Raw genomic sequence first — 71443 nt, forward strand, 5'->3', positions numbered from 1 at the left:
CATTCATATAGAAACGTAAAGAAACATATTATATTCTTATTTAGAATGAAAGAGACTCTAAAATGAAACAATACATGATTTACCATTATTTACTTGGACACAGTTGGCAGGCAGTGGGGGGAGGGAGGAAGGTCAGGTGCTGTGACGTGGCTAGCCCAGTAGGGGGCAGAGGTGTGAAGGCTGGGAGTAGTTGGAAGTCAAATCAGACCTCACTGTGTCACACTGCACACAATGTGTCACCACACTCTGACAAAGAGGGGGAGAGAGGGATGGTAAAAGAAAGGATGGACTGCAAGTGTGTTTGTGTGTACTTGGCCTTCTTGGTGCTGATGTGTTGGTGTATGAGTAATCAAACATGCCTGTTTGTAAATGAGTACAATTATATGTGTTGGTGTGACTGTGTGCATTGTATGTGTGCGTTAGATTGTTTGTATGTTCGACACAGCACATCTCTGGGTCGTCTCTTTGTGTGTGTGTGTGTGTGTGTGTGTGTGTGTGTGTGTGTGTGTGTGTGTGTGTGTGTGTGTGTGTGTGTGTGTGTGTGTGTGTGTGTGAAATCCTATTTTATTTCCTCTTTCTTCTCTCTCTATCCCCTGAATGTGTCTCCTGGGACTCACTTGGCATCACTCCTCACTTTTTATTCTCGCTCCGCAAACTGCTGCTGTCTGAGCACAAGCTGGCATACCACACACACATGTCCACACGCACATACACACACACACAGCCACACAGCCACACACACACACACACACACACACACACACACACACACACACACACTCCCTGGCACACACTAAAACACAGACACTCCCTTAAGATCCCACCCATACACGTACAGATCTACCCACACACACACAACACACACTTTCAATTTTAAACCACACACACTCATTCTTTCAAGCTCACATCACAGATAAAGAACACGCTGTATTTTGACATGCACTCTCCCAATACAAACACCATCAAATACAAGTTCCATCAAAGACATTAACAGAAATACACAGACATCTATGCAAGCCCATGATGCGTGTACAGACTCTGAGGTAATACACACAAACAGTTCATCAGTGACAACAGCACATACAGAATCAGGGCCACTCAGAATACCAATGGAGAGAGATAGAGCGTAAACACTCACACACACACACACACACACACACACACACACACACACACACACACACACACACACACACACACACACACACACACACACACACACATATCCTGTAAAAGGAGAAGGTTCCACACATTCAGAAGCACAAAAAAAAGAACTGTCACAAGTGCTCACACAGTCATCCACACAAACACTCTCCCACAAACGCAGACTGACAGGCAGACGAGAGAAACTTCAAAAGCAACAAATAAATAAATAAAAGACAAGTATGTTCGAGATTAATTATTAACAAGGAGAGAGAGATGCAAACAGGAAACAAGAGCAAGAGAGAGGGAGTGGGGGAGAGAGAGAGGGGGGGGGGGGAGAGAGAGGGAGGGGGGGAGAGGGGAGTGTGGGGAGAGAGAGGGAGTGGGGGGAGAGAGAGGGAGTGGGGGGAGAGAGAGGGAGTGGGGGGGGAGAGAGGGGAGTGGGGGGGGAGAGGGAGTGTGGGGGAGAGAGAGAGGGAGTGGGGGGAGAGAGGGGAGTGGGGGGAGAGAGAGAGGGAGTGGGGGGAGAGAGAGGGAGTGGGGGGAGAGAGGGAGTGTGGGGGAGAGAGAGAGGGAGTGGGGGAGAGAGAGGGTGGGGGGGAGAGAGGGGAGTGGGGGGAGAGAGAGGGAGTGGGGGGAGAGAGGGGAGTGGGGGGGAGAGAGAGGGAGTGGGGGGGAGAGGGAGTGGGGGGAGAGAGGGAGTGGGGGGAGAGAGGGGAGGGGGGGGGAGAGAGGGGAGTGTGGGGGAAGAGGGGAGTGGGGGGGAGAGAGGGGAGTGGGGGGGAGAGGGAGTGGGGGGAGAGATGGAGTGGGGGGAGAGAGAGGGAGTGGGGGGGGAAGGGGGAGAGAGGGAGTGGGGGGAGAGAGAGGGGAGTGGGGGGAGAGAGAGGGAGTGGGGGAGAGAGAGGGAGTGGGGGAGAGAGGGAGTGGGGGGGGAGAGAGGGAGTGGGGGAGAGAGGGAGTGGGGGGGAGAGAGAGGGAGTGGGGGAGAGAGGGAGTGGGGGGAAGAGAGGGAGTGGGGGGAGAGAGGGAGTGGGGGGAGAGAGGGAGTGGGGGGAGAGAGGGAGTGGGGGGAGTGAGAGGGAGTGGGGGGAGAGATGGAGTGGGGGGAGAGAGGGAGTGGGGGGAGAGAGAGGGAGTGGGGGGGAAGAGAGGGAGTGGGGGGAGAGAGGGAGTGGGGGGAGAGAGAGGGAGTGGGGGGAGTGAGAGGGAGTGGGGGAGAGATGGAGTGGGGCGAGAGAGCGGGAGTGAGGGGGAGAGAGAGGGAGTGGGGGGAGGGAGTGGGGGAGAGAGCAGGAGAGAGTGTGAGTGGGGGGGAGAGAGGGAGTGGGGGGAGAGAGAGGGAGTGGGGGGAGAGAGCAGGAGTGGGGGAGAGAGAGGGAGTGGGGAGGAGCGGGAGTGGGGGGAGAGAGGGGAATGGGAGGGGGAGAGAGAGAGGGAATGGGAGGGGGAGAGAGAGTGGGGGGGGAGAGAGGGGAGTGGGGGAGAGAGCGGAGTGGGGGAGAGATGGGAATGGGGGGAGAGAGGGGCATGGGGGAGAGAGGGAGTGGGGGAGAGGGAGTGGGGGGAGAGAGGGAGTGGGGGGGGGAGTGGGGAGAGAGGGAGTGGGGGGAGATAGTGAGAGTGAAGACAGAGACAGCTGGGGAGGGTAGACCCCCATCTCACTTTTCTATTGAGCCTAATACCAATACTCACAGCTGTTGAAACTTAATAGACAGCAGGAACTACATTATTCACTGCATACACAACTAACAGAAGCTCTAGTTATAAACTGTACGTTTGAATGTGGGGTTGTGAGTACTGTAGGTACTGACTACATGTACCTGTGTGTATAGTATATGAATGTGTGTAAGTTTTGGCGACAGTGTTCATGAGTGCATCCTATTTTGCCCATTTTTTAAATTTCCTTCCCTCTCTCTTTTTTTGGTAAGGGAGCGAGTAGTGTGATCGCAGTATGCAAATGAAATGGTTATTACCGCATTGCTCATCAAGCAGCGCGGAGCAGACATTAATAGGCTGATGAATATGCATGTGAATTTGTTAATTAAGTTAATTATTCTGCTGAAAATGCATTCGTCTTCCAAGGACATCTTTCCCAGGATTCCAACCACCTCTCATTAGTCATGTGATATTTTACACTGGGCCTGGCTGGTGCCGGGACAAGTTGGGTCGGGGGTCAGGGGTTAGGGTGCAGCACACACTACATACAGCATGAGGCTTAAGTCTACTTAATAACAGTAATCACAGTCTCAGAGAGGAGAATAATGACCTCAGATCATTTATGTATTAAAAACTATGTTTTTCACATTCAGTCAGGAGAGAGAGTTGAACTTGACCAATATACTCTATCAAAACATACACCTGCCTTTTGTGATCAGGTTTTCCCCTCCATCTCTATTTCTCCTCCTCCTTCCATCTCTCCTCTTTTCCAGTCTGGTAATTCCCTTTCTCTCCTGGTTTTCCTCTAATTGCTTATTAAAACCCTCTTAAATGAACTTTTTGTGCCAACTTTCCAACACATTAATTAATTGTTGTAGCCAATTAAGTGTCGCTGTGCAAATGAGCTTCAGCACAAATGGTCCTGCAGGGCCAACCCCCCCCCCCTTCCCAACCCCACCCCACCCCCAACCGCTCCCCAACAGTCTGCCATCCCAGCAGCCCCTGCTCCCTTAAAGAGGCAGACCTGAGCGAGAAATAGAAAGAGGCAGAGCGACGTCTGGCAATGGTCACTTTCACCCACCGGAAATGTGGGATTATTCAGTGTCTATACTTGGTCGATGGAGCTTTCTATTGACTAACCCCAGTCTTAACCCCCCTCAAACACTGTGAACACTGATCTGTTTCTCTCATCTCTGTCTAGTGGTTCGACTAGCGATTCTGTTACTGTCTTTCTGTGGCTATTACTCATTAGTGATAAAACGGCGAACAACAAACTGTGGCACCATTTTGGCTGTGAACTATAAACTGAGGAGGATTAGTATTTGGTGTTTAAAACAGCAATAAAGCACTCTGCTGCAGCAGTAAAACATATATCACTGGAGGAATAAAGTCAACGGGTTTTTCAAAGAGCCCATCAATAAACATGTAGCCATATCTGGAACGACTGACACACAATTTGGTTGCAAAGATGGTGAGGAGAGACGGCTAATTAAACATTGTGCTTAACTTTCACCACACGGCCTGAGTTGAATTCGAAATGTAAATATTTTTCAACGTTTATAATTGTGTCTTAGCCGTGAGCGACCTTAGCAGCGCTGGCAGGAAGCAGATGTTTCTGGTTTTCAGGGATACAGTATTTTCAACATAACTTCCGTTTCCCCCGAAAAAAAGGAAGCAAGGACTCCGCAACGTTAGGTTAAGCCATGAGGTTCGTTGTAAGTGTTCAGCCATTAAACAAAATGTTGCAATTCTGCTGTTCATGCAACTCTATATGGAATTTGAATGTGACACGTGCTCAGCAGCGATGCCTGTACCCTTCTCTGTGTTCCAGTGGTGTGTGTGTGTGTGTGTGTGTGCGTGTGTCTGTGCGTGTGTGTGTGTGTGTGTGTGCATGTGTGTGTGTCTGTGCGTGTTTGTGTATATATAACTATGTCTTAGCTCTGGGGCCACGGGAGTCTCTGTCTCCGCTCCCTGAATCTACACAGCCTTGGATCAAAGAGCCTCAGTCATCAAACTGAACATCAAACTCTAGCAGGGCACAGGGAGGCAACTGTGGCTCAGACACAAGCAAACACTCAGGAAGTACAAGAAGCATAAGCAAAACATACACACACACATACATGCACAGCTGCACACACACACAAACACCGTATTCCAGAAGAACATATAAAAGTATCTTGGTCTACTGCTCTATGGGTACAAAGAATGCCTCGTGTCATAATTAAGCAATAAGGCCAAGGGGGTGTGGTATATGGCCAATATACCATGGCTAAGGGCTGTTCTTGTGCACGACGCAACACGGATTGCCTGGATACAGCCTTTGGCCGTGCTATATTGGCCATATACCACAAACTTCAGAGGTTCCTTATTGCTATTTTAAACTGGTTACCAACATAATTAGAGCAGTAAAAAATATGATGATATACGGGCTGATATACCACGGCTGTCAGCCAATCAGCATTCAGGGCTCGAACCACCCAGTTTATAATATTTCTTATTCCTCCAGAACCATATCAAAAAAGAAGCGTGTAGAACAAGCTGTGGGATGAAACCGATGACGACAGTCAAAATGGAGGGTCTTAGCACAGACATCGTCCATGGGTTGTCTGGATGGGCCATAGTGAGTATGATAATCAAAATGGCAGGGTGGCACTTTTATGGGCATTCCCTGATTGATGATAAAACCTTGTCTACCCCCGCTCCTCAATGTATTCCTCTTGTCTCTAAGACTTGGCACTGGCATGTCCACTACTTCTCCTGTGGCAGCTCCCCGTGGGCACATTCACTATCATATAAAGCCCCTATAGGACAGACACACACACACACACACACACACACACACACAAGCACGTGAACACACAAACAGACATATATATGCACACACACACACACACACCACACACACACACACACACACACAACCCTCTCAGTCACACACTCTGCGTTTGGGGCAGGTGAGCCCCCCACCATCACCACTCATAAAGGATCACTCACCCAGAGGGCTCAGCTGGGCCTGTGTCTGGCTGGTGGGGCAGGGGGTAAGCGTGTCTGTACGTGTGCCAAATGTAGAACTAGTCTGTGGGCAAAATAGGGCGCGGGGAGAACTCAACACCAACACACACAGCCTGCCATTAGACTGTTCAGCCCCACCTCTACATTTGCCCCATTCTTGACTTTCTACTGTTCATTAGGCTACATGAGCTAGATGTTATTAGTTTAGTCCTTTTTTTTTTAAATCAAACAAACAGATTGTAAAGCCATAAAACATTGAGGATGACATCCAGACATACCCTCCAGGACAACATGCATTCACAATCTAATACTACTTCAGCTTCACATAAGATACAATAAAACATGGGTTCACAAGCACAGTGTTAACATTCAACCTGGACTATCACCTCCCAGTCCCAGAAACGACGTGACCAAGAAAGTGTGTCCGGATTCTCTTAACCTTTTCATTTCTACCAGTGATTCTAGCAAGCATTTGTTCATAAGATGCCACGTCCAGCATTGATTCTATCCACTGTTTCAGAGTAGGAGTGGCATGGCCTTTCCAAAGCAGAAGCTGTAAGGATACCAACAGTGATCAGTGAAAATTCCTCATTTGATACATAAGGTAATTATGTTGTCACCTAAGAGACATATTCTTGATGAAACTGGGATTGTTGATTCTGACCATTCTCCCAAATGTTTCAGAATATCCTTCCAGAAAGGTAGCTATGCATTCCTATATAGCTTGTAAGAATGTCCCTGTGTCAAATTGACATTTCCAGCACAGATTATTGTCCATAAAACCCATTTTATGAAGCCTTGATGGAGTCCAAAAGAACCTTTCTAGTATCTTGTATTGAGTGACCTTCCCCCTGGCTTCCCTTATGTTCCTCCCCGAGTTAGACAAAAATATTTAACCAGGTATCATCGTGAATTTCACATGATGTCCAGCTACTTTTGAAAAGCCATGGAGTTAAGAAATGTACAGGCAATCCCCCATTACAGTTTCGGGCCTTAGGTCCTCCTCTCATGACTGAGAATCCGTAGCATGCTGTAAGTGTTAATTGCGTGCATGATTTTCCATCTGCATTTACTTTGGGAGTCTATGGGATACCGTTTTGGCCTACCCAAATGACGCACCAGTCAATTGCTTATGTAATGTGCTCTTGACGATTCAAGTGTTGTCTTTGTCACCGTAAACAATTAGTAGGTTTCTCGCGCTTCCCGCCTCATCAAAAGGTGCTAACCCATAAAATACTGGACAGGACAACGATATTTTTAGAAGACAAATAGCCTGTGGTTCCAAGCGAATAAACTGTGTTACACTAGGCTGGACTATGTTTAAGGTTTTTGCGCACCGGTTGTTTTTTTTTTGCTACCTGAATGAGTTTGGTCTCTCAGAATTGTCCGACGACTCTTTTCATGTGGATGCCCTCAGTGCCACGACAGGAGGAATATGCAGAGCCGGATTTTTCAACACAGTCCTTGCAACCTAATGTGCCAGTGCCACCCAGAAGACTAACACCTCATCCCTGTCCCTCAGGGTCCAAACCTTGCCCTCCCTAGACTACGGAGGTCCCAACGGGTTGTCAACCTAAATTCAGGGTCAGTCTCTCATTCCCCCAGGACGAAGACGCGCAGCACCCTCCGCTGGACTGGTGTTGGTAAACGAGACCAGACCTACTGAGAAGACACCCCGGTATAAGCGAAGGAGACGGAACAGGACCAGGGTGAGTCCTTCTCCGATCTCATATGTAAGCAAAACTGTAGCATGTATCTTCTCTTTTCTCAGTAGGCTAACATATTTAATTTGGCTACTTCAATATTTGAACTATATGAGCCTAATATTCAGATAGCGATAATTTTGTTGAATGTCTCGTGGATTTGTCTAACCCCTTGCTATCTCTCTTCCACAGGGTAGACCTACAGCACATTCAAGGCAAGGACAGAGACAGTCCAGCTCACCAGCCGCTCCTGAGGCTCCACAGTCACAGTCAGTGGACACGACTGGACATTAACCTACTTTGAGTAACGACCCAGCTCCAGGCCAACACTGAGCTGCAGCTTGCCTGGCATATCCAACACCTTATTCTGTCAGTGGACAACAGAACAACACCTTGAGCGAACTCCCAGTAATCAGGACTGAAATGGTGGAGATATCTCCATTTAAAGCAATTGAAATGTTTGCTTGTTAGCAATACTTTACTCTACACTACATGATTTACGTTTATATTTATATTATTATATATTTTTGTTCAGTATAAACCAAATTTGATCCCATTCACATTCTTCCCTCCAAAAAAGGGCTATAAAAGCACAACGTTACTGCTTCGTTTACTCTGGCCAGAGGGACAGCTTGTGTTAGTAGCCTAAAGTTGATCAGACTGAAAAAAATGGTCTCGTTTCCATCCAATAAAACATGTCAGGTCACTAATGCTGCTACATTTATGTATGATTTTTTTGTTCATCGCCTTTCTAAATAAAAACCCGGAGGAAAGTAGAGATTTGTGGCCGGCCCGCGCGAACTGCAATTTCTGTCTGATTGACCAAGGTAAGCAGAGGCTGCAGCAGCACTCAACGTTTAGTACTGAAATAGTGCAGGAGTTGTCAAATCGTAAAAATAAAAATCTTTTGCCCTCCTTTTAAAACATTTGCCTCATTTGATTTTATTAAAACTTAATCAATAGTGCCACACCTGATTGAAAAGTCCTGTGGCAAATTCTGCCTTGTCACACGTCTTCCAGTGACCCTGTGTCTGTGTGAGAAAGAGTGAGAAAGCGTTTGAGAGAAAGATGATTCAACGTGCCACCTAGTGGCCATTCTGAATTCTATCAAGCAAAATACACTGAGTATACAAAACACTAAGAACACCTGCTCTTTCCATTTTATAGACTGACCAGATGAATCCAGGTGAAAGCTATGATCCCTTACTGACATGAGTTGTTAAATCCACTTAAATCAGTGTAAATGAAGGGGAAACTGGTTAAATTATTTTTAAGCTTTGAGACAATTCAGACATGGATTTTGTATGTGTGCCAGAGGCTGAATGGGCAAGACAAAAGATTTAAGTGCCTTTAAAAGGGTATGGTAGTAAGTGCCAGGCACACTGCTGTGAGACAAGAACTGCAATGCTGCTGGGTTTCACACACTCAAGTCTCCCATATGTATCAAGAATGGTATACCACCCAAAGGACATCCACCCAACTTGACAACTGTGAGAAGCATTGGAGTCTACATGGGCCAGCATCCCTGTCAAATGCTTTCGACACCAGGTGGAGTCCATGCCCCGAAAAATTGTGGCGGTTCTGAGGGCAAAATGGCTACAATTCAATATTAGGAAAGTGTTCCTAGTGTTTGGTATACTCTGTGTACATGATAAGAGAATAAATCACATCACTTTAAAAACTTTCTGGTCGCATGATTTCCTTTAATAAACTGAACCGAGAAAACACATATTACAAAATATCATCTTTTACAGTCACATGGTCACGTGAAACCCAAAGCCAGATCTCTTCCCAATTTCTCCCTTCCCAAAACAAAACAAAGGAAACAGCCATGGACCATCGTTTTAACATGTAACTTTGTCTTTAAAGTAGAAAATAATCACACAAAACGTATTTGCTGCACAGATTTAGGCAGGGAGGCAAGAGATAACACAAGGCTATCAGAGATCATCAGGGAAAGCTTTGGAGAGAGGTGTGTGTGTGTGTGTGTGTAAGTCTATAGGTGTCCAGTCACTATGGGTTGGGTGACCGGCTTGCTAGCTGTGAACAGAGGGTCAATGAAAGACTAGTGAGTATAGTAGAGCAGTTAATGACAGTGTCAGAGTTTGTGTTTTCTGCCAGTGTGTAGCAGAGGAAGTATGAGGGTTAAGAGAGGCACACAAATCTGTTATTAGAGAGCGCGAGCGATCGAGAATGAACATGTTCATTTCTACATGGGAATGCTAACTGAGGCTGACATACCTAGAAACAACAAGAGGAGATAGGACTGAGACCCAAATACCTTATTTTACAGTACCTTTGACCAAGGACACACAAGGTATGCTAATTTATTTTGAGCCATGCCTTCTCTTGTTAATGTGCCTTCCAGAACAGAAGAAACAACTCAACTCTCCCGTGGGGGCAAAGATCATTCAGGGGTTGCTAAGGACACAAAGGAGGCACGAGGTTGAAAGTCAGGAGCCAGCTAGCATGATGAGACTGACTGAGTAGTTAATTCGCTCGCAGTCCCAGTGTTTCACATCTGTACCCCCCAGTTAACCACCTCTACATTTCAGACTTGTTCTTTGTTCCACCAGTGTCATACGTAGCAGACACCAACCCCCACCCATTCAACCGCAGATGAAAAGGAGTGAGGACACCAGACTCCAAAACCCACTGATAGCCTCGTCGTTAGAGGGCACTGCAGTAGACATAACAATCATTTGAGTTGCAAATTAAACAAAAGAAAAATCACAGCTGATCACATTCCATGTGTGGAACCAACTTCTTCAGCAAGTCAGGAGGTCCAGGAGGGGCAGTGTTAGTGATTGAAGGGTGTGGAACTTTGTCCTACCCCCAGGTCTAGAACCCTCACCAAGGCCCAACCCCAGTCTGTCTGTCTGTCTAGAGTGGGGCTTAGTTTGTCCTTTAGCCAAACCAACACTGGCCATCTTCACAATAACATCCTCCAAATATCCAGACCCGAAGACCTGCTCTTTTCTCCAGACTAACAATCTCACATGATTGCTCACCTCACATCTTCCAATATACACAACCTGCTCAGGTGAGCTGCTCTTCTGTTCCCACCTAGAGAGATTGGTGTATAGTATCATCATTATCAGTAGAGTAGGAGTCCCTGGCTCCTGTCCCTGTAGGTCGGCCCACTCTACCCCAGGTCTCTAAACAGGCCCACCCAGGATCAGCGAGCGGTCCTGTGGGCAAAGCGGAGGTCCTGGTCCTTGGGGAACTGTGCTGGGATAGCAGAGGCAGTGGGTTCCATGCCAGTAGGAGGCTCTCTAGCAGGGGATGGTTTAGGGGAGTCAGTCATCCAGGCAGGGGGTGGCTGTCCCCGGACAGGGGTGCCCACAGCGGGGGAGTGGTCCCTGTTGCGCTGGGGGGCCCCAGCCTCTGGGTCCTGTTGGGAGATGAGCTGCAGCAGGGCGGCTGCCACCGCCGGGCTGATGTCCTGGCCGGGCCCGGGCTGGGGTTCAGAGCTGGGCTGCTGCTGGCCAGGAGAGAGGAGGGCTGAGGGTGGAGGGCCAGGCGGAGAGGGGGGACGTCGCTCGGAGGATGGAGGGACCTGATTTGTTCCAATCTGCTGCTTCCGCTTGGTGACTGCACAGTCTGAGGGGGGAGTCAGAGAAAACAAGACAGTCAATCGGATATTTACAAGAAACACAAAAGCAGACACAGTTACAGTGAGATTTCACCTGGACATTTGTGCCATCTACACTACAGACACATTTTTATTCAAACCCCTTTCGTGAAATGTCCCAGGTAAGTGTTTGTGAGTGGGGTCTAGACAACGTACAGCTGTATCTCCCACCGTGGCCAGCAGAGGGAGATCATGTACCATTCCTACCTCACCATCCAGTCAACAATGTCGTTTCAGTTGGATAAATGTTTTCAATAGGATACTGTAGAATTGGATGAGTAAAATGTGTAGCTGTCACGGGTTGATAATGCTACTAAATACCACAATTGTGATTATGATAAATGTTCATTCTCAAAACTAGGCTAGAATTGTGCCACCTACGTAATTCCTCCCCTCTCGGTTCATGGTATGTCATAAAATCCTTACGTATGTGTTTAAAGTGTACCAACATTTTTTTTAAATGTTGACAGACAAGTTGTAATGTTGAGAGATGATGGAATATCAAAAGACCTCACGGTGACCTAAATAATCAACATGACATTTATTCACACACACGTATGTGAACTACAAAAGAAAGACGCAGGACATGGGGGGGTTACAACAATAATAATTGACTGGACCAATATAGCGCTTTTTGAGACACCCAAAGCACTTTACATAGTAGAGGGGAATGCTCACCTTAGGGTTTGTTCAACCCTGACAGACACTCAGTTATATTTCAACAACAATACGAGCATGGGTTATTATGGATAGGGAGGGGTAAAACCTGAAGTTTGGGGAGGGGGAGAGGTGCATAAAGCTGAGACAGAGAGAGATGCCTTCTCAGTCTGCTGCCATGGCTACCGGGAAACACTGCTGCTACAATTGTTTCCTAGGCAACAGGGTTGTTGCGTTAAGTGACAACAGTAGGGTGACTACGGATACAGACTACAGAGGAGAACGCTTTTACTAGCGTTGGATGATACCGAGGACTAATGTAAAAGACAACATACAAACATAAAATTTAAAATGTGTGATTTTAAATAAAAGTTAAATGAAGGACATGCAGGTGAAGTCTAAGGTTCAAAACATTTATTTTTGCTTGATAATTTATTAGACTTTCTTCATAAAAATGTGGACATTACAGACTGGTTTTGAATCAATATATTTTTATGGAAGGAAGAACAATCCAAGAAACCTGCTTTAACAAATGGAGAAATGAGAGAGAAAGAGGGAATGGGAAAAGAAAACAGGGTGATAAAGAGGGGCAGGAGTGAAAGGGTGAAGGGGAGAGTGCAGTGGGAACCATTGTCTTTCTAACGCTGTAAAACTACAAACCTTCTCTTAGTTTACATTCACACCAATGAGAAAAGTCTTTGTGCCCAAAGCCCAGTCCATGTGACCTGGGCCGTCCGAAGCCACTCTGGTCAGACATCTTGAGGACTTGCCAACTTCATGTATGGTATGTTTCCACCTATGTGTGACTGAGTGGGTGAAAGTAGCCTTTGGAAGTAGGAGACGGGTGAGACAGACAAAAGGTGGGTGGGGGTGAAACTGTTGGTGAGAGGAGGGGGGAGAGGTGGTGGGTCTAGACAACATAAAACTTCCTCAAAAAATATTTAAAGTAACCGTGGAATCTTTCTTTCGATTTGCCATTTAGTTAAGATCTTTCATCTCATCAGCTCATTTATAAAGTAATTTACAACGGCTTTATGGTAAGCAGGAAAATAATTGGATGACAAGATCCGCACCATGACAAGATCGTCCACCAGTCTCCTGTGAGATCCCCTGACCCAGTGCTCTCTGCCCCTCCCCCTAGAGACTGAACCCAGACTTGCCCTTGCGGTCAGCAGTGGAGGCTGACGAACCGCGAGTCACTGCCGCCTCTGATTGGACGCCATTGCTCTCGTCGCCTTGCTCCGCCCCCTCGGCCTGCGGCTTGATGAGCTGGCCCAATAGGAGGGCCAGGAGGTTGGTCTGGTCATCCTGGCTGAGGGGCGGCTCGCTGTGGTGCGGGGAGGGCTCCTGAGGCTCTGGGGGAGGTTCAGGGGGCTGGGGCCTAGCCGGACCCTGGTCCTCTGAGGCCCCCCGGTGGTGGGAGGCCTCGGTCAGGGCAGACAGGGACTGGCTAAGGGTCTCTAGCTGCTGCTGGCTCTCTGGGTTGGAGGAGACGTTGAGGAGCTGGGCCATCTGAGGCAGACTGAGGTCTGTCTGTCTCTGCAGCAGGTTCAACAGTACAGCCAGCTCTGTCTGGTTCAGCTGCTCCGCCGCAGCACCCAGGCCTGATGGGAGAGAGACAATGGTCACACATACTGTAGACAGCAGTCTGCTGAGAGCGTACGGAGACAACATACATTCACATTATAGACTTACAACAACCTGTCTACCTGTGCAGCCACTATCTAACCAAGGAGACATTTGGATAAGGGTATGTTCTTCTATAGTAGCGAACTGTGACTACTGTTTCTGCATGACCTGCTAGCTCATTGGCAGAGATGGCTGAGGGTGGTGGTCTTCCTGGCGGAGGGGGCGGGGCTCCAGCTGGGCTGGCTTGGGGCCGGCTGTTCTCTCCACTGGAAGCCCCTGAGGGGTCCTTACGGGGCACTTTGGGCACAGGCACATCCTCGGGCAGCCCGCTCTGACGCTGGCGCCGCCGTTTCTTACTCCACAGCTCGTGGCAGTCCTGCCAGTGAGGGAGACTGGAGAGAGAGAGACAGAGAGTATGATAAAGAGGCAAAAACAGGGTGATGAAAGTATGAGGGAGAAAAACAGAAAGAAAGGCTAAAGGTAAGTGTATAGGATAGAAAGCGAAGAGGGGTGTTGGGTGTGACAGAAAGAAAGCAATAAGGGTTTGGGCGTATGGTGGTGGATAGTTTGAGGTTGTTCTCTAGATGTAATGGGCCCAGGAAAGGACAGGGCAAAGACGAGGTCCTCACTTGGGCGGTGACATCTTGCTGGGCTCCACGTTACACAGGAAGTCACTATTGAGAGCCTGTTCGGCCGTGCAGCGCCGCGCAGGGTCAAGGGTCAGCATGCGGTCCAGCAGGTCCAGGGCCTGAGCAGGCAGACTGACAGAGAGAGAGATGAGAGCGTGCGAGTCAAACAAATAGCATCAACAACTGATGTACTGACACAACTATCAGATTGATGAAAGGACTAGAAAATCCCATGGTGTGCATGTCATGTTACATACAAGGCAAACTCCTCGCGCAGCCGTCGGCGGTACTGTTTCTTGGGCTTCATGGTGTTGAAGTAGGGCAGCTTGATGACGTCAGGCCAGGCAGCAGGACACGGGCTCCCACACAGACGACTGAGACAGAGAGGGAGAGAGTTAGAGCTGTGGTAAACATGGACTGTATCCCAGATGGCAGCCTATTCCCTATATAGTGCAATGCTGTTGACCGAGGCCCTTAGAGCTCTGGTCAAAAGTAGTCCACTATATAGCAGGGGTATTCAACTACTATTTGAGAGGGTCCAGTCCCACAAATGTCCTAGGCGGCAGCCATTTACCAGCGTAGTAACAAACCCCAACCTCAAAACCCATACGACCCGAAATGGTTCACGCGCCTCTTGTTGGCGAAGAGAACATACTTTTAATAAGCCAATTTCCTGCAATTCTACACATTTTGCCATTTCTTATGTGTGTTCATATGATACCCGCATGACTCAATAAAACCTAAAATGGGGGACCAATGTGGGTCGAGGCCCCCGGGCACATCATTTGGCCATGATAACTACAAGATTTAGGTAGCTGGTCAACTTACCTCTCTAGTTGACATCAACTGGACATTTATGACAAGTTAAAAACAGCTCTTTAAGATCGGTCAGTGAATGACATGAAGAGGAAACCTGCCCTTCCAAATTTAGAAGTCACACTCAACAGCAGTAGGTTGAAAGCCCGACTGAGTTCCAAAAAACAAAAGAAAGTCAGGACCCGCGGTCCGTATTGACCCCATTCTGGGTCTGGACTGCGGTCTGCCTGTTGAGTATGGCTGCTATATAAGAAATAGGTTGCCATGTCAGACAGGATTTTAACGTGGCAATGCAGTCTTCCAGGCAGCAGGGGGCAACAGTAGCATACCTGATCAACTCTAACTGCAGCAGCTCCTGATTGGCTTGGAAGATGGGCTTCTTGGTGAACAGTTCTCCCAGAATACACCTGTGCAAACATTCAATGGACAATTTTGATAACTCACATAAAAATAAAAATAAAGGATTTACCAATCTTGAGTTAGGATTTGTTAAGAGTGATAATTCTTTGCCAGTTTTTAGGTTTATAGCTCCGACTACTTCAGTCAAAATTATATATCAGTTTTATAGTGACACCATGTGGAAAAATAAGGTAAGTGCAATCTGTTTTCCTACGTAGAGCATGTTTGATTGGAGAATGTGTGTGAATGAAATGTGTCCAGGTACATGGCAGTGTGTGGGTGAGTCACGCTGAGCTGTGTGTGTGTGTGTGTGTGTGTGTGTGTGTGTGTGTGTGTGTGTGTGTGTGTACTAACCCGCAGCTCCAGACGTCGATGGCCGGAGAGTACCTCTCCTCTCCCAGGAGGAGCTCAGGGGGACGGTACCATAGCGTGATTACTTTATTAGTGTAGGGTCGACTGGAGAGAGCAGGGAAGGGAACATTCAGATAGAACACGCAGATACAGTACCAGTACCTCTACTCTACTCTGCCCTCCAGTGCCCAAACACCCACAATGCATCGCTCAACAATGGGCTGACGGAGGGAGAACCTCTTTATACAGGACACAGCACCACCAAGTGGGGAATCATTGGAATAGATAGGTGTTTTCATTCAGACTGCCTTTTCTCAATTGGATTTGCTCAACTCCAGCGTCCTCTCTCCTCCGTCTTCTCTCGCTTTCTTTTGAAGAAGATCAAAGGTAATCGAGGAGAGGGAGCGTGGATCAAAATGTGCTTGTATGAAATGACACTCCTCCACTCACAGATCATGAGGCAAATTAGGTTTACATTGGTGGATCCCAAAATAAATGTGTAAAGTGATCAACTAAATGAAGTAGCATATTGTTTGTGTGCATGCTTTTCTCCTCCAACAAAACAGAAGCGGATTCAAAGAGGGTGTGGCAGGTATCAAAACCTCCGTGAAGGACTCTGGTAGGATACACATATGACTATCCTCATGAAAGGTGGCTATCAAGGAGGGAAGGACACTGTTCCGGTCACCTACTAACAAATTGAAATTTCCCGTGTCACAGAGGTCGTCGGACAGAGGAGAGAGGGTGGAGGACGGGGCTTTTTACCCAAATGAGAAAAGGCCAGTGTGAGGGTCACAGTTTAAAAAGGTATGAACCAGGGACAGGAAGGACCTCTGACTTTATGATGATGTCACCGTTGCGCCGAAGCAACTTGAAAAAATCCAAGTCTCTCACCTTTCCTCCGAGTTGTAGAGGCGGGCCAAACCAAAGTCAGCCAGTTTGATCTGACCACTGCGCGAGGAGAGAGATAAAAGAAGTTAGAGACAGAGAATCAAACTCAATAACAACACAACTTATTGCATTTCTACAGCTGTTAACTTACACAACCCTAACTACAGAAGTGAATAATTCAATCAAAAACAGCGAGGCAGAGGAAAGAGCATTTGAATTCCCATGGTAGAACGTTGCACATTGAAAGAAGCACCAATCAAAAAGGGAAAAACCCAACCCTACTATAGCTACAACAATCATTTCAAACAAACTCCCTTGTGTTCACTACTAAAACCACACAAACTGCTACCGTTGCCATTACCATAACATTCTAGGTTAGTGGGTCCATTGTTTATACCACGGACCGGCAAAGCTATGCTTTTCCCTCCTTGGGGAACTGCTTACATTAAAAGGTAGACTCAGCGATGTGACGTAGCTGCACAAAGTAAACAGCAGTAGTGGGTCAAGCTCCACGACAACTAAGAGCGTTGAAGCGCGAGGCTGAACTCGGCCGCTGTTTTGGTCCCGTAGATACCACGTTGTAGCAGCGTGAGGCGCAGAGATACTCTGTGTGACGGGGAAAGTCTTGCTCATCTCACGGTGCTGCCCGTCTTCTCGTTGAGTCTACCTTTAAAACTAGCACTGTGGAAGTGTATCATTTCAAATGGACAGTGAACCATCTCAGCGACCAGCCAGCAACATCTCACGGACCGGCCCATGGACCAGGGGTGGAAAAAAACACTGTTCCTTCCCTCCTTCTGAACCTATTAGTGTTGTCACGACACCAACATTTAACTAATGATACTATACGAGGGGGGAAATCAGTGGCCTAGCATCCTGTTTGCCCTGTCTCCCGGACGCTTGTTCCCGTTTCCTAAATGTTCTGCGCACGTGCTACGCAAAGAACCTGTCACTGAAATTCACACTTCTACTCAATACAACGCATTGCATGTAACTGCATAGAATGGCTGATTTGCTCATATTTGCAAAGGCCCTACCTGTGATTTGGCTGGAGGAATGGGGGGACATGCATAATGATCTGCATGGCATTGTAGCAGTAAGGGGAAAGCGCTGCACGACACATTTACTCTTCAGTTAACACAGACACAGTCCCTCACACACACACACACACTGCTCCCAACTTTTAAACCGTTAGGCACCAAACAGAATTTAAGGAGCCCCAGAAAGAGACATTTGATATAGTTTAGGCTTACAATAGGCCTACCTCTATGAATCTAGCTTTGAAGCACATCTCATGAGTAGCAGCCCCTTCTCCGTTCTTCCTGTGCCAATCAAATTAGCCTAAAGCCCACTGTCAAGTAACCAGATTGTTAGCTAGCTAGGTAACATGACTGAACAAAGTTAGCGACCCCAGATTTGTTTTTAAAAAACTACCCGCGACATGGTTTGTGAAATTATATCAAATGCGCACGAATCCTGTTAGAAAGAAAAAAAGTTAACTCCGGTAATATTGCTCAGATATTTTGTTGTTGTTGCAGTTTAGGCTAGAGACAAGACGTTTTCTTTGCTGCAAAGCTTGCAAGCATGCCTGTCGTGACGCGGTGCTCCATTTCCCCTCTCTGACACTCAGAGGCTGTATGACAGTGAACTCGCAAAGTCTACTCTGACTGGAATCTGTTCTTGGTTAGAACAGGCGACGAAATGATACAATGTATCAACATTGCTTGAACTGAGCGCTGCTCCAATGAAACACATGTACAAATCTAACAGAAGCCATCGGGGTCTGCATCCACGCTCGCCATCAAGGCTAAATTATATTTGAAAAAATAATGGAGGAATAGATGAGCATGAAGAGGGGATGGAGAGAGAAGCAGGTAGGGGATGCTGAGAGAAGCAGGTGAGTGAGGGCTGGTAGGGGATGCTGAGAGAAGCAGGTGAGTGAGGGCTGGTAGGGGATGCTGAGAGAAGCAGGTGAGTGAGGGCTGGTAGGGGATGCTGAGAGAAGCAGGTGAGTGAGGGCTGGTAGGGGATGCTGAGAGAAGCAGGTGAGTGAGGGCTGGTAGGGGATGCTGAGAGAAGCAGGTGAGTGAGGGCTGGTAGCTGGGGTGAGTGATGCTGAGAGAAGCAGGTGAGTGAGGGCTGGTAGGGGATGCTGAGAGAAGCAGGTGAGTGAGGGCTGGTAGGGGATGCTGAGAGAAGCAGGTGAGTGAGGGCTGGTAGGGGAAGCTGAGAGAAGCAGGTGAGTGAGGGCTGGTGAGGGGAATGCTGAGAGAAGCAGGTGAGTGAGGGCTGGTAGGGCAGGTGAGTGAGGGCTGGTAGGGGATGCTGAGAGAAGCAGGTGAGTGAGGGCTGGTAGGGGATGCTGAGAGAAGCAGGTGAGTGAGGGCTGGTAGGGGATGCTGAGAGAAGCAGGTGAGTGAGGGCTGGTAGGGGATGCTGAGAGAAGCAGGTGAGTGAGGGCTGGTAGGGGATGCTGAGAGAAGCAGGTGAGTGAGGGCTGGTAGGGGAAGCTGAGAAACAGGTGAGTGAGGGCTGGTAGGGGGAGCTGAGAGAAGCAGGTGAGTGAGGGCTGGTAGGGGATGCTGAGAGAAGCAGGTGAGTGAGGGCTGGTAGGGGATGCTGAGAGAAGCAGGTGAGTGAGGGCTGGTAGGGGAAGCTGAGAAGCAGGTGAGTGAGGGCTGGTAGGGGAAGCTGAGAGAAGCAGGTGAGTGAGAGCTGGTAGGCTGGAGAGAAGCAGGTGAGTGAGGGCTGGTATGCTGAGAGAAGCAGGTGAGTGAGGGCTGGTAGGGGATGCTGAGAGAAGCAGGTGAGTGAGGGCTGGAGAAGCAGGTGAGTGGGATGCTGAGAGAAGCAGGTGAGTGAGGGCTGGTAGGGGATGCTGAGAGAAGCAGGTGAGTGAGGGCTGGTAGGGGATGCTGAGAGAAGCAGGTGAGTGAGGGCTGGTAGGGGATGCAGCTGGCTGATTATAGCCGCCATACGTGATAAGCGCACTAAAGTGAAGTGGACATTATTGGACCTGTGCATACAAGAGACTAGTGGCTGGTGCTTCAATTCAACCGACTTTATAAACCAAACTGACTTTATAAACATTTTCTAACAAGCAGTGGGTTCTTTAGATCGGTAGGGCTGAAAGATTCCGTAGTCTCATAGGAACGGTACAACGGTATGTTAAAATGTTGGTATCATAAGTGCCATGACGTTTTGGTACCGTGATATTACCATGCTACACTTGTACCTGTTGTTGAGCAGTATGTTGGAGCACTTGATGTCTCTGTGCAGGAAGTTCTTCTTGTGGCAGTAGTCCAGCCCCTCCATCAGCTGTCTCATGAAGCTCCTCACATGTTCCTGGGAGAACTGACACAGCCCCGACTCCAGCAGACCCATCAGGTCATGATCCATGTACTCAAACACCAGGTAGAAGGCACCTGACGGGACAGGCAGGGGTGAGGAGGATCCGCATACACACGCATACAGGCACAGACATACACCAAGCAAAAAAAAACACACACACACACCTTTGTCCTTCTTGAAGTCCAGTGCGTCCTGTTTGTCTGTGACGATCTCCTTCATGTTGACCACGCTGCGGTGGTTGAGCTGGCGGAGGATCTTGATCTCTCGGATGGCCGTGATGGGGAAGCCCTCCTTCTCATTGTCCAGACGCACCTTCTTCAGAGCCACCAGCTCACCTAGAGGGCAGGTAGAACAACATGAACATTACGTTACTGTCCAATGTAGGAGGGTGGATGAAAATGTCAGTTTTATGGTAGCAACTCTGTCGATTGTCCTGATCAGAAGATGAATAAACGAGCTAAATAAAAAACACATTTGTCCGATGTACACGGACGCCCAACGGGAATGTGTCTTCTGCTTAATTTCAAATTCCTCTGAAAGACACGCATAGAGAGGCTGGAGCAAAGGGGACATGGGGAGGCGAGATCAGTCACAACACCCCGTGGCATACACACATACTGCAGGCGTGGGGATCCTTTGAGCCTCTCTCAAGAACAACGAAAACACAGGTATGCCAGTGAAAGGGCGACACACGGGGCTCTCACCGGTGTCTTTGTCCTTGGCCTTGTACACCTGGCCGTAGGTGCCCTCCCCGATAATGCCGATGATGTCAAACTTGTCCACGCAGCGTTTGCCCCAGTCGCTCTGTGTCTGTTTGCGTTCGCCATAGCGTGGACAGCAAAACCTAGACAGGAGAGTCGAGGAGACTTGCTATTAGGAAACGTTTTACCTCACGGAATAAGCCCTTGATGATAACTTTGTACTATCTTATGCTTATTTTTTTCCCCTTTCTATTGAAAGGAAATAGGCTGCGGTGGGAGAGGAGGGCTGTGGAAAAGAGGAGTGTAGAGAGGTGGTTTGGGGTGATTGATGAGGAGGAGAAGGGTAGGTTAGGTTGAGCAGATAGGAACTCACTTTGGTCTCTTCTTGAGAGCGGACTGGGGCGGAGGTGGAGCTCTGTAGATGGGGGACTGAGGGGGAGAGGGGTCTCCTCCGGCCAGCGTGGGGGGCAGCGGGAGATCAATCAGAGACGGCCGATTCCGCACCTCTTTCTCCTTCCTGGAAGACCTCTGAGGAGGAGTGGACTTCTTCGGACTGATGGAGGGAGAGAGAGAAAAAGAGAGCGCGAGAGATTGAAGGTAGAGAAGGAAGGAGAGAAAAATAACATTTCATTTCATGAGTTTGTATTTTCTTTTCCTTATATGTCTGTGGCACAAATGTATCCCCAACTACCATGACAAAGGGATGTGGGGCCCATGAACTACAGTTTCACCTCAGCAGCCATTTTGGCCAGCGCAGTCCACTGTAGAGGAAGCACTGAATTTGAAAAGGCTGCAAGGAGTTAGTAATAATTTTGAAGTCCCACGTAGGCCTGTTTTGACTACTTGACATAGTCACGGTCTGATGGCAGCTAAACCATCGCCTACAGAGCATTCAGGTAATCTGTTCAGAATTCCAGTACTGTACTGCAGGCAGGTGTGTGTTTCAGAGAGACTGACTGTTGGGGGAAACCTGAGCCTACAGTAAAGGCCTAATGACTGTTCTGTTGATGACTACACGTTTGCCAAGCAACAGGACTGGGGAGAGGATAGTTGTGTTTGTGTGTGTGTGTGTGTGTGTATGCACGTTTCATGGCTTACCTGTCCTGGCAGTCTCCCACTAGCATGGGTGGTAAAGGCAGGGGGGGCAGAGTGGAGGTCTTGTGGATGGGTGTCAGGCGGGCAGGGCTGCGAGTGGGCATGGGGGCAGGAGATTTGGACTGGGGGGACGACAATGAGGAGGAGGAGGAGGAGAGGGCTGTGGAGGGTGCGAGGCTGGTCTCAGTCTGGCCCTGGGGTGTAGGTGGCTGAAGTTGGGTGACAGGGGTGGAGGGCAGAGGAGGTGGAGGTAGTGGGGTCGTCTGACCGGGGGGCAGAGGGGGAGCAGGAGATGAGAAGGGTGAAGATGCAGAGCCGTGTTCTTCCCCAACAAGAGTGTCCCGGGGCTGGGGTGCACTGGGTGGAGGCTGGAGGTCCACGGCTTGGACAGTCTCTCTCTCAGGTACTCTCTCAGGCTCAGCTTTAGGGGGGCGTGAAGTGGACCCCTTGGTCTTGCGTGAGGAAGGTGGAGGGGAGGGGGGACGAGCTGCAGCCACCGCAGCCTGGCGCTCCTTCTTTCTCCGGCTAAGCTCTGCCCCCAGGCTGGAGTTGAGTGGCAGGCGGGAGGAGGGTGGGGAGCGGCTGGTGGGCCGGCTGCTGTGAGACCCACCTCCCCCGGCAGAGGACGAATGCTTCTTGTTGCGAGAGCGAGAGGAGGAGCGACGGGAAGAGGAGAAAGGAGGCGAGCGACTCCGGGAGCGAACTGAGCGCCTGGAGAGAGAGGGAAGATGTTAGGAAAACAATAATTCCTTGCTGGCTGCAAGTTCTCTCTCTCTAAGTTGGGAGTGAGCACCAAGAAAGAGGAACTCGAAGGGAGGCCATTTGACATTACTGGGGCATTGTGCACTGGTGTATTAAGGTGTTAATAAAAACAACAAATGGCACGTCATTGCAGATGATAACTACCAAACGTGTGTTATGTTTATATAATGAGATAAGACCATGCGGCAAGCTCACTCCACAGCTAGCTTGGCATTTCACCAATTGTGCTATGGAATTGGATCCTTTTCTATAACAACTGGTTTGTAAGTGGTCAACTGGCGGTCACGTATGTTGGCGAGGCAGGACCCTGATTCAAGCTCAGTTAGAGGCAAGTTCAGGGAGGTAGTGCTATTTGCTAAGATAAAATGAGTTATGTGTAAATGCGGTCAGTGTGCGGTGTCTCCTTCCATATAAGCTACACTTCCCATTCCCTTAGTCAGCATACAAACATACAATTAGGTCAGTCAGGGGAACAACCTTTGCTTTAGTCTGAACTTAAAGTAGCCAATGTGTGTACAAACGTCCTCCGGAAGTCTACTGTCTTGTGAGTTAACCTCAACATTCCTCTGGCATTAGGCCAAATTCAGACACCTCATCACCATACATACTTTTGATAACCATCAAAGTAACCCTTGTTCAAATGTGGGAGACGTAAGTATGAAAAGTACGAAGATTCTGAACATACTTAAAGGGATACTTTGGGATTTTGGCAGAGTGAGATAAACTCATCAATACCATTTTTATCTTTGTGTCCAGTATGAAGGAAGTTCGAGGTGGTTTTGCGAGACAATGCTAACTAGTTAGCAATTAATCTAGCGCTAGTTGGCAACTTCCTTCAAACTGCATGCAGACATAAAAATGGTATCCACAAGTTCATCTGACTCTTGGGAAGTAGATTTTTATTTGAGATTTTACTAGGCAAATCAGTTAAGAACAAATTCTTATTTACAATGACGGCCTCATAAAGGGCACATGGAAGAAGATGGCACTGACTAAAATAATTAAGTATCCCTTTAACTGTGGAGACAACATTCAGATTCAATCATTTGTTTGAAGGTTAGGAAAACAAATTAACTAGTAGCAAGTGAACATGTCCCTGAGCATGAAGACTTATAAAAGTCTACAAACTAAATCTAAAATGTGATTATTATAAGTTAATAACTGGGATATTGAAGTTAATTAGCTAGACTAAACAAATAGCCTACAGTTAGATACAGGCTCGACTGGCACCCGAGGGACGCAGCGGTCTAAGGTACTGCATCTCAGTGCTAGAGGCGTCACTACAGACCCTGGTTCGATTCCAGGCTGTATCACAACCGGCCGTGATTGGGAGTCCCGTAGTGCGGTGCACAATTGGCCCAGTGTCATCCGGGTTAAGGTTTGGCCAGGGTAGGCAGTCATTGTAAATAAGAATTTGTTCTTAACTGACTTGCCTAGTTAAATAAAGGTTAAATAAAATGAAATAAAAAGACTACACCAACATGATTCACCAGCAGCATCTTTCAACAGAGTCTACTGACAGCAGAGAACCTTTTAACGATCACTATGGAGGGCCTAGTTTTATCGTACAGCTATGCCCCCTCCCATCAACAGAAGCTCAAGGTCCACTCTCTGACACAACACAAAATCAAAATGGCTGAATGTCAACAGCCTAACCCAAGGCTCTCTAACCCTGTCCCTGGAGAGCTACCATCACCCCGCTGTCTGGCTAGTGTAGTCTATCCCCCAATTTATGCCCTCTCCTGCTCCAAAGACCACCACAGCTCCTCATAGGGTTTCCCTAGACTGGAGCACAGGCCTTGCCTGTGTCTGTCTGAGCCCAATGTGATGCCTCACCTGACTTCCATAGGTTTCCCTTCCCCCTCTACACCACATGGCAAGAGGCAACAACTCCCTGGCAGAAACAGCCCTGCATGTCACACAGACACATCTGAACATAGAATCAATGTCTCTTCCCTGACCATAATTTTAAATAGCCTATACAGGACACTGCAACCTGGCCTAGCCATTCCCATTCCAACACCCTGAGGCTAGGAGCACAGGAGAGGAAGCTGCAGGTACTGTCAGTTACCCCATGGCTCAACCTCAGCTGTCTAAAGCGCTGTCTCGACCACTTACGATTTTAAAAGTTGCAATATGCAGAAATCTCTCCGCCATTTCCTGTTTGCTAAAATTCTAATAGTTCTCCTAATTTCAGTTTGTGACTAAACAAGCAATGCATCATTGTACCAACTAAACTCGCTGTGAAATATTGTCTATAACCCAAAATATTGTATTTTCAGCTGTTTGAAGCCGATGTACAAAACCGAAAGTAAAAGACGCAAAAACGAAACTTAACAGGAAGCATAGAAATAGCACACATAGAACATATCTACTGCTTCTTAAACTTACTTTCAATGAGAATGGCAGATCTATAACTCACATTTCTCTGTAAATTTGGTCAGGTCGCCCCCAAAAAATACATATTGCTGCTTTATCAAACACACAGTACAAGCACCTCCTTAGCACAGACAAAAGGGGGTAGAAAAACAGTAGAAACAGTCGGAGTGGCCTGGCCCTGTTCCAGTATGACCAATGAGAACATCAACAGTAACAACAACAGTTCATTACCACGTTTGGGGCCTTACTGGGTCTCTGTAAAAAGGCACCTTGGGCATTTGTGAGAATCAATGTGTTAGCCAGCACTGGTGAATATGCCTCTGTGTGTGGAGGTGCATGCCATGCATAGTGAGTGAATAACCGACTGAGATTGGGTGGCTAGTAGTAGTCCATAGCTACATGTTAGTATTAGGCTGTATCTCAAATGACACCATATTCCCTTTGTAGTCCACTACTTTTGACCAGAGTCTCGTGGGGCCTGGTCAAAAGTAGTGCTGTATAAAGGGAATAGAGTGCGATTTGGTACGAATTACGCAACTAGCATAAATGTGAATGTGTATACGAGGCAAACTGAATGGAAGGTGCCTGGGCCAAGCTAGAATACTCACCGGGACACAGGGCTAGCGCTGGAGGACCTGCGGTTACCATAGGGACTGATGGAGCGTCTCCTTGAGTAGGGGCTGTCGTCTCGCTCATAGCTGGAAGACCTCTGCCTGCTGGCGTAGGGGCTGTCCGACCTCTGCCTGCTCCGCCTGGACATCTCCCTGTAGGGGCTGGGGCTCTGTGGGGCCAGCCTGCGTCTCTGGTGGTGGTAGCTGTCCACCTCCTGGCTGTAACTACCGACCATGGGGCTTCCATTACCCCCTCTCCTTGGGGGGCTGGGGGACTGTGTAGGGGCTGTTACCTTCCGGCGAGGGCTCCCCCTGCTCGAGGAAGGCTGCCCCTTGCCCTTAGGGCTGGACTTGTGACTCTTTGATGACTTGCGTTGGCTCCTCTCTGTCCGGACCTTCTGAGAGGCAGAGGTGCTCTGGCTGGCAGTTGCATCCCCCCGACCCTCAAGCCCTTCTCTCTTCTGTGGCTTATCCTTACGAGACTTCCCGGAGCGGCCACCCTCCTTGCTGCGAGATGAGGAGGAGGAGGATGTGGTGCTTCCCACACTGGCTGCAGTTTGGGCCTGGGAGGAAGGGGGCAACTCTCCACGCTTTGGCCCCAAGTCAGCCTCCAGCTGACCCTGACGGCGTGACCCGGAGGACAGGGATGCTACAGAGGACAGGGAGGCCACCTTCTCCTTGACTTTCCCAGAGCTCCCTCTCTCACGGTCTTTGCTGCTTTTTTTCTTGGTACTCTGACCCCCTTCCCCAGAGTCTCTAACTTTGTTGGGATCCTTCGACTTTTTGCGCGAGTGTCGGTGTTTGTGTTCCCGACCATCTCTACCAACAGCCCCGCCCCCATCCCCTTTACTATAATCTGGAACAGGTTCTAACCGATCCCCAGACCCTCTCTCAGCAGGCGGGTCCGAAAAAGTATCCGAATCGGAACTTATGTCGTCATATTCTACCAGCGGCTTCACGGCGCTAACGGAAGGAGGCGCTGTGGAGGCGAGCGCAGAAAAACCAGGGCCCTGAGCCACCTCGGACTCACGTCCATGTTTGGCTGATTTATGCCGTTTGCGCTTGGAAGAAGCTGGCACTGACGACTTTGACTGGAGGTTACCGTCCTTGCTCGTCATGTTGCCCGCAGAGGTATGAGGCAGGACCAGGGGCTGGTGTAGCCCACTGTTGCCGCTCGTTGTTTGGGGTGGCAGGGCAACGCTACTGTTGGATTCCGGCTTCCTCTTGGTCCCATGGTGTCTATCCGACCCAGGCATTCCTCACGTCAGCGGCGGAACCTCTCCCGAGCGTGGGCCTCTGTAGCCGAGATAATACATTAACGGGAGAGTAGTACTCCGAAATCCGGTAAAAATAGATCCAGTGTTCTAAGCAAGCCGACAAATAGAAAATAGTCTGCCCAGGTTTAGTCCTCACGCATTATCCAAGTCGTTCGGCAGCATGGTTTGTCAAATCAGAAAAATAAAGGTTGCTAGTGCCAAAAACCGCCACTAAAATGAAGGCCTGTGCATTTAGCTAGTTAGAGAAACTGGCTGAAAGGCCCAAACAATAAATCGGAGCATTGTGCGCTCTTCTCCGTTTCTATTTGGCTAGCTAGCTCTGTGTAGCTAGCATGCTGTTAGGTAAAAAACGAAAGAAAAAAATAAGTCCCTTTTCTTTTAGATTCCCTTGTCCGGTGCCAAGCTTAGTTTAGGTGTTATTGTTCCTTAGATTTACGGTTTTGGAGTTCAATAAACAAACAGTTAGCCGTCATTAACAGCCGATGTTGTTTCTCGAACAAAATGAAAACTTGACCCGGTTGGTACTGTTTACATGGTCCCTTTTAATATAATTTTATCTCTTGTTAATTTGATATTGATCAGAAATTATAGTATTTTCATGTGCAGTAATTGTTCCAGTTTATTTTTAATGGCTCTGGGAATCAACCAGGCCTATCTTTAGGGCGATGATAGTGGATTTAATAACATCCACAGCCCTGTCAAGAGACGACAACCGCCATTGTGGCTCCTGTTATAAATTCTGCAACTGCGCTCTTATCGTTATCGCCCTATGACTAGTACCGGAAGTCTCGACGGCTGTCATTCTTCATGGTAGCTCAGCAACAGCCTATCCCAAAGCGTTATCCAGGGAGCTGCACCGCCAACCGCCCTTGGTGAGACGTAATTTTTCACCTGTAGAGGGCCTATTAAATATAACTTTCTTTCCATGAAAGTCAACATTATTGTTTTCCAACTAAATTAGCTAGCTTGTAAATAATTTAAACAACTTCAGAAGTTTTATAACAAAATACGGAACACAAAAACGATACGGGTAGAATAATGTGTCAAAATTGTATTAAGAAATTAAACAGAAAGTGGCCATATCCCTGTGCAGCCGTCCAACAGCTAGCTATGATGTGTAAATACAGATTACTGAGACCCCGTTGTCGCAAAACATAGCAAACTGACACTAACCGATTTAAAACAAATGTATTTTTTTTATCACTCAGTGGTGTCACCTAAAAAAAACACAACACTCAGTGGTGTCACCCCAACAACCACAGAAATGGTAACCAGAGACAACTCTTGCTTCCATGAGGTATCAGCACATTCAATAATTATTTAATTTTGCTCCATAATAAATCAGTGCAGTGCTCAACATTAGACAGTTTCTAGTAGTAACGCCAATGTTAAATAAATACTAACTTATTTATTTCAACACTAATGGTATCGTAGACCGGTCTCCACCATCAGAGACTTGTGTTATGAAAAAGTATCCATAATTGTATGTTGAAACATATCTAAAATTATCTAACCAATACCTCCATTTCCAACCTGGACTCAAGGGTAGACGTAACATAGTTAAAGTCCGGGACACTCAACTTAGTATGATATGTTACATTTAGTATGGTATGTATTAATTTGCGGATGTCCATCATCCATTTCTATGATATGTTACGAATTTGCAATACGTATGATATGTTACTATTTCCAATTTGTTGTGGCTAACGTTAGCTACTTGGCTAATGTTATCTAGGTGGCTACGTTAGCTAGGCTAGGGGTTAACATTAAGGTTATGATTTAGGTTAAAGGTTTAGGGGAAGGGTTAGCTAACATGGTAAGTAGTTTCAGAGTAGTAAAAAAATATGTATCCGTTATTTAACTAGACAAGTCAGTTAAGAACAAATTCTTATCTACAATGACAGCCTGGGAACAGTGGGTTAACTGCCTTGTTCAGGAGCAGAATAACATATTTTTACCTTGTCAGCTCAGGGATTTGATATAGCAACCTTTCGGTTACTGGCCCAACGCTCTAACCACTAGCCTACCTGCCATCCCAAAAGTATATGCAAGGTTGCTAATTAGCTAAAATGCTAAAGTTGTGCGTAATGAGATTTGAACACACAACCTTTGGGTTTTAGACCTTTGCATTGGCTAACATGCTAAGTAGTTGCAAAGTAGCAAGTAGTTATAAAGTTGTCTGTGATGAGATTTGAACACACAACCTTTGGGTTGCTAGATGTTCTTGCCATATCCACCCCGACCGACCGACCGACCAACCAACCACCCACTCTCCTTTTGTTTTAACCTTCTGTAACCATACCAAACGGATTTTAGTTTACTATATTACGCCTAGTCTATGAGACCAGCCTGCCATTTATCGACCAACTACGCTTGTCCATTGCTGTGTTCAAAACCACTTGGAACTCGAAACATATGAAGACAAATCATGACGTTTGTTTTCTTCAGGTTGGAAAGTCAGAGCTCTAGAAAGAGGCCTGAATTCCCGATTTGGATGATTGATCAAATCGATTTTTCCCAGTCAGACCTAGCTTTTTTTTCGGATTTCCCAGTTGTTTTGAACGCACTTAGTCGGAAGTCTGAGATTTTCGAGTTCCCAGTTGGTTTGAACGCGGCACATGTCCCGGATATATGACGTTAGCAGCTGGACGTATGTGCATGCGACGTTGGACATTTTTGCCAAAGTGTATTTCCTCCGTTACAAAGACATTATGTGTAATCATGTTTTCATTATACTGTGTGAGTTGACAATTGGAATCCAGAAAGAACTGCAACTTGATTTAAAGTGCAATGGCTCAGCATGGATTTCTACTCCCTGTTTATATGCACCTTTTCCCGCTACAATGACATCGGATGACAAGTCACATATATGTGTCTTGATTGGTTTCTTGCAGCTGGAAGTAGTCCAAAGCGGAAGGGCTCTTTCCCCAAACAGCAACAACAAAGTTACAATGTATCAATTCGTTCAACAGATTGGCAGTTTCAGAATGTTGTCCATTGTTTTGTCAGGGGCTATTGAAGTTATATATATATATATATATATATATATATATACACACGTTTTATAATGGGAAGTAATGGACACCACAGTGCATTATTTTTGAATAAAGATATGCCTACATTATTATGACCATTTATGTATATACACACAGGTCTATGCAAAAGGCGATGATATTATGTATGTAATCTTTATTTATGCAACATCATTATGCCCTTTATCCTGCATGAAAGACAACACACAAAAAAAACTGTACAAAACAAATCGCAGGTAGGTTACGCTCCTGTCCGAAACTAGGCCTCACATGGCTCCAATGACAACTGGACAGCACAATAGCATATGCAGTAGGACTACCAATAAACTGCTATTGCATAGTGTCCTCCTTTATATCACAGTTATTTAAGGTTAATGTTTTGATATCCCATAGCCCAATGATATAGGCAGGGCCTAGGCTAAAGGGAGAAATTGGCTAGGCCTAATTCTATAGAATTCTAAATAATGGCAGAATATTGCCCAGATGAAAAATGCATGTAGGCTATACTTCGTCCAGGGTTATTATCAAATGTCATTATTTGTGTCCATGATAAAGAAGGCTAATGCTAAAAGAAGTGTTCACAGATAAAGGGGGAACGGTGGAGGGGAGGGCGAACTAGTGAGCGGAGATATAAGAGTTCGGGTTGTTGGCTGGGGCAGTTGTCGAGAGGTAGGCTATTGCAATTGTGTTACAAACCGAAAAAACGATGAAATCCACCGTCGCAGCTGCCGAAACAACGGTAGCATGGTAGCTTTGGACTGGGGTTTCCAAGACGAGCGCCGATATCTACACGTTACTGTAATTTTAACACCGAATTACTTATCCCCCTGATCGAGTCGGGTAAACCACCGTCCGAGATGGGGAAGGAGGTTAATGGTGTTTCGCGGAGCCGGTTTGAGGTGAGTTTATAATATATGCGATTGATAGATGACAATTATTTTTGATTGGTGTTATGGTGTTTGTTAAACTGCGTCCATGGTTGCGCACCGATGCAGCTTCCGCAGTCAATGTTTGGATTAGGGCAAACATGTTGTTTTCAAGTAACGACAACATCTTGATTTCTTCAACAGCCTACCAGAATGTACAATTATTAAATTGGATTATAGTTTAACAATTTGTTTTATAAAGCATTCATAGGTTAAGGCTGATTTTAACATTGTGGAGCCTATCCGAGCTTTCTCTTTGTGCCGTCAAAACAAAGACAATGGCACAAACACAGACTTTTAGGCTTCACACTGATACGACATTTCCCATCGTTTTTATAAACATAAAATGTGATATAATATTCGGGCCTACTTCATCCTACTGTGTGACTGAGTTATTTCACAGAGTTGGCGAATTGGAATGTTGTCTTTGATCTGCTATGGTTCTGTTGTGTGTAGACTCATGGCCGCTGCTGGTTGATTCTAATACAGATGGGCCATTCGCTCGGCCACGACTCGGCTAGTCCACCACCACACTCTGAATATCAACAGCAAATACAACAATATATATCTGTTTTTCAAATCATACAGGCTACAATTTCCCTATAGATGTTTACGTTGACAGAAGTCCCATGTTGTTTTTTATGCAAGCGATCGTTATTCAACGTTGTGGCAAAGTTTGTCCCTTTATACGCAGCGATAAAGAATGCACCAAATGTGAAATATTGCTTTGGATAAATACAGTCTCACTAACAAATGCCACTCGTGTGTGTGTTCACACCGTGACATTGGCCTGTCTACCATGAGCACTCTGTGTTGTTTAATCCTCATCTAGGCGGCGTAGGATTTGTGGTTTTATTTATTTTTAAAGTGCAACAGCTGACGACTCAGAAGATTCAGGCCGTACCGTCTGGCCTGACAAGCTGACATCTGCGGCAGATACGTGATCTGTAGTTTATTAGCCAATAACAATGGACTTTAACGGTTTGCAGAGTAGAATTGAAATTGTGTTGCATTTATAGGCAGGCCTATTCTTAGTCACACCCCTGTTTGTTTTTAATGGATCGACATATTGCATATTGTCAAGAGGCCTAGTGTTTGTACATTGAAACGCTACAGTTAGAGATAAACAATTGTGTGTTGTGCGTATTTAGTTTCCAAAGGGATGAGGTGTGTTGTCTTCAGAAATTCTTAGTGTGAATTAGTCAGTGAGCTCAGTTCATCTACCAGTACATGTACTGTAACCAAGGCAAGGCAACACATATCCCTTAAGTCTTGAGCATTTCCAACAGTTTTTTACAGACCAGAGACAAAAATGTTATAAGAGAATTTTAACCCATTGGCTTTGAATTGTGTCTTGTATTCTGAACATTCTATTTCAACGTTTTTTAGACCACACTGTCAGTTATTGAACTAATAGAAAGTCATTCATATCTAGATTTCATATTCAAAGGTTAGAGAACAGTGAACAATTTGTACATTTAACTTATAACTTATCATGATGGGAAAGGATCCAAGTTATTTGAAAACTTCCTAAATAGTATGAGTATGATTTAGCCTTATTTCAAACCATTTGATTTACAGTGCATTCGGAAAGTGTTCAAGACCTCTTGACTTTTTCCACATTTTGTTACGTTACAGCCTTATCCTAAAATGGATGAAATTATCTATCTATCTATCTATCTATCTATCTATCTATCTATCTATCTATCTATCTATATCAACAAACAATACCCAATAATGACAAAGTGAAAACAGGTTTTCAGAAATGTATTTATAATTTATTTATTTAATTCATTTATAAATCAGCAAAAACAGAAACCTTATTTACACACGTATTCAGGTCCTTTGCTATGTGCCTTGAAATTTAGCTCAGGAGCATCCTGTTTCCATTGATCATCCTTGATGTTTCTACAACTTGATTGGAGTCCACCTGTGGTAAATGAACATGATTTGGAAAGGCACACACCTGTCTATATAAGATATGCACTGTCAACTATGGGTGTCAGAGCAAAAACCAAGCCATGAGATAGAAGGAATTGTTCGTGGAGCGCCGAGGCAGGATTGTGTCGAGGCACAGATCTGGGGAAGGGTACCAAAACTTTTCTGGAGCATTGAAGGTCTCCAAGAACACGGTGGCCTCCATTCTTAAATGAAAGAAGTTTGGAACCACCAAGACTCTTCCTAGAGCTGGCCTCCAGGCCAAACTGAGCAATCCGGGGAGAAGGACATTGGTCAGGGAGGTGACCAAGAACACGATGGTCACTCTGACAGAGCTCCAGAGTTTGTCTGTGGAGATGGGAGAACCTTCCAGAAAGACAACCATCTCTGCAGCAATCCACCAATCAGGCCTTTATGGAAGCCACTCCTCATTAAAAGGCACATCCCTCTCTTGGAGTTTACCAAAAGGTATCTAAAGGACTTTCAGACCATGAGAAACAAGATTATCTGGTCTGATGAAACCAAGATTGAACTCTTTGGACTGAATGCCAAGTGTCATTTCTAGAGCAAACCTGGCACCATCCCTATGGTGAAGCAAGGTGGTGCCAGCATCATACTGTGGGGATGTTTTTCAGAGGCAGGGACTGAGACTAGTCAGGATTGAGGGAAAGATGAACTGCGCAAAGTACAGAGATCCTTGATGAAAACCTGCTCCAGAGCGCTCAGGACCTCAGACTGGGGTGAAGGTTCACCTTCCAACAGGACAACAACCTTATGTACACAGCCAACACAACGCAGGAGTGGCTTCGGGACAAGAATCTGAATGTTCTTGAGTTGCCCAGTCAGAGCCCACACTTTAACCCGATCGAACATCTCTGGAGAGACCTGAAAATAGCTGTGCAGCAACACTCCCCATCCAACTTGACAGAGCTTGAGAGGATCTGCAGAGAAGAATGGGAGAAACTCCCCAAATACAGGTGTGCCAAGCTTGTCACGTCATACCCAAGAAGACTCAAGGCTGTAATCACTGCCAAAGGTGCTTCAACAAAGTACTGAGTAAAGGATCTGAAAACGTTTTGCTTTGTCATGGGGTATTGTGTGGAGATTGAGGGGGGGAAACAATTTAATCCATTTTTTTTAGAATAAGGCTGTAATGTAACAAGATGTGGAGAAAGTCAAGGGGTCTGAATGCTTTCCGAATGCACTGTACAATAGGATATATCACATGGAAGAGTATTTACCATTTTAAGAAAAAGTACTTTGTAAAAATGTGTGACAACATACTCAAACCATAAGGGCAGTTCCATGGTAACGGAATTGCGTTGATTTTTCGCTTAAAATGTATGCCCAACAAAAAACATTGATTTCAAAGTTTAAGAAGCCTATGCACAAGGAATAGTTTTGAGAGCAATTTACACGGAACCTTTTACAATAACACATTTACTGGAAGAACTGTGCAGATGCAAAGTTTGATAACAGAATTTCAATAAAATCTCCCTGTGTCAACGTTTTCCAGAAACTCGAAACATCTGCTCCGAATTAAGATTCAACAATGTCTGCAGACAGACTGCGATGTCAGCTATGACCTGAGACATTGACTTTGAAACATCTCTTTTGATAATTAAACTACAGCAAGTGAAGTGGATTTACACCCGGTAACGGAATTGCGGTAACAGAATTTCGTCATGGGTCCCTGATCTGTACTACACAGAAAAGCATAATTATGGATATTCATATCATTCTCTTCATAGTGTTGTATCCTAAAATAGGTACACAAAAAGGTATAAATATGTAATGTCCTCCTCTGCATATTTGGGTATTATTCTACACACTGGCTATTATTTTAATGAGCTCTTCCCACAGACAAGACCAAATATGGTTGGACTGGACCAAATCAAAACCAATCATAGACCTCTGTTTCACAAGCTTGGACATTCAAAGTACAGTACAGCACAATAGAGCTCAGTGAAGGACAGAACAGTAGAGTTCGGTAGATTATAGTTTACCATTGTAGCCAATTCAATTTCAGAAAATCACTTAATAATGAATTAACAAAATGGATATCTGTAAAAACAGTAACTTATTGATAAGTCTACCTTTACTTGTTACTTATAGATATGTGGGTTTTTGGTAAAGGAATTTCAAGGCACAGGGCAATGTTTCTTAAACTTACACAAGGCAAAAAAGTTATACAAAACATGTTTATTAGTTGGCAGGGGTCTTTATTTCCTTAAGCATTGTTGTGTTTTTATGTATGTCTATTACCTTTTTTTTTAAAGACTTTTTCTGGTAGATGTTTTCTAAGACCCCTTTTCCATCTGTTTGGCCCAAAATCAAAGCCTTTACTCACTCTGAAATGTTTAGGATGGATTTTTTAAATGTATGTATGTATGCCTTAATTTCTCAAAAATATAGTCTTCGCTTTCATTTGACACCAGATTTGATATGCTCATACCACAAAGGAAAAACAACATAGCCTATACGCCCCAGACCATGAGCATCTGGTTATTTTGGAAATGGCCGTGGATTATTTGACCTGTTGAGTAGTTCTCTGAAAGGCAAGCTTGTCAGAGTGAATTTGCCCCAAAAGCGAAATGCCTGTCCTTTCCTGCTCCCTCAGTGTGGAAGTAAACAGGGATCATAGGACAGGCTTAATGTACTATTGACCCAGTATGTCTCCTGAATTTGTATTAGTTAACAGACAAATCATAGATTCACATTCAAAATATACATATATTGGAGGTCAGGCTAACAGCAGACTCATGTTGACTTTGTCAGAAATTTGCTCAAGTCTCTACAATGGATTAAGTATATTCCTGTTTATGCTTGATATCTTTGTCATCACATGGAACACCAGTATGGTTCAGCAATACTGCATTTGACAGGTCATATTCTGACTACAATACTCCTCCCATGAATAATTTTTAAAATAATAAATGCCATTTAGCAGACCAAAGTTATCCAAAGTGTCTTAGCGACAGGCCAACTAAGATATTTGTTCCACTAATTGGTGTTTTTGACCAATCACATCAATCTCTTTGCGTATCTTTTTCAGAGCTGATCTGATTGGTCGAAAGACAAAAAAAATCTGATTGTAATTGGCCTATCAGAATTGGGCTGCTTGTGTAAATGCAGCCTTAGTCATACAACCAATGTTGTATGGGTGGCCCCAGGAATCAAAGACGAATGCAATTGACTTACCCATTAAGTGCTTCATACTTGGACAAATGTAAGTTTGCTCCTAAATATGGGAACTCTGCAAACTAGAGTAGGATACTATTTTCCATGACATCATCTTTCAGTGTATCGAGGGACTGAATATCTCGTGGGTCCTAATTCTGTCTGTGGGTGTGTTAAAACACCTCCTCTGTCGTCACTGTTCAGACATTTACAATGTAAACATGGGAAGCAAGAAAACAGTGAGATGATCAGACAGGAAGGAAGCAAGTGACATTTCACACCGGGTTTGATTAGGAGGCAGAAAATGTCTCCTCTCAATCTCCACCGCACTCACTGTATCACCCCCTTTCTCCCATCAAGCTTTGACGTTGAACCTATCTACTGATGGTGATCGTTTATATGCTGGAGCTTTCCTTGGGGCGGGGCCAGAGAGAATAGAGGAAGTCTAGGCCAGTCCTGCTGTGAGCGACAGAGCCAGAGGAAGTTAACACGCTCTTCTTCATCTCTTCCTCACAGATGTTCTCAAACAGCGACGAGGCCGTCATCAATAAGAAGCTGCCCAAGGAGCTGTTGCTACGGTGAGCGAGGGTTTTCCAATGACTGGGCCGTATGTGCACACAGAATATACCATGCCACATGCTCAATGCCATCAGACATCTTAACCTGCCCAAAACACAGCCATGTACACTCATCTACCTGCTCCACACAACACAGCCACTGACAATTTGGGAGGTTACATCATGACACTTAGCCATGATCCACCTTAGAAACAAAGGGTGACTATACCGGGGCTCTAGTGGTTTGGTCAACATCACCGACCAACTGCCATCTGCCGCTCTCCCTCATGCGCCCCATCCCACTTGCCCCAATTTCCCCTCCCCCAATGCTAAAACTAATTAAACACAGATGGTCTGGGCTATAAAACATTCAAATCAATTAAGCAAAACAAAAAAAGTAAAAGCCCTTGAGCAAACAGAAAATGGAGGCCATAACTCAAGCCTGGGTCTCACCAGCAGAACGGTCTGGGATAGAGGTGCTGACGGTTGGGGGTGTGCTGAAGTTGCGGGGGGGCACAGACTGAGCTCTGATTTACTAGGGATTTTGGGTTAGGGGCAGGCTTGCCGAGGCCAATTGCAACATTATACTCACCCTATATCACACTGGGCTGCAGAGTGCAATGTGTTCCATATGAATCCATCACACATACATACCTATTCTTGAAGGGCATAGATGGCAAGGCAGTATTCACACCTTGACTTCTTCCACATTTTGTGTTACAACCTGAATTTAAAAATGGTTAACATTTCAATTTTTTTGGTTCAATGGCTTACACACAATACCCAATAATGCCGAAGTGGAATTGTTTATGGAAATGTTTACAAATTTAATAAAAATTAAAAGCTGGAATGTCTTGACTCAATAAGTATTCAACCCATTTGTTATGGCAAGCCTAAATAAGTTAAGGAGTTTAAAAAAATGTCTTAATCAGTGTCGTATGTTGTATGGACTCACTCTGTGTGCAATAATAGTTTTTGAATTACTACCTCATCTCTGTACCCCACACATACAGAAAATTGTAAGGTCCCTCAGTCGAGCAGTGAATTTCAAACACAGATTCAACCATAAAGACCAGAGACGTTTTCCAATGCCTCGCAAAGAAGGCTACCTATTGGTAGATGGGCGAAGAATTTAAAAGCATACCTTGAAAATCCATTTGAAATGTCCTCTGGACTGATGAAACAAAAATAGAACTGTTTGGCTATAATGACCATCGTGATGTTTAGAGGAAAAAGGGGGAGGCTTGCAAGCTTGCAAAGAACACCATCCCAACTGTGAAGCAACATCATTTTGTGGGGGTGCTTTGCTGCAGGAGGGACTGGTGCACTTCACAAAATTGATGGCGTCATGAGGAAGGGGAATAATGTGAATATATTGAAGCAACATCAAGACATCAGTCAAAGTTAAAGCTTAGTCACAAATGTCTTCCAAATGGACAATGACCCCAAGCATACTTCCAAAGTTGTGGCAAAATGGCTTAAGGACAACAAAGTCAAGGTATTGGAGTGGCCATCACAAAGCCCAGACCTCAATCCTATAGAAAATTTGTGGGCAGAACTGAAAAGGCGTGTGTGAGCAAGGAGGCCTACAAACCTGACTCTGTTACACCAGCTCTGTCAGGAGGAATGGGTCAAAATTCACCCAACTTATTCTGGGAATGTGGGTCATAAATTGAAATGAATCATTCTTACTATTATTCTGACATTTCACATTCTTAAAATAAAGTGGTGATCCTAACTGACCTAAAAACAGGGAATTTGTACTAGGATTAAATGTCAGGAATTGTGGAAAAAAAATGTATTTGGCTAAGGTGTATGTTAACTGACAACTTCAACTGTACATGCAGTACCAGTCAAAAGTTGACACACCTACTCATTCCCGGGTTTTTCTTTAATTTTTACTATTTTCTACATTGTAGAATAATAGCGAAGACATCAAAACTATGAAATAACACATATAGAAACAAAAAAACTGTTAACGCTTGTTTATTTTGTGTTATTGGCTTGTTTATTCCATGTGTAACTGTTGTTGTCTGTTTTGCTTTATCTTGGACAGGTCGCAGTTGTAAATGAGAACTTGTTCTCAACTAGCCTACCTGGTTGAATAAAGGTGAAAAAAAAAAAGTTTAAAAACAAAACAACATTTTTGAGATTCTTTAAAGTAGCCACCCATTGCCTTGATGACAGCTTTGCACACTCTTGGCATTCTCTCAACCAGCTTCATGAGGTAGTCACCTGGAATGCATTTAAATTATCAGGTGTGCCTTGTTAATTTGTGGAATTTCTTTCCTTAATGCGTTTGAGCCAATCAGTTGTGTTGTGACAAGGTAGGGGTGCTATACAGCAGATAGCCCTATTTGGTAAAAGACTAAGTCCGCTTTATGGCAAGAACAGCTCAAATGAACAAAGAGAAACGACAGTCTTCATTACTTTTAAGATATGAAGGTCAGTCAATGTGGAACATTTCAAGAACTTTGAGAGTTTCTTCATGTGCAGTCGCCAAAAACCATCAAGCGCTATGACGAAACCGGCTCTCATTAGGACCGCCACAGGAAAGGAAGACCCAGAGTTACCTCTGCTGCAGAAGATAAGTTCATTAGAGTTACCAGCATCAGAAAATGCAGCCCAAATAAATGCTTTACAGAGTTCAAGTAACAGACACATCTCATCATCAACTGTTCAGAAGAGACGGCATGAATCAGGCTTTCATGGTTGAATTGCTGCAAAGAAATCACTACTAAAGGACACCAATATTATTATTATTATTATTAAGAGCCTTTCTTGGGCCAAGAAACACAAGCAAAGGACATTAGACCAGTGGAAATCTGTTCTTTGGTCTGAGTCCAAATTTGAGATTTTTGGTACCAACCGCTGTGTCTTTGTGAGACACCGAGTAGGAGAACGGATGATCTCTGCGTGTATGGTTCCCACCGTGATGCATGGAGGAGGAGTTGTGTGGATGCTTTGCTGGTGACACTGCCAGTGATTTATTTAGAATTCAAGGCACACTTAACCAGCATGGCTACCACAGCATTCTGCAGTGATACGCCATCCCATCTGGTTTGCGCTTAGTCCCACTATCATTTGTTTTTCAACAGGACAATGACCCACTATCTCCAGGCTGTGTAAGGGCTATTTGACCAAGAAGGAGAGTGATGTAGTGCTGCATCAGATGACCTGGTCTCCACAATCACCTGACCTCATCCCAATTGGGATGGTTTGGGATGCATTGGACCGCATAATGAAGGAAAAGCAGCCAACAAGTGCTCAGCATATGTGGGAAGTCCTTCAAGACTGTTGGAAAAGCATTCCAGGTGAAGCTGGTTGAGGGAATGCCAAGAGTGTGCAAAACTGTCATCAAGGCAAAGGGTGGCTACTTTGAAGAATCTAAAATGAAAGTGTTAGTTACTACATGATTCCATATGTTATCTTATAGTTTTGATGTCTTCACTATTGTTCTACAATGTAGAAAATAGTTCAAACAAAGAAGAAACCTTGAATGAGTAGGTGTGTCCAAACTTTTGACTGGTATTGTACACACACACACTGAGTATACCAAACATTAGGAACACCTTAATATTTAGTTGCACCCCCGTTTTCGCCCTCAGAACAGCCTCAATTCGTCGGGGCATGGACTCTACAGTTGTGGCCAAAAGTTTTGAGAATTACACAAATATAATTTTCACAAAGTCTGCTGCTTCAGTGTCTTTAGATATTTTTTGTCAGATGTTACTATGGAATACTGAAGTATAATTACAAGCATTTCATAAGTGTCAAAGGCTTTTATTGACAATTACATGAAGTTGATGCAAAGAGTCCAAATTTGCAGTGTTGACCCTTCTTTTTCAAGACCTCTGCAATCTGCCCTGGAATGCTGTCAATTAACTTCTGTGCCACATCCTGACTGATGGCATTCTTGCATAATCAATGCTTGGAGTTTGTCAGAATTTGTGGGGTTTTATTTGTCCACCCGCCTCTTGAGGATTGACCACAAGTTCTCAATGGGATTAAGGTCTGGGGAGTTTCCTCGCCATGGAACCAAAATACCAATGTTTTGTTCCCCGACCCACTTAGTTATCACTTTTGCCTTATGACAAGGTGCTCCATCATGCTGGAAAAGGCATTGTTTGTCACCAAACTGTTCCTGGATGGTTGAGAGAAGTTGCTTTCGGAGGAAGTGTTGGTACTATTCTTTATTCATGGCTGTGTTCTTAGGCAAAATTGCGAGTGAGACCAGTCCCTTGGCTGAGAAGCAACCCCACACATGAATGGTCTCAGGATGCTTTACTGTTGGCATGACACAGGACTGATGGTAGCGCTCACCTTGTCTTCTCCAGACAAGCTTGTTTCCGGATGCCCCAAACAGTCGGAAAAGGGATTAATCCGAGAAAATGACTTTAACCGTGTCCAATCCCTGTTACCTTTTGCAGAATATCAGTCTGTCCCTGATGTTTTTTGACACCAGGCCATCCTCCAAAAGTCTTTGCCTCACTGTGCGTGCAGATGCACTCACACCTGCCTGCTGCCATTCCCGAGCAAGCTCTGTACTGGTGGTGCCCCGATCCCGCAGCTGAATCAACTTTAGGAGACGGTCCTGGCGCTTGCTGGACTTTCTTGGGCGCCCTGAAGCCTTCTTCACAACAATTGAACCGCTCTCCTTGAAGTTCTTGATGATGCGATAAATGGTTGATTTAGGTGCAATCTTACTGGCAGCAATATCCTTGTCTGTGAAGCCCTTTTTGTGCAAAGCAATGATGACTGCACATGTTTCCTTGCAGGTAACCATGATCAACAGAGGAAGAACAATGATTCCAAGCACCACCCTCCTTTTGAAGCTTCCAGTCTGTTATTCGAACTCCATCAGCATGACAGAGTGATCTCCAGCCTAGTCCTCCTCAACACTCACACCTATGTTAACGAGAGAATCACTGACATGATGTCAGCTGGTCCTTTTGTGGCAGGGCTGAAATGCAGTGGAAATGTTTTTTTGGGATTCAGTTAATTTGCATGGAAAAGAGGGACTTTGCAATTAATTGCAATTCATCTGATCACTCTTCATAACATTCTGTAGTATATGCAAATTGCCATCATACAAACTGAGGCAGCAGACTTTGTGAAAATTAATATTTGTATCATTCTCAATACTTTTGGCCACAACTGTACAAGGTATCGAAAGCGTTCCACAGCGATGCTGGCCCATGTTGACTCCAGTCCACAGTTGTCAAGTTGGCTGGATGTCCTTTGGGTGGTGGACCATTGTTGATACACACAGGAAACTGTTGAGCGTGAAAAACCCAGCATCGTTTACAGTTCTCGACACAAACCGGTGCTCCTGGCACCTACTGCCGTACTCTGTTCAAAGGCACCTACCTTTTTTGTCTTGCCCATACACCCTCTGAATGGCACACATTCTCAGTTGTCTCAAATCCTTCTTTAACCTGTCTCCTCCCCTTCATCTACACTGATTTGAAGTGGCTTTAACGAGTGACAAATGAGGGATCATAGCTTTCACCTGGATTCACATGGTTAGTCTGTCATGGAAAGAGGTGTTTTTAACATTTTGTGTGTGTTAATGCCCCACAACACAATCTCGCTCTGCAAATGTAAACATTTATCTAGCCATCAAGCACAATAACCATAGTAAAGTTAACATAAAGTCACCCATACAATAACACAATCATAAGTGTCATGCTCATCAAACAAAGTGGCATACATAGCAGAGTTCTATATGTAATTATAGGGTAGAACAGGGATTCTGGGTAGAGCCTTGTATACATAGAGGGCTCTGGTTCTGGGTACCAGGGGTTCTGAACCATCCCTGTCTGTGTTCCAGAATCTTCTCCTTTCTGGATGTGGTGACACTCTGTCGCTGTGCCCAGGTCTCACGGGTGAGTTTGTTTCTGAAGTGTGTATTTGGTTCAGTGTAAGTGTGTGTGTGTAATTGTGTGTTGGACAGAATAGTGAAACCAGTGAAGTTGACCTTGTGCCCCTCTCTCCCTCAGTCGTGGAATGTGCTCGCCCTGGACGGCAGTAATTGGCAGAGAATTGACCTTTTCGACTTTCAGAGAGATATTGAGGTCAGGAAGTCTCGCATAAACCTTCTTTTTCCTCACCTCTTCTCTCTCCTATCATCTCCATCTCATCCTCACCTGCCATTGATTTTTTTTTTTATCTGTCTGTCTTGCCATCTTTTATGGAAACAAAGTGGATATTCATGGCTTTGACCTTTATAAACACAAACAACTTTGACATTAAACCCACATACCGTGATTATCTAAGATTGAATTCAGGACCTTAGCAGTTGGTTGTCTACCAAAGGAAAGTTTTAATGGACTACTATTGATGTTGTGCGTTCACCACAATCAATGCCATGCACTGTATGTCAGTCTATTGACCATGTCACTGTATAGATGACAACAGATGACCATTTAAAGGCATTTGAAATGTATGACTGATGTATTCACACGTGACAAGGTTAGTACATTGCCATAATCAACGATGAACGACCTGAATGCTAGGTCAAGTATAATCATGTTTGCCAGACTTGAGTGCCATATGAAGACAGACACTCAACAGGCTCTGTGAAATGGGTTCAAGTCAAGCAGTCAGTGTTTACAAAGATGGTTAAGTTTAGCCTAAACAGGCAAACTCCCACCCTATGCTCCTGCTACATGTGTTTTTGCATGCATGTGAAAGTGAAGATGATCTGGGGATGTGAATCTGGTTTGTGAGAGGTGTTTGTTTGTGTCCGTGTGTTGCAGGGGCGAGTGGTGGAGAACATTTCGAAACGATGTGGGGGATTCCTGAGGAAGTTGAGTCTGAGGGGCTGTCTGGGGGTGGGGGACAGCGCTCTGAGGTGAGGACTGACTGGGAATCTAGCCTAGACTAGGAACTCTTGGCACTGAGGAGGGTGAGGGGAGGAGATTGATTGTGGGAGCTGGAGGGCAAGTACACACACTCCAGTGCAAATATGTCTGTTGCTGTTTGTTTTTCAACAGAACCTTCTCCCAGAACTGCAGGAATATTGAGCTGCTTAGTTTGAATGGCTGCACCAAGATTACTGACAGGTATTTGCAGACATTTATGCCTTGTTATGTTTGTCTAGTTTAATTATGTTTCACTAATGTACTAAAGTGTTACATTATTATACATGTAAGCCTCTTGTCTCTTTCTCTCCCATGCAGCACATGTAATAGCCTCAGTAAGTTCTGTCCCAAGCTCAAGCATTTGGACCTCGCGTCCTGTACCTCAATCACCAACCTGTCACTCAAAGCACTTAGGTGAGGGGTCTCTCTTTCTCCCTCTCTCGTGCACACACACTCATACTGTCAGCATTCCTGGAAAAACCTTGTCACTCACCTTTTGGTGATTGGATTGTAGTCATCCCTCTTCATGCTCCGTGACAGTTTGTTGACTCTAGGACTAATATAAGCCATTCAAAATATCCTGGGACTTTTTTGAGATACAAGGTTTTTCCAGGACTCCGACAATGCTCACTCTCTCACACACACACACACCGGGGAGTCTCCTCAGCAGGAGCAGATGGTTGCATCTGTTGTGCAGGCGTAGGGTGAACAGGTAATTCCGCTATTCAGGGGATGTGCATAAATTTGGGGGCACATTTGTTGTTGTTTTGCCGTCTTTTTATCTAATATCTGTGCCGGGGTCTGACCCATTTTCTTCCCCTGCAGCGAGGGCTGTCCTCTTTTAGAGCAGCTCAACATCTCGTGGTGTGACCAGGTGACTAAGGATGGCATCCAGGCTTTGGTACGATGCTGTCCCGGACTCAAAGGCCTTTTCCTCAAGGGCTGCACACAGGTAGGGCCAGGGCAAAGGGCAACAAACGGGTCCGCTAGAGATGGAACCATTAAAAAGCACAAGGTCTCTACCTCGGCCTAAGAAAGGTGCATTAACAGAAGAAGAGACTGGATGTGTGAGAGGTATTCAGACACCCTTGGGAGGTGAAAGGAACAAACGGATCGCGTATGATTAGTATTGTAGCCAGGAGGATGAAGCGTTAAGATATAGGTAAACTGAATGGCTGACTGAGGGGAGAGGGGCTTAGCTAGTCTAGATATGAGACCAGGGCTAATGTTTGTATTGCACGCAGTGTTATGGGGATGGTAGATCCAAACAGCAGGTAGGGCATTTAGTTGCAGGAGGGGGTTAGCTAGCTACCTCATTGGTGGGGTTACCTTGGTGCACTGCTAATGGGATTTCAAATGACTCTCTCTCTGTCTCTCTGGCTCTCTCTCTCTCTCTCTCTGCCTCTTTCTGCTTCTTTCCGTCTCCACATATTAACTAGTTGGAGGATGAAGCACTGAAGCACATTGGTGCACACTGTCCAGAGCTGGTCACTCTCAACTTACAGACATGTTCGGTAAGCAAGCAACTCTTTCAGTGTTTAGGTCACATAACAGCAAAAACTTGCTTGATATTTCAGCACCCATCATGTTTGGGGCTGAATGCTTTGTTGTGGTGGGTTGGGAGCTAGTAACTCCTGAATAGGCTTGTCATTGAGAAATGATGAATCTCTAATAGCTGTTGTGGCCATCCATATGGAAGGTAAATGAGTCATGTCCTGCCTCTGCTGTTTTTTTGTGGACTTTTTTGTGTACAAGGCTGCTCAGTCAGTCTGCATCCTGCCCTGCAGTAGAGGGACTGATGTGGACTGAGGCCTGCCCTGCCATCTAACCTACATAACGAATAGCGTGTGAAATCCACCCAGACAACACATTTGTTTCTCTGGCATCCTCTTTATCGGTGTCTCCAAATTCCCTTCCTGTTATGTCTACACCCCAAATGCCCCTCCCTCCCTCCCTCCCTCCCTCCCTCCCTCCCTCCCTCCCTCCCTCCCTCCCTCCCTCCCTCCCTCCCTCCCTCCCTCCCTCCCTCCCTCCCTCCCTCCCTCCCTCCCTCCCTCCCTCCCTCCCTCCCTCCCTCCCTCCCTCCCTCCCTCCCTCCCTCCCTCATTCCTTGTCTCCTTCTCAATGTCTCCCATCTTTCAACAGCTCCCTCTTCTTTTGCCAGACTCACCTCGTTTTTGTCCTCTCTCTCTCTCTTTTTTTACACCTGTGCTTTCTCTGTGTTGTTCCCCCTCGCAACTTTCTGCAATCTTGTAAGATCAGAACTATAGAGGGAAAAGAGATGAAAATATATCACAAAACAAGATATGATTCTCATTCACCGTTCTGAGGTGGATATTCATATCCTACGGCACCAGTTATGGTAATATTATGTTAATTTTGATAATGGTGTTATATCTGTTTGATGCTGTGGAAGTTCTGTTAGTGACCCGTGCCTGTTTCCCTCTGAGCAGCAGATCACAGACGAAGGTCTCATTACTATATGCCGGGGCTGTCACCATCTGCAGTCGCTGTGTGTCTCAGGTTGTGCCAACATCACAGACGCCATCCTCCACGCCTTGGGACTGAACTGCCCGCGCCTCAGGTTGGTACTCCCTCTGCTCCTATTCTACCTCCTCACCCTGAACTTTGCTCCAACCCCTCCACACTGGTCTAAGGTGTGTGTGTCCCCCCACCAAGCCCACCTCATCCAACCCACATCCACGCTACCCCCACCCATCCCTGCTTCTATCCATTGTTCACTCCAAATACCACCAGAAACCCCATACAACCCTTCATACATTAACGACTCAAATACACCCGCTCTCCTTTCTGGTTAGTGCCCAAGTTAACCCATCTTGTATTTCCTCAGACACGTCAATACATAGCAGTTCCCCCGACAATAACAGTATGTCCTTTCTCCTTTCAGAATATTAGAGGTGGCTCGCTGCTCTCAGCTCACAGATGTGGGCTTCACTACACTGGCAAGGGTGAGTGTGGAAACTGATTCAGGTCACACACACCTCTGACATACACTACCGTTAAAATGTTTGGGGTCACCTAGACATTTCCTTGTTTTTAAAAGAAAATCATTCTTTTTTTTGTCCATTTAAAATAACATCAAATTGATCAGAAATACAGTGTAGACATTGTTAATGTTGTAAATGACTATTTTAGCTGGAAACAGCTGATTTCTTATGGAATATCTACATAGGTGTACAGCGGCCCATTATCAGCAACCATCACTCCTGTGTTCCAATGGCACGTTGTGTTAGCTAATCCAAGTTTATAATTTTAAAAGGTTAATTGATCATTAGAAAACCCTTTTGCAATCATGTTAGCACAGCTCAAAACTGTTCTGATTGAAGAAGCAATAAAACTGGCCTTCTTTAGACGAGTTGAGTATCTGGAGCATCAGCATTTGTGGGTTCGATTACAGGCTCAAAATGGCCAGAAACAAAGAACTTTCTTCTGAAACTCGTCAGTAAATTCTTGTTTTGAGAAATGAAGGCTATTCCATGTGAGAAATTGCCAAGAAACTGAAGATCTCGTACAACGCTGTGTACTTCTCCCTTCACAGAACAGAGCAAACTGTCTCTAAGCAGAATAGAAAGAGTGGGAGGCCCCAGTGCACAACTGAGCAAGAGGACAAGTACATTAGTGTCTAGTTTGAGAAACCTCAAGTCCTCAACTTGCAGCTTCATTAAATAGTACCCGCAAATCACCAGTCTCAACGTCAACAGTGAAGAGGCAACTCCGGGTTGCTGGTCTTGTGTCTGTGTTCTTTTGCCCATCTTAATCTTTTCTCTTTATAGGCCAGTCTGAGATATGGCTTTTTCTTTGTAACGCTACCTAGAAGGCCAGCAAACTTTTAAACAGTAGTGTATATGTGTTGTCTTCGTGTTAATTTTTATTTTTTTTATGGCAGAATTGTCATGAGCTGGAAAAGATGGACCTGGAAGAGTGTGTGCAGGTGAGCTAGCCTGCGCAACACGCACGTTCCCACACACACTAACATACACTGTAGCACCATCCACCAGAAGGATACGTTTGTTTATGTCTCTCCCCAGATCACGGACGGCACACTTATCCAGTTGTCCATCCACTGCCCTCGTCTGCAAGTTCTGGTGAGCACTAGCTAATGGCTTCTATCCTAGGAGCTTGTCTCAAACATGCTTTGTTCAATCTAAGGAACCTCTTGAAATTCTACGAAATACATTTCAGAAGAACTTGTTTCTTAGATAATCCACAGTCTCATGGTGTTAATAACAAAAGACACCCAGTGTGTCGGGTGGCAGTAGTATTGCTGTTCTAAACTGTTCCCTTGTTGTTGTTGTGATCTCTCTCTCAGAGCCTGTCTCACTGTGAGCTGATTACTGATGATGGCATCAGACATCTGGGCAGCGGGCCCTGTGCCCACGACCGGCTGGAGGTGATAGAGCTGGACAACTGCCCCCTGATCACGGACGCCTCGCTGGAGCACCTGAAGACCTGCCACAGCCTGGACCGCATCGAGCTCTACGACTGCCAGCAGATCACCCGCGCAGGCATTAAGAGACTAAGGGTAGACACTGGTGCTACAGCGTACATTGCTGCTTATGCGTTGTGCACAGACACCCAGACTCGCATAGATTACAGTAGAGGAATTAACATTTCTTAGATGCGGTTGTATTGACCCTTACACCAACACTTGTCTTTTTATCTCTTTCTCTCCTCCTCTCCAGACCCATCTACCTAACATCAAAGTGCACGCGTATTTCGCCCCAGTCACCCCACCCCCCTCGGTCGGGGGGAGTCGCCAGAGATTCTGTCGTTGCTGTATCCTGCTATGATGTGAAGACTGCGCCCCCACCCCCCCCTCAGCCCAAAATCTGCCCTTCCACCCAACCTGGCTCGGCCTGGTCCGATCCGGGCTCCAGGTATACATGCTGGTGTGTCCCCCCTGATTGGAGCCGCAGAGAGAGGGAGAGAGCCCAACCACCACAGGGTCTGGGAAGAACCTTCCCCACGACGTTCCCAAACCCACTCACAACAGCCTTTGTCAAACACACAAATAAACACACACCCACCCACACACACATCACCACAGATGAGCGTCAGTACATTCCCTGCTGTCCCCAGGCCCATGTGCTAAAGACCACCCAGCATTACAGGGAGGATTACATAATAGAACCACTGCTGTTTACAGATTAGGCTCTCGATACACTGTATGGACTACATGAAACTAGGGCTCACTGGATACAAGGTTCCCTATGGACTAGTATGACCTTTTACTGAAGGATCAGGAAGATAGGTTTGGATCAGAAACTCACATCCAATGTGTGTCTGGGTGTTGGGAGGATAACCAGAAACATGGCTAGATCTATGAGGATATTGGTTTGGTAGGAATGCCCTCAGAATCTTTCAACGACTGACAAGCTACCTCTAGACATAACTGCTCTTTGTTAGCCTCTGGTTCCAGACTGCCCACTCCAAACATATAGCTATGCCAGTTTTTTATTTATTACAAAAGACCGGTTTCCATTGGCACTTTGAAGTCATACCAGGTTGGACTGGCCTTGGTGGGCAAACTGAAATTGCGTTTCCGCTGCCTCCAAATAGAATAAATGATGTCATGTTGCTAGGTAGTCAATATGTGACTGCAGCTGGCTTCGCTAATGTTGCTAACTGGCAAGATGTTGACGAAGTTAAAGCATTGTGAGGGTGAATTTAAATAACTAACCCATACTCCTGTCAGTGCTAGCCATACTCGGAGCCATGTATTTAGCTTGCTAACTAGCCAAACGGTTAGCGTCGCCATTCGCAATTAGCTAACCAAGCAACCGGTTTAATATGATGCAACTACGACCTGGCCAGCTACAATTCCTGCTAGCTCACTTTAGCTAGCTACAGTAGCTTGTTTTAACTCTGAAATGCTAGCTAATAATGGTAGCTATCATTTTAGGGCTGACTGTTGTCATAAAGGTTTGTGTAGTGCAAAGATATATGGATCCAGCTGTGGTGGTAATTCGTGTCATGTCTAACTACTGCATTACTCCTTGTCCATGTGCTAGCTGTCAGCTCGCACACCCAGATGAGCTAGCTAAACGTTGGCAGCACCCAGCAGTGATTTTTTTTTAAAAATATTTAAAATATTTTTTTAAACTGCGTTACCAGCCCGACCAGTTGTGAAACTGGGCTGCGCTGGCTCGAATTTGGGAATTCCATTCGAAACAGCTCTAATTTTAAGTGCTAGTGGAAAAGGGTGTCTTTCTGGTGTCTTCTACAGCCATTAAACTGCCCCCCACACACACACACACACACACACACACACACACACACACACACACACACCCTCTCTCACAAACATAGTGTAGATGCAGTAGGTGGTAGTTCTTATCTAGACTCAAAGTAGCTGCAGCTTAATGCAGGCCTGCTAGGGGATATGCTGAGTTTATGAGCAAAATGATGACAGAGTCTCTGACTCACCTAATAGTTTACTGCCACATGACTACACACCAGTTGAACATGCACACACACACACACACACAGCTCAATACCCTTTCCCCCTTCCCCTTTCTCTGTTACAATCAGAAGCTTCATTGTACAAAAAAAAGGAGAATGGTGAATATTTTTCTAAAAGGACACCAATTGAGACTTACACGTGGGGACTTGAGAAGATGCCAAATGTTGCATGTAACAATTCTAGTTTTTTAAATGTAATATATGTAAGTACTGTGGAAATCCAGCCCCGCAGCCAGCTAAACCACACCACAGACCATGGTGTGAAGGAGAGATTTAGATCAATGGGTCTCGCACTATGAACTATGTTAAGCCAAACACGTACTACACGTGTGTGTGTGTGTGTGTGTGTGTGTGTGTGTGTGTGTGTGTGTGTGTGTGTGTGTGTGTGTGTGTGTGTGTGTGTGTGTGTGTGTGTGTGTGTGTGTGTGTGTGTGTGTGTGTGTGTGTGTGTGTGTGTGAATGTTCCAGGGCTATGGGGAGTAGTTTGGACAGTGAACCATTTTGGAGACATAATAAACCAGGCCCCTGCAAGCTAGTCTTAACAACAGCAAAATATAGAATACAGACACAAACTCATAAAATAAAAAAGATTGACGTCACTGTGAGTTTGCGATGCCAGACAGACCAGGAGGACTGAAAGAAAAAGCCAACCAAAAACAAAGTATCTGTATTTTCATTTTGTTGCTTTTAGTCTTTTTTTTCCCTTGTTGATGAACATTCTTGATGAATGCGAGCTGGCGAACCACACATGGGTAGGAGGAGATGCCCAGTGTTGCTCGCGGGCACCGGGATCTGGTCCGTGACAGTGATGCCCCTTCAACTCCCATGAGGCCTTGCAGGGGAGAGGGTGCCATTGGCGTTGACCCTGCCACCAGCGCAACACCCCCTCTTTCTGCCTGGAACCAGTGACATGAGAGGAGGAGGGGCCGCTGGGATTGGATAGGAACAAGGAAGTTGTTTAGAATCTTGACCTGGAGTGAGCTGAGCACACAACACTGGCCTGCTGACAGATGTTGGAGTGCAGGGGTATGTGTCCCAAAACGCCACGACTACCACCTTATGAAAAGACTTTGACCCCTGTTCATGAGTATCAAAGCCTTTCATCTGGATCCTTCCTCCTCTCCCACACTTTAACCTTCTCTGTTTTCTGTCTCTCCTCTTCGATTCTCTCTGTTCTGTTTTTCTTTTTGTAGTTGTCTTTGTTTTAGACTTTTTCTGTTCAAGTTGGTGACTTCTACATCTCCTTCTCACCCCTCGCCACTCTCTTTTCTGTTTGGTGTGTTTCGGGTAGGGGCTGTTTTTGTTGTTGTTTTGCATTCAGTCATGAGTTCAGTGTTTTCCCAAGTTAAGTTTGAGCCCTCTTGCAGTCCTTGGTTTTTGGTCTTATGCGGTTTGTGTTCTATTACGAGTTCTTGTTACCTAATGTCCAGAGTGTAGCCTTTTTTCAGGTGGAAGGGTTGGACACAGTGCAATTTGTAAAATAAGTTAATGATGAGTCGATGAGGATGAACCGGTGTCCATTGTATGTATAATGGATGTTATACAACGTATTGAATGTGTTTCCATGAAGGTGTTGTCTGGGAACGTGGGGGGGGGGGCCTAGGTTGTGTGCTGATGTAGCAGAAACAGATTCCTCTCCTGATGTGCTTTCCCTTTACTTGTTATGCCTTGCTTTGGGGATCCCCTAACACCATGATGCAGCCCAGCCCACTGTAGAAACAAAACAGAGTTGGTACGCCCAATATAAATGTTTTAATGTTCCCTAAAAATGCATATTTCCTTCTAAGATTCAAACAAACCAACAGGCAAAACATTTAATGATGATTATTTTCTATTTTGTGATTTGTCAGCCAGGGGTAGAAGTGGGAGGGGGATAATGCAAACTGAGATGAATCTAGTCTGATCTGTTTTGTTGAATGTGGGTTTATGGGGGATTAGAGAACATCCAGGAGCCAAGATGGCAGAGATGCATAATGTACTCTCGTACTACTCACCCTCTGGCTACGTGCAACTGTGCTTCCACTGCTCTGTACGGTCTGAAGTTACTGGAAGGAAAGTCATGGTGAAGCCTGGATCCAGAACACCTGTTTGCCCTCTTCACACATAGTTGCTGAGTCACAGGCACCACTTCTACTCGCTTAGTCATACACAGACACACTGAGACACACACGGTACGCACTGACCATTTGCACTGCCATGGTCCTCTCTGAATCATAACTCAGGTGAGAGCGAAGGTATGCAGAGTAGACATGCAAGCCTACACATACACACTATTGACAGCACAGACAACAGGCAAATTCAGACTTGAGCGGTACCTTTTAGAATGTATTCAGTATACATGAGAACATGTCCATACTGGGTTCTCATGAACTACACACACTACCCTGTAGAGTGTCAAGACGAAACACATGCAAAACAATTATACTGCTTCATTCCACTTTTTTTCCCCCAGCAGTTTACATGAAAGATGACAGATTACTGAATTCTGGATCGGTCCACACAGTCCCTATGACTAGGCTGTGTGTTGGAGGGGGTAGGGGAGGATGGATGGCTGCGTGAACAAGATGGTGGATCTAAAGTGTGTCCTTGGTAGTTTGACACCCGGGGATTACTTTACTTTTTTTATTTTTTTTTATTTACTTTACACAATGACTGTAGTTCATATAAATTAATGTCCATCTTTTTTTCTTTTTTTTTTCTTTTTTTTACAATTAACTGATTATAAATAAATATGTATGTATGAATAAATATATAACTATATATTATTAAGATTTGCCTGTTTGTTTATTTCTGTAATTGCAGTATGTTGAAGAGTTCATTAATTTTGCTCTGAAATTTTTCCTGGCCTGACTAGGAAAAACTCTTGGCCCCAATTATAGGCTATATATAGGGACTAGAGTTTTTCCTGGTCAGGTAGTCTCCATTATATTGTAATAGTCCTACATGTTTTCCTGTTACTGTATGTAATGCATGTTGTCCTAACCTTAGCGCAACACTAGAGGGCAGCAATAAGCTACTTTCCCCCAAAAAAGTCTGAGAAACCCAACCCTGAGGATTGTGCAGGGTTGGAAGAAGCAGACTGGAACTACGTTACGAGTAGTTAAATGCTCTTTTACTTAATTGATCCACTTTGTAGCTAAATTTAATTCAAACATGTATGTGACCCAAGTCTTCATACTAATGGTGTGTGGGTATCTGATGTCAGTGACGAAATCTCAGAAGAATGATCCTGTTCATTCAATCTGCCCCATTGGGAGTAACCACACTTCTACCCGTCCTACAGTGCCATGACGACCAGCGACTTAGCTTGTGATGTTGTTGGGCTCATAGTGCCACATGGGGGCCATTTTGGCTCCAGTTGTCCCCCTGCTGCTCGAGATATTGTGTTCCTCCTTCCCTCTGGCATGGAGTGGCTTGTTTTTGCCTCCCATCTTGTCATTGGGGGGACCTTATTTTTAGCTGGCTTGCAGACACCTGGGGTATTAGTCTGCGAGTGCACAGGAGAGTAGGCAGATTGAAAATCGTATGAATGTTCATTGTGGGTGTATTGTTTTCTCCACACAAAGCAATTGACTAATAAGAATGGCTAAGTTTGTAGTCAAGACTCACTCGGGTAATTGGTCACACTTGTGCCATTCAGGATAATGACATTCTGCACACACTTTAGAGACTAATGTGGCATATGCTTAAATATGACCCATGTGAGCGTCGACAAACAATGCGCACACACATGGCTCCCCTAAACGCACATGCAGGAGATCAAACTGCAGCCCCAGTGTTATATCAGGAAGCGTGTTCCATTGCTCTCTGCGTCTGCACAAACCGCCATGCAGCTGGCACTTGCTGCTGACGTGCTGGAGAAAACTAGGAATAATGTATTTGAATATGATTACTGAGGCTGGGGTAACACAATAATAATGTCACTCTCCTTGGCTTCCTTTTCTCCTCTCTTGCTCTCTCTCTCCCCCTCGCTCTCTCTCCTCTCTCTCCCTCTCTCCTCCATTAAATGGCTTCTGACAGCTTAGCCCAAACTTTGATGAAGGGCTTAGGTGGAATAATGGAATGCATATAATTACAGTATTTCTATGTCTGTATGTATGCATTCCATTATTCCACCTAAGCCCTTCATCAAAGTTTGGGCTAAGTGTAGCTCTCTCTGATGTTGTGGCAGACTGCTACCAGCTCTGTGTTTGCGCGCGTGCGCACACACACACACACAGGCTCTCCATCACTCTTTCACCTATGTGAAAGTAGAAGAGTTTGTCCCTGATTGTCCCTGTCAGTGAGTCCACAGTTGAACAAATGACCAATCAATGGAAAACAACAGATGAATGTGATGGGCTCAAAGACTAAGGAAAATGTTTGTAACCACAGCCACCACCCGTAGCCCCCCTTTTAACCAATCACCCTGTCAGTATCACATGGCCCATGACGAATGGCCACTGCCTGCTGTTTAAGCATCAGAGGCACATCTGTATAGGAGATTAGGAGCTCACCTTTTATAAGGCAGATAGGGTCTGTGACTGTGCCCGCTGTGTTTTATAGGACAGGGAGAAAATGAAGGAGGGATGGGCTGTGCAACACTTACTGAATCCGCTAAATGGAAGCTGCTGTAACAAAGACAGCACGTAGGGGTTCGTTTTATAAGCACAGGTAACCTTGGAGAGGAGCATAGTGGTTAAAGAAAGGAGAGGACAGAAACCAGGAAGAGAACAGAGAAGATCATTACCTGAAGATGCTCTGGTGTTTCTCTTTCCCTCGCTCTCACTCTCTTTATTCCCTTTCTCTAACTATCCTCCCACTTCCTACCTCTCTTTTAGATACACTCATGTAGATACTTTCACACAGACAGTGGAAAATGGGCCAACCCGTCCCACAAGGGTCGTCTTTCTGGGGGAAATCACTTGAAAACTATTAATAAAAGTTGAAGCTCTCCTCGGATTAGATTCCCAGAATTTTCATCCCTCCTCTGGGTCATTGTTTTCATATCAGATCAGTGTTTTTCATATTTAGCCTAAGTATAAACAGACCGTGTTCTCAGTAGGCTACCTGGTGAGACAGCTTCATTCTCTGTATTCATTCCAAGACAAGTGCACTAGTCAACATGCAATGATTGAAACAGTTTTTGAATAATCTATTACACTTCAGGCAAGATGTCATCACATCAGTGTGGAAAACCTGGCCCCCTAACCAATCATTTGATAATAGACAGGTATGACATCTACATATACCCTGTGGTGTGTGCTCTAAGGTGTAATAAGGTACAGTCTATTATTTGGAAGTGATTCATCATGCTGATTCATGAGCTGTCCAGTGCACGCACACACACACACAGAGAGAGAGAGAGTCTGATCTGGTTTGTCTTGTGCTCGATGACACATACAGAAAGAAGGGCACATATAGTCTGGCTACCTACATTGATGACTAACACCTAGAAACAAGACATGGTGGTGACGGTGGAAACAAAAGTAAAGGAGATTATTTTCTAAAGTTTTTGTTCATTTATTTGTTTTATTTCATTTATTCTAAAATAACAACCTCTAATGTAATCCTTACACGAAATGTAAGTACACACTTTATGATAGCCCATCAATGGAAATGTTGACAAGTGTTCTGTGACCATGGCATTCATTTACACAGAGATGGTCCCTGTTCCCAATACGTTGATGGGAACTTTACTCGAAGCCCAGTATTTTCTATCATAACCTACTGTCACACCAAGATACCGCCCCCTTTATGAAATTCTGACAACCACCAATCCTGAAATTGGAGTAAATGAATATTGACATAGTTGTAAAGAGTGCTCCAATCATGCGCCACGGACGCACATGGAGGCGTGACTGGGTTTGAAGTTTAGTCGAATTTATGTAGGCAGCACACGTCCAGTAAAAGGTTCGACGAAAGGAAAACGCTATTGCACCCTTACCATACTACTACTACAGGAGTTCTGGCTTGTGCGAGGAACCTTCCTGGAACGTCTCAACTACTTGTTTTTGGAAATCTAATGGACTATAAGCCCTCAGATTCGAACACATTATTCATATTTGTTCTTCTTTAGTAGAGTCGCACCTGCTTGTTGCAACATGAGGTATTTGGATCAGAGTTTAGCTGACTACTATAGTACTATCAGAGAGAATAGCAGTTGGTAGGTTACTTGCCTCGCAGGGCAGGATAGGACCGTTATTTGCTGATGCGTAACTAAGGTCCAATCTTTCGAATACCGCCACAGACTGCACCCTTTCTGCAGCCCTGACCTAAAATGCCTTTAGACCTGTGATGTGTATTAATTGGATGTAACCCTGTGCATCTCGTGGCGCATAATCCTCAACAGCCTGCCTATTCCCCGCGCGCGGGAATCGTTAAAACGTGGTGAGATGTCACACTTAAATTTAGCCAATTTCAACGGCTACACTGGGCAGTACTTTTGACTAACTCACATTTGAATGAATTCAGCAGTAACAGCCGACTGTCTCATTTCATCCCGTGAAGAGACTGATGATGACGGAGAACAGCGAGATGGAGACCGAGACGCAGCTCCAACGCTCACCAAGCAACATGTCCATCACACCGGTGTCAAAGGCAAGTAGTATACTACAATCACATGTCTCACTGGCTGACAACTGTTTCGGACCTCGGTGAAACTACAACTACCCTTGCAAGATAACCAGCGGGAGAAATTTGAACCTCAGTCCACAGTGGTGTGACGGTTTTACGCAGTCCGTTCTTCTGACTAGATAGCGGAGATTTTGAAATATGAAGGTTTGAATGGTTGTTCCAGGTGTTTTCACATGGTGAATATGTTTGATTTGTGTTAACACGTGTCATATTTGGCCAGAAAGCCATGACACAACCACATACCAGTAGCCTGTATGACTTGGTTTAAGAAAGTTAAAAGTACTTGTTGCTTTCACTATCACATTGATACCTTTCTTTTGTTTTATGATGCTGAGACGGAGTTACTGTTGACTTAATATCAGGGGAAAAATAATAGTTAATCACTGCTTTATTACAGTATTGTAGTTTTTTATATTATTTATTATAACATATAGAGGTTTTTTTTCTCATAATTTGAATCGTTATAAACCCAACTGTCTTGAACACAGTAGATTTCAGCCAGGTGCATTTCAAACCGCATCATCAGTAAATTGCGTCACTATGGGGGAACTAAAATAACTCACGTCAGGTGACGTAAAGGGGGCAAGATGATTGGAACATTCTCTTTCTCTCACTTACTGTGTGTGTGTGTGTGTGTGTGTCTACGCTTACACACATGCTCAAAATGAAGAAGACTTTACGAAGGGACACTCAGGTTCCAGAATGTCTTGGAATAAATGTCCTGTCCAAGTTATCTTGCCATCAGGCCCATTAGGAAAGTTTGTTTAGTTTTGAATGTAAATTATTTGAACACTGCAGACACTCACAGCATTACTTCACTCACAACATTTAGTTTAATGGAAGAGATTACAGAGTGCCAAGCAACTTCTCAATTGATGCAAACTCATTTACTGTCCAGAATTCAAGGTCCCTGGGGTCAAACATGAAAGAAACAAGCTATTACATGTTGTCTCTTGATGTTCTGGTCATTTGACTGCCTTGCTGTGCATGTATGTTTCTATCATTGTCTATCATGTGTCATTGACTGAGGTTAATGCTGGGTTTAGATGGCACGAGGTAGACGGCAAACTGGATGTCATCGTTTTCAATGAGAGAACGACGGTAAATGCCTTGAGGCTGGCATTGAACGCAGTCAGACGCCACTGTAGACGGGTCTTGCCCCCAGAGTTAAACTATTTCAACTTTTGCCTTTCTGCCATAGCATACAACATAGTCGTTTTCTATGTTGAATTGCACTCTTTGTTTACTGAAATCACCATAGCAACGCATACACTCGTGCTGGCTTGCTTTTGCCGTCACTCTCTTTCTTGCTTCTCTTTCTTGGATTCTTGTCCTGCTACGCCGACTGGTATGAAGGTTATTGCATATGCAGCATTAGATGAAAGCACACAGCATCCATTGATGTAGACTGCCTACGCTCAGCCTCAGTTGTTCAAATCAGGCTTGTAATGACATAGAATGCTAGCTGACTGTGAGACACTATTTCGAAAGGTACATTGAAAACATTTCTCGAAGTGCCTTTTTAAACAGACACACACACACACACAATTCTTTGGGGACAGTTTTCTTCTGGCCTGAAATCCAACACAATACCGCTGTTGTCCTCAAGCTCCTTGTGGAGAAGCTGGGTGACACCTAGGAGGAAGATGTTAAAGAGGACCGGTGCCAGCACACACCCCTGCCTCACACCGATGCTTACTCCAAAGGGCACTGACTCCTGCCCTCCAATGGCCACCTGAGCCATCATCCCATCATGGACCTGGCAAAGGATGTTGAGTAGAATGCCCCATAGTAGTTCCCTGCTCACTGTGTCGAAGGCCTTGGAGAGGTCGACAAAGGCCATGAGAAGGTCCCGTTGTTGTTCACGGCACTTCTCCTGGAGTTGCCGTGCCGTGAATATCATGTTGACCGTACTCATGTTCTTTCTGAAGCCGCATTGTGACTCTGGCAGCAGTTCCTCTGTGATGTTGTTCACCAGCCTGTGTAGCATCACCTTGGCCAGGACCTTGCCGGCAACAGCCAGAAGGGATTTCCCCCGGCTGTTGCCGCAGATGGACTTGTCACCCTTGTTCTTATAGATGGTGACAATGTTGGCATCACGCCACTGTTGAGGGGCGTTCTCCCGGTCCCCAACCTCTGTGATGTACTGGTGGAGCATTCTGGTGCTGAAGTAACCTCCCTTCTTATGTAGCTTTACCGGGATCCTGTCAGCGCCAGGAGTCTTGTTGTTCTTGAGCGAACAGATAGCTGATAACACCACTTGGAAGGTTGCGAACGGTTGAGGTCTTGAATGGGTGGACGGACAGGCAGTTCTTCCAGGATGGAGTGGTCTGTAGGAGAATGATGATTGAGTAGTGCTTCAAAGTGGTCAGCCCACCTCATAGGATCTGGTTTTGGTCCTTCAAGAGAGTCAGACCATCAGCTGTTTTCATGGGGGTGATGGTGCGACTTCTTGGGCCATAGATAGCTTTTGTTGTAGAAATTGTGCATGTCATTTTTGTCCTCATCAATTCGGATTTCCTGTGCCTTATTGGTCAAACATTCGTTCTGCAGAGCATGCAAGGTTGTTTGCTATTTCTTGTGCGATGCACGCCATTCCTTGTGAAGTGTAGCAGATGTGGGACTGTTGAGAGTAGAGGTCGACCGATTAATCGGCATTAATTAGGGCCGATTTCAAGTTTTCACTTATTCACTTATGCCAACAGGTGTTTCGGTGAGGCTGGGTAGAAGGCTGTTCTTAATTGCCAGTCCCACACCGTGCTGATGTTGTCCACCCGGAGGGTAACCTTTCCAGAAGAAGGTGTAACCTTCTCCCTCCTCTTTCAGGGACCCTTCATCCAGGAACCTGGTCTCACTCAGGGCAGCAATGTCAATGTTGTAGCGCCTTAGTTCTGCAGCAATCAAAGCTGTTCTCCGATGGGGTCTATCGCTATTATCCTCAGTGTCCAAAAGAGTTCTGATGTTCCATGTCGCCAGTTTCAGGGGAATTATTTTCTGAAGCATTTTTTGACCGCTGAGTGGAACTGAAATAGGTGCGGTAGCCTATCCAGGATGGAGTGAGTGGGCAATTTTTAGGCCACCTTTTTTAGGCCTCTTCCCAGCTGGGGTGAGCAATATGGTTCCTAAATAGGGCTGCTCAGTCACACAGGGGTCTGCCGAGAGCAGCTGTCACTCAAGTCCCAGCTGCTGGCGACCATAATAGCCCTATGCCGTTGGCGTGCAGGTGTCTGATTAAGCGCTCCCGGTGCATTCACTCCTGCCTAGTCACCAGACACCCCAAGGCCGCCAGACTTTAGTCCGGTTTCCGGTCAATGGCTTCACCGAGGTCAGAAGTGGTTACCTGCGCAAAGGAAGTTATTTAAGGTGTTGCTGAGGGTGCGCAATCCTCAACAGCACTACTTCACCGTAGGAGGGTTGAAATTCCAGTGGCAAGGAGGGAAACCCAGGACGACCAGATCCACATCTGCAGGAGGCTGCTGGAACCCCAGTCTGTCTGCGTCCGCCTACCGCACGCCGCCAGCACGCTGCTTTTCTCTTAGGGTGAGCTCCCCTAGCTTTTGTCCTACCAGACTAACGCACAAGGCAGTGGATCAGTGGTTGATGGCTGCCAGGACGTGTCCACACAGAGGTGGGCCTGCACAGGCACATCTCTGGGGCCCACTGCTGCTCCGAGAGCCCCTGCCGGAGAGCCTGGAGTTTCAAGTCAACCAGTTAACGTGTGCCGTCGCGAGGAGGCCGGACAGGAGTCTTGGTCATGGAGAGGCTTTGTACCGGCAAGGGGAGACTTGTGCATGAAGCTGCTCCCCAATTCACCACAAGGGCTAGCCGGCTAGTATGCAAGCACGTGGTAAGGGGGCATGCAATTAACCTCTACCTAGACACTACTGTAGTAGACGCTTCACATGCACCCTGCGGTTGCCCACACGCTCACTCCAACTCTCTCTCTCTCTCTCTCTCACACCACACACTGTCTCACACAGACACTGAATCAGCTCACACATGCTTCACATTTCTATTGTATTCCAGATGTCTATGGTTTACTACATCACCCTGAAGAAGGCACAGTGATGCCAAAACATTGGTGGTTTATCCAATGAATGACTTGGAGCTTGTGTGTACAGTCTGCGACTCTTTATTTATTTTCATAGTATACAACCTACTACATCAATCTGACATTGCAATCAGAACATGTTCCTATCATATCATCACTGCTAGGAAAAAAACACATTTACCCACGTAGAATGATTTCTCTCCTGTCTCCTGTCTTTGTTTTGTGCTCAGTGAGCATGTGCCTCATCAGACACGCAGAGTGACCTGTCTCTCTGTCTGTGTCTCTCTGTCTCTCTGTCTCTCTCTCTGTCTCTCTCTCTGTCTGTCTCTCTCTCTCTCTCTCTCTGTCTCTCTGTCTGTCTGTCTGTTTGTGTGTGTGTGTCTGGGAGTGATTGGTTATGCTATTCACACACAATCACTCTCCCACCAGCACCCAAAATATCAGACCACCATTCAAAAACCACCCGACTCATCAAGGATTTGAACATCCTGCTTCATTCCTCAATGTAAGCTACTACTATAATCTCTGCTTTCGTTACTGGGAGATTAGGTTGTAGTATAAAGGCATCATGGGTCAGTGCCACAATGATTTATCTTGTTCACCTTAAACCCTGTGGTTCTGATGGAGGTTGACTCCTGTAGTGTTAAAATAGTAGGTTAATTGCCTATGGAGTTCCCATTTAAATGCTTGAAATATAATAGGTTTGTGCCCAAAGACACTTTCTCGGTTGTCGTCTATTAAGAATCCATTAGTTGAACACTGTGGTAAATGTCAAAGCCATTCTCTCCAAATAATCGGATCAGGGGAGGGGTATGGACCCTATAGACAGGGTCTGATGGTCTCAGGATTTGGGGTTCTTGCTGTCAATCTTTCGCACATGCACGCACACACACACATTCACCCACACACACACGCTGCACACATCCCATCTCCCCGTCTATCCTTCTACCTTATCTTTCTATCCGTCTATTTCTCTTTCACACACATAATCAGAGCCACTCCAAAAAAAGAAGGCCTCCTGAGTTATTTGATGTGACCAGATATCAGACAAGCACAAGGCCATTCTGATGAGAGGGAGATAGAGAAGAATGACTCCCACCAGATAACAGATGCTCCCTGAAGCTGCCTGCAGCGTGTTCTCACTAGTCCCAACTTAGATGAAGGATGTCAGAAATTGAGAGAAAGGCAGAGGGCCAAAGAGGGAGAAGGAGAGGAGGACTCTAGAGTGTCGCCGCTGGGCAGGCTCACAGTGGCGTGCCTTGTCCAGACGGGCTTAGGTGTGTGTGCATGTGTGTGTGTGTCTGTCTGTGTGTGTCGAGGAGCAGATTAGATTCTGGGGGAGTGGACAGCAGCCAGGAAAATAGCACCCTTCTAGTAGCTGCAGACTGTCATCACTATCAACATCTTGAAGAACAATCTGGCCTTAATGGACATGCACTCTTCTAATCTCCACCCGGCACAGCCAGAAGAGGACTGGCCACCCCTCAGAGCCTGGTTCCTCTCTAGGTTTCTAATCTCCACCCGGCACAGCCAGAAGAGGACTGGCCACCCCTCAGAGCCTGGTTCCTCTCTAGGTTTCTAATCTCCACCCGGCACAGCCAGAAGAGGACTGGCCACCCCTCAGAGCCTGGTTCCTCTCTAGGTTTCTAATCTCCACCCGGCACAGCCAGAAGAGGACTGGCCATCCCTCAGAGCCTGGTTCCTCTTTAGGTTTCTAATATCCACCCGGCACAGCCAGAAGAGGACTGGCCACCCCTCAGAGCCTGGTTCCTCTCTAGGTTTCTTATCTCCACCCGGCACAGCCAGAAGAGGACTGGCCACCCCTCAGAGCCTGGTTCCTCTCTAGGTTTCTAATCTCCACCCGGCACAGCCAGAAGAGGACTGGCCACCCCTCAGAGCCTGGTTCCTCTCTAGGTTTCTAATCTCCACCCGGCACAGCCAGAAGAGGACTGGCCACCCCTCAGAGCCTGGTTCCTCTCTAGGTTTATAATCTCCACCCGGCACAGCCAGAAGAGGACTGGCCACCCCTCAGAGCCTGGTTCCTCTCTAGGTTTATAATCTCCATCCGGCACAGCCAGAAGAGGACTGGCCACCCCTCAGAGCCTGGTTCTTCTCTAGGTTTATAATCTCCACCCGGCACAGCCAGAAGAGGACTGGCCACCCCTCAGAGCCTGGTTCCTCTCTAGGTTTATAATCTCCACCCGGCACAGCCAGAAGAGGACTGGCCACCCCTCAGAGCCTGGTTCTTCTCTAGGTTTCTTCCTAGGTTCAAGCCTACAGGATACAGGAGACTTCAGGGAGACTGTATGTGATCGGCAATGACTCCTTCAGTAAGACAGGCCACAAGACCAAACTTTCACATTCAATATGCTCTTCCTCAGTTAGGTTTGGGGATTTTGCTTTGGGGTGTGCTATAACATGGTGTCTGTCATTCCCTCTGACACTTCTAATACTCCTCTACCTCCCTTTGGGCAGGGCTCTTGTGAGAGACAGAGACCACTGAGTGATGGGGGAGGGGGACTTTAATTGGTGTAACACCTTCACTGCTTGGTTGTTTATTGATGCGACACCTTGCCTGACACCTTGCCTGTCACTGACAGGGATGCAGTGCTGTAGGACTGTGGCGCGCTGCAGGGAGGGAGCAGTGCGAGGATAAGGAAACATCCACATATTATGTGTTCACTGGAAGAGCTCCAGATATGCCGCAGGTAGCATGTGCTTTGGCAATTGGGTCTCTCCCCTTCTCTCTCTCTCCCCCCTTCTCTCTCTCCCCCTTCTCTCTCTCTCCCCCCTTCTCTCTCTCCCCCCCGTTCTCTCTCTCTCCCCCTTCTCTCTCTCTCTCTCTCTCTCCCCCCTCTTCTCTCTCCCCCTCTCTCTCTCTCCCCTCTTCTCTCTCTCCCCTTTTCTCTCTCTTTGTCTCCCTCTCCCTCCCACTCTGTGATTGACAGGCCGTGTCTCGGGTCTAGCATGTGGACAATGACCAGGAGAGTGCAAAGGGCGGGTGATGAGCTGTCAGAGTGAAGGTGATGGTGGGTTCCTGGGTGGGGGGTACTGCTGATCTGAGGGGGTGAAGAGAGGAGGGGGACGGGGGTGGAGGTGCCAGCCAGGTAGAGAAGCTATCCTTTTATATGGAGCTTGGTTTCACACAGCCTAGCACAGTAAGTCTGGAATAAATACAGAGAGAGAGAGAACGTGTTTGTGAGTGTGCTCTGTGTGTGTGCCCATTGTTGGATCAGTTGGGTTCATGTGTGTACTTGTGTGTCTGCGTGTGTGTACGAGTGTGTGCGTGCAGAGAGAGCTAGAGAGAGACTGCTCGTGCATCTCTCATTCAAAGTGGGACTCTGCCGTTGCCATGCATAATGAGCAGCTTTAGTCTAGCAGTGAAATCTACAGACATTCAACAGTTCCGTGTCTCTTCTGTTTTTCTCGCTTCTATAATAAAGAAGAAAAGTGTTTATATTACCCTTAGTACCTGATCGGCTACTTGAATCCTCTCACAATAGGATTCCCTTGCATTTCATTGGACCTTAGTAAACACTGTTGCATAGCGTGATCATTTGTGTCTTTCCCCACTAGTCCACTAGTCCTCTCTTCCTCTCTGGCCACCTCTTGTTTCTATCAACATCAGCAGCAGCACCAACACAGCATCTGCATCCCCAGCACTTCTTACATCCACACAGACTCTGCAGATATTTGTATCCTCATTAGAATAATGGGAGGTCTCTTGTCAGCATTTTAAATGAGTCCTCTGTTCACATTTTCTCTCCAATTCCCTCTCCCTCGGGCAGGATAGAGTAGAGTACTCAATATAACACTGACTGAACCGAGCAGTAAAGAACAGTCCTATCATCTATCTATCTAGCTATCTATCATCTACAAGTAACTGCCAAAATAATGGAAACACTTCAGTAAATGAAGGATACAAGGTGTCTTAAAAGTAGGTGATTCCACACAGGTGTGGTCCCTGAGTTCATTAAGCAATTAACATCCCATCATGCTTAGCGTCACTGAATGGTTTATTGTGGTCACTGAATGGTTTAATGAGCATGAAAACGATGTAAACCATATGCCATGGCCGTCTCAGACACCACATCTCAGAACACCACATCTCCAAAACATCTCATCTTCTCTTTGAAGAATTGTGTTGTCATCCCTCTTGACCTACACTTACCTCCATGCCAATGTGCATTGACCTGGCCTACAGTACATACCTTTTATGTTGTTTCCTTTATTTTGGTAGAGACTTGTATCTATCTATCCTATCTATCTATCTATCTATCTATCCTCTATCTATCTATCTATCTATCTATCTATCTATCTATCCTATCTATCTATCTATCTATCCTATCTATCTATCTATCTATCTATCTATCATCTATCTATCTATCTCTTGACCTACCTACCTACCTACAGTACATACCTTACTGTTCCTACCTACCTACCTACCTACCTTACTGTTCCTGCCTACCCTACCTACCCTACCTACCTACCTACAGTACATACCTTACTGTTCCTACCTACCTACCTACCTACTCTCTATCTAATCTATCTAACTCTACCAGTGTCCTGACCTGATCTAGCAGTGAGGGATGGATCCACTCTGTTGTGGTGCTTCTAGCAGGATCACTGCAGCAGAATGATCACCTAGCGTAGCACTTAAACCTGGTTGATTTTTCTATTGAATTGACATAATGTGTGCACTCTAAACCAATAGCTATGGAAGTAACCCAGACTGAAGGCAGCAGTGGAGATATTGGGTCAGACGATGTCTACAGAGAGTGGTGGGGGGAGTGAAGAATATGAAGACAGCTGTGTGTCCCCAGGGACAGCCAGTCAACCTGCTGCAGTCAACCTGCTGCAGTCAACCTGCTGCAGTCAACCTGCTGCAGTCAACCTGCTGCAGTCAACCTGCTGCAGTCAACCTGCTGCAGTCAACCTGCTGCAGTCAACCTGCTGCAGTCAACCTGCTGCAGTCAACCTGCTGCAGTCAACCTGCTGCAGTCAACCTGCTGCAGTCAACCTGCAGCAGTCAACCTGCAGCAGTCAACCTGCAGTCTGAACAATAATCTGGTCCGGTCAGGGAGAGGATTGCTGGGTGATGGTAAAATAAGATTATACTTGATTGTTTGCTTGCCCTGAAATTTGCCTTTCCGATACAATAGTTCCTTAGCAACCAATATCAGACAGGTAAAACAAGTTAAAATAGATAACTGGGTACACAGAAAACCAATACTGGAGTAGAAATGAGCTGTGTCATATATTTACCTTTTTGTGTCATATCTTCTTTGCCCTTATGCGCCAGCCAGGGTAACGGGGATGAGTGAGTGAGTGTCATATCTTTACGTAACACACCCATGAGTCAGAGAGGTAAGGAAGGGCTGGTTCTGAGGAGAGGAGAAATATTGGAGGGGGATGAATTCAACAACAACTCAAAGACCACAAAGCATCAGTCACTGCAGCTTTGGATCAAAGTTCTCACAGAGACCTTTGCTTCACTGGAATAATGTTCTAAAAGACAGACAGCACAACATTCCCCAATGCCCCCTCCCCCCGTGCTGCTTGCATCCGATTAACACGTGAACCGCAGCAAGAAGAAATAGAAAATGTGTGTGTGCATGAATGCTTGCGTGTGTGTGTGTGTGGGTGGCGTGCGGACGGTGTCTCTTCCAACATTATTCATTTAGACTTAGGGAAGTTTCCCAGCAGGTTATTTATACTGTATCGTCTGCCAATCGTTTCTCTTACATCTCCAGACAGAGAAAACCCAAGGTATGTTTTTTTTTTTGTGTGTGTGTGTGCGTATGTTTGTGTGTTCTGTTTGTTCCCTTGTTTTTCATTTTGAGAGCTGTCCATAAACAACCCTTTGTCTCTCCCAGGGCTGCAACAGTGTTTGGTGCTCAGCACAGCTTTGACCTGGGAGTTGAACAGTTAGACATTGGAGAGGGATTCTTCTTGAGGTGGTGGATTGGATGCCCATGATATATGGCAGGGAGAGAGAGAGGGGAAACATTTAGAAAAAAGGAGAGGGAGGGATGGGAGAGACAGAGAGAGAAATGAAAAGATAGCGAGATAGAGAAAGCTTTTCCTCTGAGGCAGCCCTTCTCTTCTCAGCCCTTCCTCTGACGCAGGACCCACGTGACTACACAGGACGTGGAGAGGCTGGTGTTAGGTAAACGATCCTAGACTTTCTGGCAGTATTATCAGCGACTAGTTCACACATACGTATGCCAGGGTTGGATTGTACAGTTGCTAGGTCACCTAAGGTATTGTACGCAAAGGACATAATCCACATGTAAATGACAACAAACAGTCATTATGAACTGGAGCCTTGTGGATTACTATGCATGAAGCCAACTGGCAGTACTGAAGGTTAATGTTGACGTTACTTCAGATGATAAGCTGCGGCCGTCTCAACTAAAATAGAGTTTGACGAGGGTTTCTCTCTGGTCGAGTCCCAAATGGCACCCTATTCTATCTGTAGTGAGCTGCTTTTGACCACGGCCCATATGCGCTAGAAAGGGAATCGAGTGCTATTTGGGAAGATCAGCACAGAGGCTTGATTAGATGCGCTCTAATTGAGACGTGTGTTCTAGCACGGCGCGGGCCGGCAGGCTACGACCGACCATAGAAATAGAATCTAGATTCGGTTACTATGACGCCCAGGCTTCTTTCCTCTGACTTAACATGCACTGGACAAACGCCTCTGACGCGCTGCACCGCAACTCATGGTCGCTGCGTAGGGGGCGCCGCGCTGACAGGTGTGTCAAACCAAACCGCCTCTCCGCTTCAATTCCCAATCGTCATAGGCTCAGATGAGCAGCTGTAATCAAATGATTTGACACGGGGAGAAACACACACTCGACACAAACAGGCAACCGCGTTCACGCACACAACACTTCTATGCTCATCAACACGTACACAGGGACAGCTATCAGTCTTTCTGACTCACACGCTCTCTTGGACAAACTGTCTTCATCTCCTATTCCCTGAGAAAGAGAGGCGTAAGCCTCCGCTAGCAGCAGACAGACGGACAGAGAGAGAGAGTGTACGTGTGTGTGTGTGCCGGTGTCGGTGTGTGTGTGTGTGCGTATGTGCATTCGCACGCACAGCGCAGGGAGCTGTGTCTGTGGTGGATCCACGGTGTGTCTGCCTACCCTGGTCCGTTCTTTTCGTTTCCGACAGAGGAGAGGACAACGCCCTCCTCTCTCTGCTAGCTCCTCACCTCTATGGTGTCTCTGTGACAGACACTTCACCACAGCACCATCCATAACACCGAACTCCACATGATGTATGATCATCAATATCTCTGGCCTGAGGAGCAGGTTGGCATTTATTGTCATCAATCTTGCCCCGGAAGCAGCTCTGCGGTGGTCACTAGCTAGCACAGTCAAATTCATAAAATCTGGTTTTAAACCCTCAACTTAAACCACACCGCTAATCTTAATGCCTTACCCTAACCTTAAATTAAAAGTTTAAAAAAACACATTTTTGTTTTCATACATTTTTAAGATAATAGACCATTTTGACTTTGCAGCTGGCTCATCTAGCAGAAAATATTCAGTTCTGCCACCAGGGAAAGATTCATAACAATAAATGTCAACCTGCGCCTGGGGAGAACATCAGTCAGTTGAGGGACATGTATTTGTTTAGGTAATCAATGCAAGTTGGAGAGACAGAGAGACAGGATACAGGAGTGATGGCTTTGACATGTGTTCATTTATCAGTCATGCAGGAACAGCTCGGTCAATAGAGCTGATAAGGAGTGAATTATAGTCACGTCATGTACAATACGTGGGGTAAGGATGCTGTGTGTATAATTGTGTGTGTGTGTGTGTGTATGTGTGCATTGCATGTATACAGTAGGTGTGTGTGATATGTGTGTACGTTTACCATTTAAGCCCAGCACTCGCACTGCCAATGGGCCAGAGGTAGGCTGGTGTGATGACATCGTCAATAGGCCCTCAACTAACCTGTACCCCTGCACACTGACTCGGCACCGGTGCCCCCTGTATATAGCCTCGTTATTGTTATTTTTATTGTGTTATTTTAGTCAACTTGGTAAATATTTTCTTAACTCTTCTTGAACTGCACTGTTGGTTAAGGGCTTGTCAGCATTTCACCTTAAAGTCTACACTTGTTGTATTCGGCGCATGTGACAAATAAAGTTTGATTTGATTTGATAAAGGTACTGAATCCGATAAGGAGCCAGGAGATTGGCTGCTGATAAGGCTGCTGGGTAATCTGTCTCGGTCCTTTTCATCAGCCTTTCTCCCTCTGAACCAGGGAAATGTTATTTACACACATCCAAACCTCCACGTAAAGCTTTCCCACTGGGCACACACTGGTTGAGTCAACGTTGTTACCAAGTCATTTCAACAAAATGACTTTGAAATGACGTCCATGCCCAGTGGGTTACGGCTAGCAACCTTAAATGAAACCCAACTAAATGGGATTTCCCAAATGATTATCTTCCATGTGAGTGCTAACGTCTTTTTGTGCTGTCGGTTTTTTTTCATGCAATGGTAAGTCAGCATCTCGTGTTTAATGGAACTACTATGGAAACGACTTGGCAATGGAAAATTGCTTGTTCATCGTCTCGGGGGAACAACTGGTACGAACAACCTGTTATTGTACCCGTAAAGTCCCTGGCGTGTTGATACCTGTTGTGAATGTTCTCCTGAGGCTCTCCTCTCTCCCTCCCTGCAGCTCCAGCGTCTGAAGCCCTCCCTCTCCTTTAAGTCCCTGACGTGTTGATACCTGTAGTGAATGTTCTCCTGAGGCTCTCCTCTCTCCCTCCCTGCAGCTCCAGCGTCTGAAGCCCTCCTTCTCCTTTAAGACCCTGACGTGTTGATACCTGTAGTGAATGTTCTCCTGAGGCTCTCCTCTCTCCCTCCCTGCAGCTCCAGCGTCTGAAGCCCTCCTTCTCCTTTAAGACCCTGACCCTGTAGTGAATGTTCTCCTGACCTCCTCTCTCCCTCCCTGCAGCTCCAGCGTGTCCTTCTCCTTTAAGACCCTGACCCTGTAGTGAATGTTCTCCTGAGGCTCTCCTCTCTCCCTCCCTGCAGCTCCAGCGTCTGAAGCCCTCCTTCTCCTTTAAGACCCTGACGTGTTGATACCTGTAGTGAATGTTCTCCTGAGGCTCTCCTCTCTCCCTCCCTGCAGCTCCAGCGTCTGAAGCCCTCCTTCTCCTTTAAGACCCTGACGTGTTGATACCTGTAGTGAATGTTCTCCTGAGGCTCTCCTCTCTCCCTCCCTGCAGCTCCAGCGTCTGAAGCCCTCCTTCTCCTTTAAGACCCTGACGTGTTGATACCTGTAGTGAATGTTCTCCTGAGACTCTCCTCTCTCCCCTCCCTGCAGCTCCAGCGTCTGAAGCCTCCCTCTCCTTTAAGACCCTGACGTGTTGATACCTGTAGTGAATGTTCTCCTGAGGCTCTCCTCTCTCCCTCCCTGCAGCTCCAGCGTCTGAAGCCCTCCCTCTCCTTTAAGACCCTGACGTGTTGATACCTGTAGTGAATGTTCTCCTGAGGCTCTCCTCTCTCCCTCCCTGCAGCTCCAGCGTCTGAAGCGCTCCCTCTCCTTTAAGACCCTGACGTGTTGATACCTGTAGTGAATGTTCTCCTGAGGCTCTCCTCTCTCCCTCCCTGCAGCTCCAGCGTCTGAAGCGCTCCCTCTCCTTTAAGACCCTGATGCGCAGTAAGAGTGTGGAGAACTTCTTCCAGAGGTCCTACAGTGACGCCCGTCTCCCCCCTGACTTCATCACCGACCCGCCACCCCCCTCCCCGCCCCCTGGCTCTCCCTCGCCAGTGAACGCTCACCCTCCCTCTCTCCGTCACTCAGCCCCAACCCCTCCCTCTGCTCCCACTCCCCGTCTCTAAGCTCCTCCCCCTCGCTGTCTTCTAAGGCCCCGCCCCCACCCCACCTGACGCAGGTGACCCACTGCTTCCAGGAGCACGTGTTCCGCAAGCCCACCCACTGCCAGCTCTGCAAGCACCTGATCGTGGGTAAGGTGCCTACTTTACTCCCAGGCCTCTCGACACTACCAGCCTGCTTAGGCCTCAGTGTCTATGTAGGACTAGTGGCTTCATTCAGCCATTTCTCCTGGTTACTTGATCTTGTATTTCTAGCTGGTCAGTGTTATTACTTTATTAGGTCACAGCCACTATCCATTATACTAGAATCCACTTGACTATTAAGTGAACAGACTTCAAAGGCAGCACTTTACTAGGTAGCTAATGACTGGAATAGTAAGTTGAAATGGCTCACATCATTTAATTCCTATTCAGTAGCAGTGAAGCAAACATTAGGTGGACTATAATTGGAGTTTATGCAGGAGAATAGCAGAGGTACCACAGAAAGGGTGGACTCCTCTCGTGGTATTCTTGGTTTTAGGACATGAAGCATACGGTTTGATTGGAATGAGAAGCTGAGGGCAAGTCTAGTTAGCGTTTTCACGTGCCCTTGGTTTGATATGCTGCTGCGTGTGTACAGGTCCCTTAACATTCTCATACTCTTTTCCTCTTTGCTAAATCTACTTCCTGTCGCCATGATTGATTGCAGAAGATGTCTTACTCTTTGTTTTTGCTTGTGTTTTGCTTACCTCGTCATTTTTTTCTTCACCACACCAGCTGTCCTGTAGCCTGCCTCATCGCTCCCAGTCTCCTCTCTCTCTCTCTCTCTCTCTCTCTCTCTCTCTCTCTCTCTCTCTCTCTCTCTCTCTCTCTCTCTCTCTTTCCTGGTCTCCTCTCTCTCTCTCTCTCTCTCTCTCTCTCTCTCTCTCTTTCTTTCTGGTCTCCTCTCTCTCTCTCTCTCTTTCTCTCTCTCTCTCTCTCTCCCAGTCTCTTCTCTCTCTCTCCCAGTCTCTTCTCTCTCTCTCTCCAGTCTCTTATGCTCTCCCAATCTCTCCTCTCTCTTCCGGTCTCTCCTCTCTCTTCCGGTCTCTCCTCTCTCTTCCGTCTCTCCTCTCTCTTCCCGTCTCTCCTCTCTCTTACCGTCTCTCTTACCTCTCTCTTACCGTCTCTCTTACCGTCTCTCTTACCGTCTCTCTTCTCTTACCGTCTCTCCTCTCTCTTACCGTCTCTCTCTCTCTCTTCTTACCG

At 46.1% G+C, this 71443-nt stretch overlaps 2 protein-coding genes, 1 non-coding gene and 1 pseudogene across 4 annotated transcripts; 2 read left to right on the forward strand and 2 right to left on the reverse strand.

The window, feature by feature from the left end:
• Window positions 1–9213: 9213 nt before the first annotated feature.
• On the reverse strand, window positions 9214–27485 carry LOC112236131 (cyclin-dependent kinase 12). 2 transcript variants are annotated; one of them, XM_024404708.2, is made up of 14 exons: window positions 25420–27485; window positions 21674–22381; window positions 20949–21128; window positions 20579–20718; window positions 20039–20209; window positions 19759–19948; window positions 16527–16583; window positions 15636–15737; window positions 15212–15289; window positions 14324–14440; window positions 14067–14198; window positions 13606–13829; window positions 12969–13412; window positions 9214–11120 (listed from the first exon to the last, which is right to left on the reverse strand). In XM_024404708.2, the coding sequence occupies exons 1-14, from the start codon at window positions 26676–26678 to the stop codon at window positions 10696–10698; spliced, it is 4227 nt and encodes a 1408-aa protein (XP_024260476.2). In that variant the 5' UTR covers window positions 26679–27485; the 3' UTR covers window positions 9214–10695. The 2 variants fall into 2 exon arrangements, 1 of the variants encoding a protein (XP_024260476.2); XR_002951172.2 differs by having other exon boundaries at window positions 10986–11120; window positions 12469–13412; window positions 25420–27482.
• LOC112236137 lies at window positions 21234–21370 on the reverse strand. Its single transcript, XR_002951173.1, has one exon. It is a non-coding gene; the product is annotated as a small nucleolar RNA SNORA5 (small nucleolar RNA).
• Window positions 27486–30324: 2839 nt separating the features above from the next.
• On the forward strand, window positions 30325–51475 carry LOC112236130 (F-box/LRR-repeat protein 20). Its single transcript, XM_024404706.2, has 15 exons — window positions 30325–30630; window positions 36292–36353; window positions 42166–42220; window positions 42335–42409; window positions 43094–43188; window positions 43331–43399; window positions 43517–43612; window positions 44024–44150; window positions 44638–44712; window positions 45652–45782; window positions 46107–46167; window positions 47106–47150; window positions 47248–47304; window positions 47529–47741; window positions 47902–51475. Exons 1-15 carry the CDS (start codon window positions 30589–30591, stop codon window positions 48007–48009), a joined length of 1311 nt encoding a protein of 436 aa, XP_024260474.1. The 5' UTR covers window positions 30325–30588; the 3' UTR covers window positions 48010–51475.
• An 18447-nt stretch (window positions 51476–69922) lies between these two features.
• The window catches only part of LOC112225828, a 36555-nt pseudogene continuing 35034 nt past the window's right edge, over window positions 69923–71443 (forward strand).

This window comes from Oncorhynchus tshawytscha, linkage group LG27, assembly GCF_018296145.1.
Source record: "Oncorhynchus tshawytscha isolate Ot180627B linkage group LG27, Otsh_v2.0, whole genome shotgun sequence".
Lineage (NCBI taxonomy): Eukaryota > Metazoa > Chordata > Actinopteri > Salmoniformes > Salmonidae > Oncorhynchus > Oncorhynchus tshawytscha.

Coding starts and splice junctions, on each gene's coding strand:
- LOC112236130 (XM_024404706.2), top strand. CDS start 30,589: ATGGGGAAGGAGGTTAATGGTGTTTCGCGGAGCCGGTTTGAG. Junction 42,221..42,334: donor GCTGTGCCCAGGTCTCACGG/GTGAGTTTGTTT, acceptor TCTCTCCCTCAG/TCGTGGAATGTGCTCGCCCT. Junction 44,713..45,651: donor TCAACTTACAGACATGTTCG/GTAAGCAAGCAA, acceptor CCCTCTGAGCAG/CAGATCACAGACGAAGGTCT.
- LOC112236131 (XM_024404708.2), bottom strand. CDS start 26,678: ATGCCTGGGTCGGATAGACACCATGGGACCAAGAGGAAGCCGGAATCC. Junction 15,738..16,526: donor CTCTACAACTCGGAGGAAAG/GTGAGAGACTTG, acceptor TGCTCTCTCCAG/TCGACCCTACACTAATAAAG. Junction 13,413..13,605: donor CTCTGCCAATGAGCTAGCAG/GTCATGCAGAAA, acceptor CTCTCCCATCAG/GCCTGGGTGCTGCGGCGGAG.